This window comes from Medicago truncatula, chromosome 8, assembly GCF_003473485.1.
Source record: "Medicago truncatula cultivar Jemalong A17 chromosome 8, MtrunA17r5.0-ANR, whole genome shotgun sequence".
In the NCBI taxonomy this organism is placed as follows: Eukaryota; Viridiplantae; Streptophyta; class Magnoliopsida; order Fabales; family Fabaceae; genus Medicago; species Medicago truncatula.
Window position 1 is genome coordinate 41,062,840 of NC_053049.1, and position 62,791 is coordinate 41,125,630.

General features: G+C 31.8%; 2 protein-coding genes and 1 non-coding gene across 10 annotated transcripts; 1 reads left to right on the forward strand and 2 right to left on the reverse strand.

The window, feature by feature from the left end:
• Positions 1-7,297: 7,297 nt before the first annotated feature.
• LOC11439926 (TNF receptor-associated factor homolog 1a) lies at positions 7,298-22,294 on the reverse strand. 8 transcript variants are annotated; one of them, XM_039829552.1, is made up of 15 exons: positions 22,154-22,281; positions 21,996-22,056; positions 21,725-21,848; positions 21,415-21,499; positions 20,761-20,936; positions 17,743-18,114; positions 12,917-12,995; positions 12,801-12,848; positions 12,457-12,721; positions 12,212-12,380; positions 11,983-12,125; positions 11,787-11,910; positions 11,471-11,623; positions 8,026-8,397; positions 7,298-7,835 (listed from the first exon to the last, which is right to left on the reverse strand). In XM_039829552.1, exons 6-12 carry the CDS (start codon positions 18,066-18,068, stop codon positions 11,801-11,803), a joined length of 1,140 nt encoding a protein of 379 aa, XP_039685486.1. In that variant the 5' UTR covers positions 18,069-18,114; positions 20,761-20,936; positions 21,415-21,499; positions 21,725-21,848; positions 21,996-22,056; positions 22,154-22,281; the 3' UTR covers positions 7,298-7,835; positions 8,026-8,397; positions 11,471-11,623; positions 11,787-11,800. The 8 variants fall into 8 exon arrangements, with proteins under 8 accessions (XP_039685486.1, XP_039685484.1, XP_039685480.1 ...); XM_039829550.1 differs by lacking the exon at positions 20,761-20,936 and having other exon boundaries at positions 17,743-17,851; positions 17,966-18,114; positions 21,415-21,567; XM_039829546.1 differs by lacking the exon at positions 20,761-20,936 and having other exon boundaries at positions 8,026-8,134; positions 8,249-8,397; positions 21,415-21,567.
• A 2,034-nt stretch (positions 22,295-24,328) lies between these two features.
• Positions 24,329-25,276, reverse strand: LOC11436147 (basic blue protein). Its single transcript, XM_003629945.4, has 2 exons — positions 25,038-25,276; positions 24,329-24,860 (listed from the first exon to the last, which is right to left on the reverse strand). The coding sequence occupies exons 1-2, from the start codon at positions 25,201-25,203 to the stop codon at positions 24,661-24,663; spliced, it is 366 nt and encodes a 121-aa protein (XP_003629993.1). The 5' UTR covers positions 25,204-25,276; the 3' UTR covers positions 24,329-24,660.
• Positions 25,277-49,496: 24,220 nt separating this feature from the next.
• On the forward strand, positions 49,497-49,621 carry LOC112417611 (U11 spliceosomal RNA). The gene has a single exon (XR_003008212.1). It is a non-coding gene; the product is annotated as a U11 spliceosomal RNA (small nuclear RNA).
• The last annotated feature ends 13,170 nt before the right edge of the window (positions 49,622-62,791 follow it).

Sequence of the window (62,791 nt, forward strand, 5' to 3'; positions counted from 1 at the left end):
TTTCCAAAAAAAATAAAAATAAAGCAAACGATAATCATCGTCAAATACAGCTAGCCAAAAATATATCTATATCATAATCAGATGCAAAGTGCTGCACCCGAGATGGAAACCAAAGTAGTAGGTGGTTATATCCAAATAAATCCAAATTAAAATAGAGAAATGATGTTTGTAGAGTCATTTTATGATAACTCTCTATCTCATACTCTAATTGTGTTTTTATTCTCTCTCTACATAGTTTTGGTTCCCTTGCTAATACTTACATTTTTTTTAGGCTTAAACGCACTTTTTACCTACTAAGTTTGCAAAAGTTGCAATTTTGATCTCCTTTTAAAAAAACGGCAAAAGTGACCCCATGTTTACCGCCTTTTGCAAAACCTCAATTTTGACTCAATCAACCATATGTGTCATGCCACCTGTGTATTTCTTGATTTTTTTTTTATTCCACACGTATAATTAACTAATTAAAAAAAACAAAAATTGGCCAAAAAAAGGACAGCACGTGCGAAAAAGAAAGAAAGAAAAAAGGGAGAGGTTTCTATTCTCCCTCAACCCACATGCCGCTTCCCTCTTCTCTCTACAACATTCCGCCGCCGCGACCACCATTTTTTATTCTCCCTCAACCCAGTCGGATCTATAGCATTTTCAAACGGAAATAGAATTTCTCAACCTTCTTCATCAACTTAACATGGTCAAACTTGTCTTGTTCAAGTTTAGTTTCAATCTTGAAACTCCATTTTCTCCCTATCCGTGTGCTACGAATGTTCAAAGCTCCTAAATCTCAAATGGGTTTGATGCAAAATCTCTGTTTGGTGTTGTTTCAATGAATAAAAATGAGATTTTGAATGATGGTAGTTTGACAAAATCAAAACACCAGAGTCGTTCAAAACCCCTTAATCTCAAATGGGTTTGATTCAAAATTTCAAGTTGGTGTTGTTTCAATGAAGAAAGATGAGATTTTGAAGCAGGTAAAGAGGAGAAAAGGGCGCATAGAATATGGTGTTCTTTCAATATATTTGGATTAGAAATGAAAGAACAAAAAGTGGGAAGATGAAGAAGGAACAAAAATTACCATGAAGACTGGGTTTTAGAATGAATGCTTGAGAGAAAATACTTGTGTATGTTCATATGGTTGTACATGATGTTTTTAGTGTTAATGTTTTAGTTCATTGGTTGTGTAAAGTTAGTGATTTTGATTCCAGATTTTCAATTGATGAAGATGAAGTGTTTCCAGATTTTTCTCTACTCATGTGTCCCTTACAATTTGCCTTTTTTTTTTTTTTAATTTAAGATATATACGCGTGGAATTAATTAATGAAAAAAATAAAATAAAAATTACCATGTGGGATGTCATGTAGGATTGACCAGATCAAAATTGGTGTTTTGCAAAATATGGTAAACATAGGGTCACTTTTGCCATTTTTTTTAAAAGGGGGCTAAAATTGCAACTTTTGCAAACTTAGAGGGTGAAAAGTAGGTTTAAGCCTTTTTTTTATATCTTTGGTTGTTCAAAAAGTTGTCTCAAAAAAGGTTGTTCAAATCTCTTAAAATAACAAACCGATACAAAAAAATAATATCTAAAAACAGCTTAATTAGATCAGATCTCAGATGATTTTTTTTTTCAAAATCAAACTAAATCAAAGATAGAAATTTGGGTTCATGTATATGGATCTCTCAAAAGTGATCTTAATGTGGCCTCTATTCATTTTTAATAAAACATAAATTTTATAAGAATAAACAAATCAAGAATAGAACCAACAAATGTTTAGATTAAGTGTTAAGAGATTTGAACTTTTTAATCGAGTGATCAAGGGATTCAACACCTGGCTCTTGAGTATGAAAAAATCCAATTGGGATGAGAGAACAACCTTATGCCTCAATGTTCTTTACAAAGATTAGTTACTACGCGATGAACCCGATAATATGATAACAAGAATAATGGTGAATAGATGTAATATTTTATTAAACTTACTAAAAATAGTAAGGTTTTCCTTTAGACCACATCCACATAAGACACCTCCCATAAAGTTTAGGGAAATGTTAGGGGCACATGATAAGGTGTCAAAGATAGAAGTTCGGTATTGAAAATTGTGTCAATTTATTTCTTAAACTTTTGATTATTACTTTTTTTTTTAATTAATATTTACTATTTGCGGGAACTCTAACATGTGTCCTTAGGGCACACCTTAGCATAATCCTAAATTTTAATATTTCTTTTCTTTATTATGTTAAAATGGATAAAATTTTAGTTCATATTTAATTCTTAAGGAAGATGAATCGAGTGTAATTTATTTAAGTATTTAATAATATTATCAATGAGTAATGATATTTCTTTGATACTATCTCTCTCTATGCTTTGTCTCACTATTATTTTTGTCTAATAAGAAGAGAAGAGAAAATGTTGTCCCGGAAATTGTTCCAATACAATTATATCTCTGGTATACATAAACAATACAAATAAAATTTGTTGCAGTAATACAATTCTTGTAGCCCGTATATGTACACACAGGAATACTACTCATGTAGAGACAGAACCATGGGGATAGAATGAAAAAGTCTTCAAAACAGTGAAGCGCCGAACATAACACAAGTCCATGCACGCTTATGCAACTTTCTTTCTTTTCCACAAGAAAAAGCTAGCTATCCACTATATATATATATATATAACGTTTTACTTCCTCATTTCTTTATCTTTATTATATCATCATCCATCACAAGTCACAAACTCATAATATTCCTTTGACTTCTTCAAAATATAAACTGCCTCTAGGGTTTGTCAGATGGCTTATTCCACAGCTATTTTGGCATTCTGTCCACCTCCATATAATTATATTAACCAGTCTCCCCCTTCCCTCCCAGATCATATATATATTGGAGGTGGCCAGTAAGCCAAACGGGCTCTGCGAATCTGTCTCCGACAAACCTCCTTGGGGGCTCCCTCCATTCCACATCATCATCAGCACACGTTATATTTTATAATTAATTGAATTTTCTATATATTGTTTTTGGTATATATGATCAATATTCAGAAGGAAGCTTCTTATATATATCTGAATCTCATAAAATGTTTTGCAGGTAATTATTTCTACTAACCTGAAACACCTTGCTTATATAATATAAATGTCATCTTTCTATGAAGAAAATAATCGATTGAAGCTGGAAGCTCAAGAATTTGCTTGTATATTTGATGAAAAATCTACTATTCAGGATTTGCCTCCAAAGGTAAATTTGCTCTTGTTTTTCCTTATCCTAAAGAGAGATGTCTGAATGGAAGTCAATATTTTTCATTTGACTAATTGGTTGCGTAGCTTGTTGATCATTTGACTATTTTTCATATGAGTCTACATTATATTCTTTTGTTTTCTTTCTAGATCTATTTGATCTTTTAGTGTTAAGTCAACTACTAAACTTGAACTCGAACTAATGTGAGTAAAATATATAAGAGATGACGAAAAAATGTTAAATTTGTCTCCCATTTTTTGTTCTCTCATTCTTTATTTTATCTTCTTGTGAATATTTTTAATAGACATTTTTCATAAACCAGATCATTTATTTATTGTTGAATGTATACGTCGAAATAAAGAACACAACAAACCGTTCACCCAAAAAAAAACACAAACCTAGTTACCATTCCTCAAAAAAAAAAAAAAAATAGCTACTACCAGCAAAGTTAAATTTGTAACGTCCCAAACCAAATGAAATGATAATGTTTGTGCTAATTAACATAACAAGGTAGGTAATAGTATTCTCTCAAAAAAAAAAAGGTAGGTAATAGTATTGCCCAAAAAAAAAAAACAAAGTTGGTGATAGTACAGCTCACATTGCCCCTCCCAAGCATGACGTAATAATTTTTTGGTGTCTTTATTATTAGTATTATTATATTATTATATTTTGACCAGTTAAATAAGTATCAACTATTTTATACTTTTAATGTAGTATTTTTTTTCTTAAAGAATCACTCTCCAACCATAATCTGACAAAATAAGCCTCAATGTGAAAATACTTGCTTGGTCATAAGCATTTGACACTCTATTTAGGCACACGTAAACAAATGAGATATGGTAGAACGAAAAAATAACAAAACAATATATATTTTTCAATAATTAAATAAAATGTATTTTTGTGTGCGCGCTTAAATAATGTGTTCAAGGTCTCCCACGAACTTAGCTCAGTTGATAGATACATTGTATATTATATGCGGTTATTCACTTTAAAAATGTGAATTTCTAATCATTACATTATTTGATAAAAAAAAATAAGTGTCTAAAAGCTTGTGACCAATCAAGAAAAGAAACCATGGAAGATGTGGCAAACTTCTACCTATATAGTGGAACTAGCAATGAACTATATTTAATGTAACAGTGAAATTATTGTTCATTTTTCATGTAACCGTAGTTATTTTATTCAAATTTTATTTTTAATCAAGCTATTTTATTATAAATCTACCATCAAATTAATACTACGTGTAATACTCTAAATCAATTATAAATTAATGAAAATTAACATATCTAATAATTTTATAAAGTTGTTTCAAAAACAAATAATTTTATAAAGTTATACGATATTCTTTCGTTTATTTACAAAAAAGTTAGGTCAATTTTATAGTACACAAGCGAAATAAATTTTACATTATATATAAATTAGTTTTGATCAATAAATTTTACAATTAAAGTAAGTAATATATGATGTAACTTGTTGATTCAATAGTGAGAAAAAACATGTATGCACAATGTAAGATAATCTTGGTCGTGCATGTTACACAAAACATATTTTTTTATATATGTTTTTTTTTTTTTTTTTGAAAGGATGTTTTTTGATATATGTTAAAACCTAACATGGGACAGAGTTATAGCACATACATAGCTACGTACTGCTCATTCCTCTAAAAAAATAAACACTGCTCACTTTCTAGTTGACTTTATTTTCTTAATTAGTTGCTGAAGGATGCTTGCTTGTCTTTTATTTAATTTACTTTTTCCCTTTTTATTAGTGTCCTAAATTCTTGTCTTACCTTTGATGTTGAAGTTCCACCTTTCTATGAGTTTAAATCAAATTTAAGACATTGTGGTTACAATTTGCATTGCATGTGCTTCCACTAGTTAAAAGTTCCAATTGCACCAGAAATATTTTGGGTCCCCTTCAAGCATAGGATTCCAAGAAGCATATACTAGTAGTTTCGATTTAGAATTACTACGAGGCCACGATCATATCATATATAGTTGTTGTAATGTTTCAAATTGAGTGCCAATTGCTATCCACACCCACTAGACAAGCAGCACCACCCACCACCACCAACAAAAAAAGTTAAGTTATGTCAGCTCCATCAATTATAAGGGATAGAGGAATCTAGTAGCTAGTGCCCTTTGAATTCGGACTCGCTGCACCTAGTGAATTTCGCATTCACAAGTTAGGGTATCAACAATCGTTCGATTAAAATGAGACGGTCCAAAAAAGTGCACATTTTGATTTCAAATTTATAATTTAAAATACTGATTTGAATTTTGACTGTCCGATCTTAATTAAACCATCTTGACGTGCCGGAGGCATGTTGACTGCAGGGGAGCTGGGTTTGTGTCCTTTGGACTCAGCTGACACATATCAGTACTCAGCATATGATCATCATTTGATGCAACAAATAATAAGGCTCCAGGCTCTCCAAGCCAAGACAAAATTCTCAGTGTAGCTATAATGAAATTCAACTGACATAATGATTACAAATTTACAAACCCCAGCTAGCCTAGATCTCTGTTCCTATGACTTTATATATTATAGTACTTTTGTTTTTGGAGGGTCCAACTTCAGCTTTCATCTTTTTAGACACTGGGGTCATAGCCTGGAAAAATGTTAATGACTGGAAGCTCTTTGTGAAGTTTGTAATGATTACTAGATTATGTAAATGCCAATTTGTTTATAACATATTCAAAATCTGGTACTTCGGTACAACTAATGTAGTACTACTATGTATTGAAAGTGAAATCTTAACAATCTATTTATTTTTACTCCATGCAATATGTATAGTCATTAGAGGGGATTGATTGGTGATTAGTATTTCCAATGAACTCTCTGGTAAAAATTCCAAAATACCATCTTGGTGTAGAAAATAATGTATATAGATGTGCTATGTTGAGTTGACAACATACATGTTTATTAAATATTTTAAATTGAAGTGGCATTTTTTTTAATGTGTCTAATGTTTTTATGGCATAATTAACAATTAATCTTCAACAAACTCATAAAACTACCAACAACTCACTTTTTCCCATCATCATTCCTCTCATATTCAAATTATTTTTTCATCTTCTTTCTTTCTTTTTTTTTCAATTTACTTTCTCTCTTCTTATTACAATGTTGTGGCTCTGATCTTACTTGGCTATTTCACCATATCTCATATACAAAGTCTCACATTTAAGCTAGAGATGTAAATGTGTCACGCGTGAATTAAACATCTACATTAGACGCAAGAGTAGACATTAAACAACATGTAAGTGAGATGACCAATATATGTAATGTCTTAAGGTTTTGAGTGAATATGTGGTGTCAATATCATTTGTTGGTTTCTCTTAGTCAAATGTGATTATTCAATACATTGTAGGTTCTATCATGACTTCAAACATTACGCTGAATTTTTGTTAGCTTTTGAATATCTTTTGCTTGATATTTTTTATATTAAATATATAAAAAAATATTAATTGTCATTGTTATTGCTATAAATATAATAATCAGTGGTTAATAGGTCTTATACGTTTCAATAAAATACGATATTTGGATTGAAAATACGATATTTTAAAATTTATATTTATCCATTAACATAGTGAAGGAGGTCACAATTTAATTTTTCAGTCAAGACAAATTTTAGTTTCGTATAAAATTGACATCTGATTTATTCGCTAAGAAAAGTAAAAGTGCCTTTTAGTTCAAAAAAATGAATTGAAAAAATTTGGTCTCGCTTGATGACTTAGAAATCGTGATTGCTTCTTGTTTAGAATTACTACATACACAATCACAAGATCATCAACATATATCAATATTTTAACATTTATCTTCTCTCTCGTCTAAAAGTGATTTCTTATTGCAAAAGACGCAAGATAAAAAAATGTTGAAATATCAAGATTGGAATGAAGCATAATTGTATTTTCGCTGCTAATTAACTTTTATTTGAAGGAATTAGATTTTATTTCAAAACGGTATAAAAAAATGACATGTCAAAAGATTAGAATGGAGCATAATATTACTAGATCCTTCTCTCAATTCTCTGTCGCATGCATATTTGAAATATATGATAATTATCTCAGCAAAAACGTAGCAGATAATATCAAATTAATCATGAGAGAACACAATTTAGGTAGATCCTCTGTCCAAACAATATATGAAAGAACCTTTTAAAGAATATGTTCTTGTTGGGTTAGGATCCTCTTCATTTATGTGTTTCTCCATTTCTTCAATTTGGAGAGATAAAGACACGTAAAATCTTGAAAAAAGTCAAATATAATTAATGATGGTGGGACCCACTTAGTGGTAGGACCCATCATCTATTTCTTATGTCTATCTCTCTCCAACTTGCAAAACTCCATTTATTTTGCCAAATGGAGAGGATCTTCACCCGTTCTTGTTTCCCTATAACTTTCTAAATAGGTTGCTACTTCATAAATCTCATGACCGGTTTTTTTTCTTCTTTTTTCCCGAACATATCTTCGGTGGAATGTCAAACTCAAAGGTGGCAATGTTTAGCCTAATTTGCTTCAAATCTATGGCTTTTTGTCTTGCTTCTTCTCTCCCATCCATACAGACGGATCCCTTGAAGGAGTTCACTATGAGTAAAGTTCACTTTAATTTTTTGCCTGCATCCATTAAATAAATAATTAGAATATGATCAGCCTGCACAGTCTACTGGATATCAAGCCAAAAGCCTAGCAACACTGTTGCATCACACTTTTTATTATTAAGTAATTCATAAAATTAAACAATCACACGAATACTTAATATAAAAAATACAAGATCCCATTTCATTAAATAAATCATATATGGTACCTGAATAGATAGTCAAGAACAAATATTTCCACAATCCTGCAACCCAACTCTGTGACAATGCTTTCATAATCCTCTTCAGTAGGTGTGTTTACCTTCATAGGTTTATACCCTATACCAACAACGATATTAATTAGGGATGGAACATCACCAACCAACCCAAACCTATTTTTCTCAATTCTGACAAACTTAGCCGTAGTATTGTCAGCATTTATTGATTGATAACCATTGTATAATATCTCCATTAGCAAAGGAGATGTCACAGCACCATCTACAAAGAAGTGCTTCACCAAGGCTTCCATAATTACATCTTGTTTTTCCCAAAACATTTGGTCCTTTGAAATTTGGTCACTTTCTTCTATGAAAGTACAGAATCTGCAAATATTGAAAAATCATATTAGTTAATTAGCAAACAAAAAGTTTGAGAGTGTGACGCCCGATTTTTTTTTTTTTTTTTTTAATAACAAAACATGGGTTTCAAAATTTCATTTCTCATAAATTAAGAGTATCACATTTAAATTCACAACATTTGTACAACATAGACTCCTACAAAAGCATCAAATACAAACTTAGACTCCTGCAACGTTTGTACAACATTTGTAAGGATATTAAAGACACCTCTTGTGCACTCGAATAATAAAGACACCTCTTGTGCACTCGGATATTAAAGACACCTCTTGTACATCATGATATACACATACAAAAAAAAACCTTAGATTTTCTTATATCTAATATTTAGCTTGCCAACATATATCCTTTAAACTTACAAGTTTTAATCCTTTAGGAAAATCATAGCTTAATCACACAATTCATCATTTTTATGCTACATACTTATAAACTTCATCACAATTATACACTACACAAGTTCACTAGGATCAATAAAATTAGTATGAGATCAAGGATAACGATCTAATAGTAAGATAACACACAATTTGATATTCCCTGGGAAGTATCCTTGACATATGTGTATAAGAGAAGGGGTAAAATGGGAAGCAAAGAAGAGAAAGAAGGGGAACATGTGAAACCTTTGGTCAGTTGGAGCAAAAGGAATGATGACCTATTGATTTGAGTAACTAAATAGACACGTGGCAGCAGGGGAATGGAGGAAAAGATTGACCGAAAGGGTGTGAAGAAGAGCATACTGGTTTTGGAGTTGAAAGAGGGACTGGAATAGTGAGAACCATTCTCATCTCAGTGAGGGTATTTTCTTAGTGAGAGTTTATCATGTTTGTAAGTTCCATTAATAAAATTGTTGTAAGTTCCATTACTGCAAGGAGATTATTAATCCATAAATTGTTTAACATTCCAGTCTTTGTAAGGGAATTTACCCACAGTTAACATCAATAATGTCACTATTTGCCAGCATAATTTGTTATATCCTTTTGTTACTATTATTTGTGTCAATTATTTAGTATTTAGAGCTCAACCTGGGGAGAGTATGCTGATCTGCTTGGTTTATACACACACGAGGTGAAAATGGAAGTAGCAGGGTTAGAGGTGTTAAGAGAGTATGTTGATCTGTTTGGAAAGGTATCAGAATTGCCTCCACACAGACCGTATGATCATGCTATTGTAATCAAGGAGGGGGGGCTCGAATTCCCAACATCCGACACTACAGATATCTACAACGTCAGAAGGAAGCAATTGAAGATTTGGCTAGACATGTTAATGTTAGGACTCATCAGGCACACTGTAAGTCCATATGCTAGCCCTTTAATTCATGTTAAAAAAAAAGATGGTAGTTGGCGGCTTTGTACTGATTATAGGGCTCTCAATAATATTACTATTCCAAATAAATTTCCAATTCCGGTGATTGATGAGTTGTGGGGAGCGGTAAAATTTTCAAAATTGGATTTGAAATCAGGGTGTCACCAGATTCGAACGAAGGAGGGTGATATTCAAAAAACTGAAATTTGAACTCATGAAGGCCATTATGAATATCTCAAAATGCCCTTTGGGTTGCCAAATGCACCGTCCACGTTTCAAGCATTAATGAATGATATTTTTAAGCCTTTCCTAAGAAAATTTGTTTTGCTTTGTTGAAATTTGAGGCCTAACTCATCCTTACAAAACCGGCTTGTAAGGTGAGGAGTGCCTCCTCTTTATGTCCTATCTAACCGATGTGGGACTAAATCCACCCCCTCAAAGCCAACACAAGGCAAGCCAATACGAGGCATCCAGGGGCAGATCGCAACAAAGGTGGGATTACCGACACACCCCCTCACGCTCGGGGCAGAATTTCCAACACTCTTCTTTGACTATATATTGGTTTATAGTGGGGACCCTCAAGCTCATCTCCGGATAGTACATAGATCATCTTCTGATAGTACTTGGTGTGTTGAGAACCAATGTCCTGAGGGTGAATGCAAAGAAGTGTTGTTTCGGCATGACTCAGTTGGAATATCGAGATTTAAAGTAATATATGTTGATCATGTCAAAATTAAAGTAATGCAAGAGTGGCCTTGTCCCAAAGATCCTAAAGGGTTATGTGGGTTTCTCGGTTTAACCGGGTATTATAGAAAGACTGCTTCAAATGGAGTGAGGAAAGCTCTCGAGGATTACGAGACTCTGTTTTTGGCGTAAACCGGGTATCCACTGCACGTGCAACTGCAGAGACTAATCCCTCGAGCCTTGTGGGACCCAAATGGGCAGCAAACTCTCCTTAAGAGTTTTAACGCTGCTGCATGTCCAAGGCTGGATTCGAACCCAGGACCTTGGTTAAACTAGAAGAGACATGTGCCATCTTATCTAAGCGCTCTTGGGTAGGATTATGAGACTTTGAAACAGAAGATGGATGAATTACAATTAATAGCTACGCTTAATTTTAACTAGCCCTTTGCGATAGAAACTGACGCATCAGGGATCGGATTGGGTGCAGTGCTGATGCAACAGGGAAAAATGTTGACCTTCTTTAGCAAAGCATTGTCAGACAAAGGCAGATTAAAGCCTGTGTATGAGAGGGAATTGATGGCGATTGTCCTGGAAGTACAAAAGGGAAGGCGTTACTTGTTGGGGAGCTATTTTTATCATACGCACTGACCATAAAAGTCTAAAGTATTTGCAGGAAAAGAGATTGTTGGATGGTGGACAGCAAAAGATGGATGACAAAGTTGTTGGGATATGTCTTTGAAACCCAATCCTAAAATAATTAGTCCCTTCCCAACTTATATCTAATTAACTAAGACATTCCATAAAAAAAATATCTAATTAACTAAGACATGCTAAACATACAATAACATATGTTCATAAGATTTATTGTTTTTCGCATATGGGCGACTAATGACGAGATTGTTACTCATCCCACTATATATTAGTAAAATTCAAATGCTAAACCATATACATGTATTAAATTAACAATATCATGTAAGTTTTTGACTCTTTTGTCAACTTCATAATAATAAATAAAATATCATTTTCAACTTACTCGTAGAAAAAAAGTAAAAAATACCTTGACCATGCATATTTATCTTGAATCAGGCTATTCAAATTTTCTTTTGTGCTCTCAATAAATCTAGAACAAAGGTTGTCCACAATATGCGTATACGTCAAAAAAAGCTCAGCTCAATACTTCCTTACAAGGAGAGGTGGGAAGACATTTTCTCTGTGCATTAAAAACAATCATACAATGAGTTGCATGGAATTCAGTGACACCCAATGCCTGTTATTGGTCAATATACTTAGTAACAAGGTAAAAAATTTATGAGTATATTGACCAACAACAGTAGAATGAGATTGAGATTTCTAATGCATACATAACGACTTACCCCAACACCTGAATCTACAATTCTACTTCAACATTACCCTCAGCGTCAAGAAAACCATTTTCACAGGCACGCTCAAGATCAAATACATCCCCCGGGTGAGCCTTACAAACTAAGTGAAATCGATCTGAATAAACTCAAATGAAATGGTTAGTAATAGTAAAGCTTTTTTTTTTTTTTTAAATAATAAAAAACCTACCAAAACAATCAGTTCGCCCGGGGTCAAGGGGGTGAATTATCGCTAATGTGTTAAGTGCATAAAAGTTCAACATTGGATTGTTGTCTATGTCAGCAAATAACTCAAATCGCAACGAGGTTCCCATCCGACGAACCATGAAAGTCCTGCATTGGCATATCAATCTTTACTTATATCTTTACAATTATTCACTCTTCAATATATAAAATAGAAAATTAAGAAAGTTGCATACCATTTATACTCTCCAAGTTCGATGAGTAAAGAGTCATATCCAGAAATCGGCTTTAGTGTCAACAATGTTTTCGTATATAGTTTTGACACATTATTTCCATCTTCAACAATGTTATGGGATTCCAAAAGATCCCGAATTACATTACGAAATGTTATTCTCAACCTGCGTACTGAGATTTGAGAGAGAGGAAAATAAGCATGAGTATATTAAGGAGATCTTCTTGCTATGTTTAAAGAGATGCTTACCACTTTCTTCCTCCACCTCCACATACAAAGCAACAACATTTTCTTGTGCTTCCACGTACAATTCAGTGACTGCTTTTTTCAATGCACATGCAACATACTCCTCTTGTTGTTCCGCAGTTAATTCATCAATCTTCTCTTTCAAAGTAGTAGCAATAACCTCATGCTTTTTTAGGGCACACATAAACAAGTAATTAAGCAAAGCTCTCACTCTATTCAGAAAAGACGTATCCTCTTTCAAATCTGCTGCAATCGATTCATCATTTAGCTGCAGCCACAAACAGTTTCTAGTAAGTAGTTAAGAAAATAAGAAAAACCCATCTATTTACAGCCAAAATCAAGTTTACCGTTTGCTTATTCTCTTCTACACATTTATCATTTTTCTTTGGTTTAGCCTACAAAACAAGATTTTTTTTTTCTTCATAAACATAAAAATGATGATAAACATATATGCATGACACACCTTTTTTTCTCCTTTTTTCTTGGACTTCTTTTCAGTTTGAATGAGCTCACTTTGAGTAAAGTTTACCTCAATTTTATTCCTGCATCCATTAAATAAATAATTAGAATATGATCAGCCTGGATATCAAGCAAAAAGCCTACCGACACTATTGTATCACACTTTTTATTATTAACTAAATTTTGAAATTAAATGTTGATTATTCTCTATTTATTATGGTTGATTTAGTTTCCTTATTTTGTTTTCATGAGATTCTCTCGTGTATATTGTTGGAAATTCCGCCTTAATTGCGGTCCGCCCCTAGTCGCCTAAATTGTGACCTTTGGTTAGCCTTAATTGCAGCCTCCAACACCTTCATTGTGTTGGCTTTGAGGGGGTGGAATTAGTCCCACATTGGGTAGATACTACTCTTGATAAGAGTTTATAAAGAGGAGGCACTCCTCACCTTACAAGCCGGTTTTGTAAGGATGAGTTAGGCCCCAAATTTCAACATATATAACTTGCATACATCATTGTGAATTATTCAAGTTATTCATTCTAAATTATTCAGATTGGTACCAGAGCTCTCTGGTCAGGTACCTTCCACTGTTTTGGTTTAGGGTTTCAGCCGGCGACCCAGTGTTTAGATTGGTACCAGAGCTCTCTGGTCAGGTACCTTCCGCTGTTTTGGTTTAGGGTTTCAGCCGGCGACCCAGTGTTGTTTTTAAACACAGTCAGAGTGACTGCCACCGGTGACACGCGCCATACCATTGTGACCGGGACACTCCGATCTGCCTTCATTAGAAGTTTCTCCGTCATAAGGTTCCGCATGCGCCGCCACGCGACGCCTCCGTATACGGCGCGTGTGTGTCACGTGCCGCCCTCTGAACGCCTGTTTGCGGCGGCGCTTGTTTCAGTAGACTCGTTTTTTGTTCCTGATTCTGTTGGGACACCTTCCAGCTTTTGGGTCTCACGTTTGAGGCGCGTTTCAGTGATTTTTTGCTTCAGCTGTGTCTGTTCTTGAGGTTCTTTTCCTCTTGCTGCAACTGTTCAGAAGGTCTTTTTCATTCATTGTGCATATCTGCACATTTATCAGTATTGTTGAACTGAACGGTTTACGGTTTGCTTTTTCCGTTGTTTGTATTTGATGGCTGCCCAAAAGGTTTCAACTTCGGTTACATTGGCTCATTTCAGTAATTCTACAATCTGCTTATCTCATTCTATGGGATCACGGATTTTAGATTCGGGTGCTTCTGATCATGTAGTTGGTAATCCGTCACTTATTTATGATTTGTCACCTCCTAAAATATCTCACAACATTACTCTTGCTAATGGTTCTAAGGCACAAGTTACTGGTATTAAGCTTCACCCCTGCCATCTCTACCCTTGCATTATGTGTTATTTGTACCTGGCTGCCCTTTCAATTTGATTTCAATCAGTAGGCTTACTCGTTCTCTCAATTGTTTTATAACATTTACATCTCTCTTTATAAAAGACCAAAGTACAGGAAATCAAATTGGAGCAGGCTCTGAATGACAAGGTCTCTGTTACCTTGAATCACCTTCACCAACTGTATGCAATGTTTATGCATCTCCAGATATCATTCATCATCGTTTGGGTCATCCAAGTCTAGATAAGTTAAAAGTGTTGGTTCCATAACTCTCACATTTAAAGTCTCTTGATTGTGAGTCGTGTCAACTTGGCAAACATGTTCGGACATCTTTTCATAGCAGTGTCAATAAAAGATCTAAGCATGCCTTCGATATTGTGCATTTTGATATTTGGGGTCCTAGTCGCATGCCTTCTAATTTAGGATACAGGTATTATGTTACTTTCATCGATGATTTCTCGCGATGTACTTGGATAACCTTATTGAAGGATAGTTCAGAATAGTCTAGTGCATTTAAGACTTTTTGTTTAGAGATAAAGACTCAGTTGGGGAAAACAATCAAAGTTTTGAGAAGTGACAATGCCAAAGAATACTTTTCTACACAATTTAACTCCTTTTTGATTTCTCATGGTATCACACATCAGTCTAGTTGTCCACACACACCGCAACAAAATGGTGTCGCTGAGCGGAAACATCTTCATCTAGTAGATGCAGCTCGAACCTTATTGATCAATGCTCATGCACCTTTAAAATTTTGGGGTGACGCGGTTCTCAACTGCATGCCATCATCGGTCTTGGATAATGAGATTCCTCATTCTCTCTTGTTTCCTAAGGACCCCTTGTATTCTGTCCCACTTCGAGTTTTTGGCTCTGCTTGTTTTGTTCATGATCTTTCTCCTGGTCGTGATAAATTGTCTCCACGGGCTGTCAAGTGTGTGTTTTGGGGGTACTCCAGAGTTCAAAAAGGGTACCGGTGTTATTGTCCATCTACACATCGTTTTTATGTTTATGCAGATGTTACTTTCTTTGAGGATACACCTTTCTTTACCACACCAAGTACATCAGATTCTACTTCTCATTCTACTTCTCAGGTGCTACCAATTCCTCTATTTGAACCATTTGTTCCTACTCAGAGACTTCCACAGTCACTGACTCGTCCTGGGTTTCGTCGCTATGGTGCTACTTATGAACGTCGGCATGTCACAATTCCAGAAAGTGCTCCTACAGATTTTGACAATATTGTCCAAGAGACTACCCCTACTATTTCTGATGATTCAAGTTCTATTCTAATCCTTTCACCCAATGTTGATCCACCTGATCCTATAATTGACTTACCTATTGCTCTTCGTAAAGATAATCGGTCTACTTCTAATCCTCATCCTATTTATAATTTTTTGAGTTATCATCGTCTGTCTCCATTGCATCATGCTTTTGTGTCTGCTATATCTACTGTCTCTATTCCTAAGACCGTCAAGGAAGCATTATCTCATCTAGGATGGAGGCAAGCAATGATTGATGAAATGAATACATTGGAGTCTAGTAGTACATGGAAGCTTGTTCCAATTCCACATGGGAAATCTAAAGTTGGTTGTCGATGGGTCTTTGCTATTAAAGTAGGCCCTGATGGACATGTGGATCGTTTGATAGCCCGATTAGTAGCAAAAGGATACACTCAAATTTATAACAGTTGCAAAAATGGCATTTGTTCGTGTTTTCTTATCAATGGCTTCTATGAACCATTGGCCTTTGTATCAACTTGATATTAAAAAGCTTTCTTGCATGGTGACTTGGAAGAGGAGATTTATATGGAGCAACCGCCTGGCTTTATTGCTCAGGGGAGTACGATCTTGTTTTCAAGTTACAAAAATCATTGTATGGTCTAAAACAATCACCTCGAGCTTGGTTTGGAAAATTCAGCAAGGTTATTCAATAGTTTGGCATGATTCGTAGTGAAACAGATCATTCTGTATTCTTTAAACGTTCATCTTTGAACCCAGTCATTTATCTTGTAGTATATGTAGATGACATTGTTATCACTGGCAATGATCAAGAAGGCATTAAAGACCTAAAGCAACGTTTATTCAGCCACTTTCAAACAAAAGATTTAGGTCGATTGTGTTATTTTCTTGGGATTGAAGTAGCTTGGTCCCAAGTAGGCATTGTTATTTCTCAGAGAAAATACGTTTTCGATATCTTGGAAGAAACATGGATGCTTAATTGTAAACCAGATGATACTCATGTGGACCCCAATGTGAAGCTTTTACGGAACCAAGGAGATTTGTATCCTAACCCAAGAAGATACAGGAGGTAAGTTGGGAGGCTAAATTATCTCAATATGACTAGAGCATATATTTCGTTTGTTTTTAGTGTTGAGTCAATTTTTTATCTCACCTTGTGATAGCCATTGGAATGCTGTGGTTCGGATCTTGCGGTATATTAAAGGGTCGCCTGAAAAAGGACTTGTTTATTCAGACAGAGGCCATACCAATATTGTTGGATATTCAGATGCAAATTGGGCAGGTGATGTGAATGATAGAAGATCCACTTCGTTATTGTGTTCTAATGGGAGGAAACTTAATTTCATGGAAAAGTAAAAAGCAAACTGTTGTTGCAAGGTCAAGTACAGAGGCGGAGTATCGTGCTATGGCACTTGCTACTTGTGAACTTTAAGTGTGATAATCAGTCGGAGTTGTATCTTACGTCAAATCCAATTTTTCATGAGAGGACAAAACACAGAAGTTGATTGTCGATTTATCAGAGAGAAGATAATTTCCGGCATCATTAAAACCTCTTCAGTGAGCTCCAATGATTAGCTAGCCGATATCTTTACCAAACCTCTACGGGGACCTCAGATTGATTACATATGTAACAAGCTGGATGTATATGCTCCAGCTTGAGGGGGAGTGTTGATTATTCTCTATTTATTATGGTTGATTTAGTTTCCTTATTTTGTTTTCATGAGAGATTCTCTCTTGTATATAAGCTTGCATACATCATTGTGAATTATTCAAGTTATTCATTCTAAATTATTCAAATTAAAGAGTCCCACATCGAACGAGAGATGGCCTCACAAAGTGTTTATAGGTGGGGGCAATCCTCACCTCACAAGCCGGTTTTGTGGAGTTGTGTTAGGCCCAACCACGATTTCAAAGATGGTATCAGAGCCTCTTCATCAAGATCCATTGGGCCACCTGCTGTCAGGTTTCCGCTATCGGGCCACCCATCATTCATTTCCACGCTCTAGATGTTCAGTCCTGGGCGTGAGAAGGTGTTTTAAAGAGTCTCACATCGGACAGGAAATGGCCTGACAAAGTGTTTATAAGTGGGGACAATCCTCACATCACAAGCCGGTTTTGTGGGGTTGTGTTAGGCCCAACCACGATTTCTAAGATTAAACAATCACACGAATACTTAATATAAAGAAACAAGACCAGGTCAATAAATATATCATAAATGGTACCTGAATAGATAGTCAAGAACAAATATTTCCACAATCCTGCAACCCAACTCTGTGACAATGCTTTCATAATCCTCTTCAGTAGGTGTGTTTACCTTCATAGGTTTATACCCTATACCAACAACGATATTAATTAGGGATGGAACATCACCAACCAACCCAAACCTATTTTTCTCAATTCTGACAAACTTAGCCGTAGTATTGTCAGCATTTATTGATTGATAACCATTGTATAATATCTCCATTAGCAAAGGAGATGTCACAGCACCATCTACAAAGAAGTGCTTCACCAAGGCTTCCATAATTACATCTTGTTTTTCCCAAAACATTTGGTCCTTTGAAATTTGGCCACTTTCTTCTATGAAAGTACAGAATCTGCAAATATTGAAAAATCATATTAGTTAATTAGCAAACAAAAAATTTGAGGGAGTGTGACGACCGTTTTTTTTTTGTTGAATAACAAAACATGGGTTTCAAAATTTCATTTCTCATAAATTAAGAGTATAACATTTAAATTCACAACATTTATACAACATAGACTCCTACAAAAGCATCAAATACAAACTTAGACTCCTGCAACGTTTGTACAACATTTGTACTGTTGAAACTGATTTACTTAGCTATATCAGTCATAGGATTTGTTCCTATCATGTAGTAAATTATTCCTATTTGTTAGGGAGTGCTAATGGAATTGACTTAGTGTTTCCACAATTCACATTTAAGTTAGTGTAGTCATTTTATTTAGTTGTTTTCATCTCTTCGTAAGGCTATATTAAAGCCACCTCTTTTGCACTTGAATAATAAGGCTATATTAAAGCCGCCTCTTTTGCACTTGAAGAATAGTGATAAATTCCCTTCTGTTTTACTCTGACATGTACATCATGATATGCACATAAAAAATAAAAAAACACTTAGATTTTCTTATATCTAATATTTAGCTTGCCAACATATATTCTTAAAACTTACAAGTTGAAATCCATTAGGAAAATCATAACTTAATCACACAATTCGTCATTTTCTAGGTCCCATGACTACATACTTATAAACTTCATCTGAATAACACTGCACAAGTTCACTAGGATCAATAAAATTAGTAAGAGCTCAAGGATAACCATCTAATAGTAAGATCACGCACAATTTGATATGCCCTGGGAAGAACCATTGACACATGTGTATAAGAGAAGGGGTAAAATGGGAAGCAAAGAAGAAAAAGGGGAACATGTAAAACCGTTAGTGAATGGGAGCAAAAGGAATGATGAGCTGTTGATTTGAGTAACTAAATGGGCACTCACAGAATTTACAATTCACCTTTCTTGTTCCTCCTTCAATAGAAACAACATATTGCCATGTTGAAGCCGTTACAAAAGGTTGTGTGAAAAACAGAGTTAAGGAAGGAAAATTCGAAAAAAGAGTTATGGGTTATGGAGGAGAAAACAAAAACGGGTTTAGGTGAGGGAAGAGAGTGAACGACGGCGAGAACTTTGCCGGAAAAGGGAACACGGCCGTCGTTCGTGAAACAGTGGCATGGCCGTCGTTCTTGGTTAAGGTTGTTTCAAAACACCGTGGAGGGAGAAAGGCAACGACACCGGCCGTTTCGAAGCTGAGAATGGATGAATGAAGAAAGGGAACACGGTGGCCGTTTTTGGTTAGGGTTTTTTTCGTGAAGGTGGGATGGGAAGAGAAAGAATGAAAAAACCAGGTCATAACTATATATAGGGAACCAGGTTTTTAATTTGGACCCAACCCGGTTCGTAAAGCCCAATTTCAATTTTGCCAGCCGAACTCATTTTTCATTACGTTCCTTCCTGTACAGGAACTCGATCCTAACCACAAAACACACAAAATTGACCCAGAACAAGTACGGAGCACGCCGGTGAGGCTGTGGCATGTAGGATCGTCCGATCCTACGACCCGGCACTCATTTTTTACTACCTTGTTTGTGTCAATTATTTGGTATTCAGAGATCAACCTGGGGAGAGAATGCTGATCTGTTTGGTTTATACACACATGAGGTGAAAAGGGAAGGAGCAGGGTTGGAGGTGTTAAGAGAGTATGTTGATCTGTTTCGAGAGGTATCAGAATTGCCTGAGTATGTTAATCTGTTTCGAGAGGTATCAGAATTGCCTCCACGCAACCCGTATGATCATGCTATTGAAATCAAGGAGGCGACTCGAATTCCCAACATCCGACCCTACAGATACCGGCACAGTCAGAAGGAAGCAATTGATGCTTTTGCTACAGACATGTTAATATCAGGACTCGTCAGGCCCACGGTAAGTCGATATGCTAGCCCTTTAATTCATGTTAAGAAAAGACATGGTAGTTGGTGGTTTTGTACTGATTATAGGGCTCTTAATAAGATTACTACAAATAAATTTCCAATTCTGGTGATTGATGAGTTGTGGGGAGCGGTAAAATTTTTAAGATTGGATTTGAAATTAGGGTATCATCAGATTCAAACGAAAGAGGGTGATATTCACAAGACTGAATTTTGAACTCATGAAGGACATTCTGAATATCTCGTAATGCACCGCCCACGTTTCAAGCTTTGATGAATGATATTTTTAAGCCTTTCCAAAGAATATTTTTTTTGCTCTTCTTTGATGATAGATTGGTTTATAGTAGGGACCCTCAAGCCCGTCTTCTGATAATACATTGATCATCTTCTGATAGTACTTGATCTGTTAAGAATCAATGTCCTGAGGGTGAATGCAAAGAAGTGTTGTTTCGGCATGACTCAGTTTGAAAAATGAGATTTAAAGTAATCTCTGTTGATCCTGTGAAAATTAAAGTAATGCAAGACTGGCATTGTCCAAAAGATCCTAAAGGGTTACGTGGGTTTCTTGGTTTTTTTTTTGAACAAAGGGTTTCTTGGTTTAACCGGGTATTATAGGAGATTTGTACAGGGGTATGGTTTGATTGCTAAGCCTCTGATACAAATGTTGAAGAAAGACTGCTTCAAATGGAGTGAGGAAGCTCTCAAGGCTTACGAAACTTTGAAACAGAAGATGGATGAATTACCATTATTAACTACACCTAATTTTATTTTGCCCTTTGAGATAGAAACTGACGCAGCAGAGATCGGATTGGGTGCAGTGCTGATGCAACAGGGAAAACCGTTGGCCTTCTTTAGCCAAGCACTGGCAGACAGAAGCAGATTAAAGCCTGCGTATGAGAGGGAATTGATGGCGATTGTCCTGGAAGTATAAAAGTGAAGGCATTACTTATTGGAGAGCCATTTCATCATACGGAATGACCATAAAAGTTTAAAGTATTTGCTGGAAAAGAGATTGTTGGATGGTGAACAGCAAAAAAACAAGTAGCAAAGTTGTTGGGATATGACTTTGAAACCCAATCCTAAAATAATTAGTTCCTTCCCAACTTATATCTAATTAAGACATTGCTTCAGAAAGAAAAAATAAATTAATCAACTAAGACATGCCAAACATACAATAACATATGTTCATAATATTAATTGTTTTTTGTTTAAGGGCAACTAATGACAAGATGCCTAGAGTCCTTACTCATTCCACCATATATTAGTAAACTTCAAATGCAAACCATATACATATATTAAATTAACAATATCACGTAAGTTTGTAACTCTTTTGTCAACTCCATAATAATAAATAAAATATCAATTTAAACTTGCTCATAGAAAAAAGTAAAAAATACCTTGACCCCTTGTTTTTATCTTGAACCAGACTCTTCAAATTTTCTTTTGTCTTCTCAAAGAATGTAGAACAAATGTTGTCCAAATCTGTCGTAAACGCCAAAAAAAGCTCAATTCGAAACTTCCTTTCAAGGAAAGGCGGGAAAACTTTTTCACTGTGCATTAAAAACAATCACACAATGAGTTGCATGTAATGCAGTGACACCTGATGCCTATTATTGATAAATATACTTAGTAATATGGTTAAAATTCTATGAGTATGTTGACCAATAAAAATAGAATGATATTTCTAATGCACACATAATGACTTACCCAATCACCTGAATCTGCAATTCTACTTTAACATTACCCTCAGGGTCAAGAAAATCTATTTCACAGGCAGCCGCAAGCCCAAATACATCGCCCATGTAATCTTTAGAAACGAAGCTAAATGCATCTGAATAAACTCAAATGAAATAGTTAGTATTAGTAATTCTTTTTTAAAAAACAATAACTTTATAAAAAAAAACTACCAAAACAATCAGTTTGCCCGGGGTCAAGTGGGTGAATTATCGCTAATTTGCACAGAGCATAAAAGTTCAACCTTGGATTGTTGTCTCCATCAGCAAATAACTGAAATTGCAACGAGGTTCCCGTCCGACGAACTATGAAAGTCCTACATTAAGAATATAAATCTTTACTTATATCTTTACAATTATTCACTCTTGAATATATAAATAGAAAATTAAGAAAGTTGCACACCATTTATACTCTCCAAGGTTAATGACTAAGGAAGATGCTGGGTCTGATCCAGAAATCGGCTTTGGTGTCCACAGAAATTTTGAATATATGTTTGACACATCATTACCAGGTTCAACAATGTTAGAGGATTCAACACTTTCTTCCTCCGCCTCCACGTACAAAGCAGCAACCTTTTTTTGTGCATACATGTACAATTCAGTGACAGCTTTTTTCAATGCAAGTGTAACATGCTCCTTTTCGTCTGCAATTAACCCATCAATCTTCTTTTTCAAAGTAGTAGCCATAACATAATGCTTAGTTTGGGCATTTATAAACAAGTCATTAAGCTTAGCTCTCACTGTATCCAAAACAGAAACAGAGGTATCCTCTTCCAAATCTGCTGCAATCGATTCATCATTTTGCTGCAGCCACAAACAGTTTCTAGTAAGTAGCTAACAAAATAAGAAAAACCCATCTATTTACAGCCAAAATCAAATTTACCGTTTGCTTATTCTCTTCTACACATTTATCATTTTTCTTTGGTTTAGCCTACAAAACAAGATTTTTTTTTTTTTTCATAAACCGATCAAAATGATGATAAACATATAAACAAACATATATGTGTGACAGTGACACACCTTTTTTTTTCCTTTTTTCTTGGACTTATTTTCAGTTTGAGCAAAGTTTACCTCAATTTTATTCCTGCATCCATTAAATAAATAATATAAATAAATAATCAAATTGAATGAAGCAATTTCATGGCTGAACTAAAAATTACAAACTAAGAACATACATTGCGTTTTGAAAAGCAATAGCAGCTACGATGAACTGGTTTGTTACGACGACGGCGGGGGCGATACAAAGAGTACAAGAAGGGTAGAGTGGTTGGCGGCCTGCTATGAGAGGAAGAGGGAGGTGTCAGCCGTGATCTGTGAATTTTTTTTTTTACTTTTAATCTCAGCGGTTGAAATTTTTAACTCACTCTTTCTAAATAGGCAATTACCCTGAAATTGTAAATTTTGCTTGGCTAAATGCGATCACTTTTGAGGATAAAAAAGAATATATATAAATTTTTAAATTCAAAGGCCTTTTGCACGTAAGTACAAAACTTTAAGAGATATTTGCAAAACGTCATATTGACTAATAGAAGAATTTGACGGTGGGGTAAATTGATTAACATTGTTAAATTTCATATGCTAATTGAAGTTTTGTTAATTTCAAGAGGTAATTGACGAAACTTACAATTTCAAGGATAATTGCATGTTTACTTCATATTAATTACTCTCTTTTTAAGGACCCGTTTGTTATAAATTTAAAATAAAATGGTTTTTTTTTTGTATTTGTAAAAAATGGATTTAATCTATGTAGTTAAAAAAAAGTCTTGTTATCGAGTGCTCCCGAAGCATTCTTTAAACATTCTAAATTAAGTAATTGTTTCATAAAAAAAATCAAATTTATTAATTTTCAATGTACTTTACCGCACAAACTTTCACAAAAAATTACCGTTTAAATTCTTAACTAGTGCCTCGGGACACTAGTTAACATGTCTAAAAAAAATATAGAAGTTGACTTAAAAACTAGTAGGATATGATAAGAAAATAATATATGCATTTACCCATATAAATTAATTTTCATATAAGTAATGGTCCAAAGATGGACCTTACTACTTTAAGTAAAATGAATTTTATATTAATAAAAATAATGAAGAATAAATGTAATATTTTATTAAAATTTTCTAAAAATATTAAGATTCACTTTGGACCAGATTCATATTAGATGCTCCATACAGTTATTTGTAATATTTTAGTAAAAAAAACAAGGTTTAGAAAATATATCAAGGTTCATATATATTTTATTACCAAAGTATAATTATATGTAGCTTTTTCTATTGATTGGTTTTGTCGGTAAACAAGTACTACGAATTGCTTCAGAAAAATCCACCCAGACCATTTACAATGGGGAGAGTTTAACATGTTATAGGTCTTGATATTACATAGGTACTATTATTATTAGGGAGAGAAAAAAATGGTGTTTGTGGAGAAGAGTAGCTTCAATAAGCACCCTCTCTCTCCATAGGTCCCACACATTTTTATTATTAAAGTAAATTTACTTTACATAATTATTATTTTAAATAAAAACAATAATAGCAGTTCCTACGTAATAATATATAGATGAAGTTCAAACTTCAACCACCACAAGAATAATAACAATGGTAAATTTAAATCAATTGTAGTTCCCTTCAAACAATTGGTTCGCTACATAACATCCTGAGAGACCCAGAAATCATATTACACAAATTATTTGTTACTACTAGATCCATGATGACTAACATATAGCAGCATACATGGAACACTTAACACTTCACACCCACCTATCCACTTATTTAATTTAAGGATAATAAAACTTCTACATGATTCAAGAAGTACATAAAGAACAGGTACAACAAGAGGTATGAAAATTGAAAAACACACACATATATAAGTTGAACCCTAAATTATTAGGTATATTAGACTTTAATATAGTAAAATTTAAGCAGCATTGATGGCAATTTTCATTCCGGACTCGCAGTGACCCACAAAGTTGCAAATGAAGTAGTTTTGTCCCCTAGCAAGCCTGATCTGATCCTTTCCTGACCTATACACTTTTGCTCCTCTTGGAGTCTTGCAACTATCATACCCTCCTTTGTTCACCGCCACCACATTGTGAGCTGATGGACTATAGTTGAACACTGCACAAACATACACAGATTTATATTTATGTTCAATAAATTTGTAAAGATTTATGCACAAGAAAAATTCTTCCCTATGTGTTATAATTTTTTATTGTTTGTACTTTGGAGTAAGATTCATATTTAGAGTGAAATTTGATAACATTCTTTAACGATTGGAAGATAGTAGATACATACCAAGGGTATCACCAGCCCTAAAGCGTTTTCCATTAGGCCATCCAACAGTGTTAAAGGTCCAACCTCCAGGACCTCCAACAGTGTAGGTAGCAGCATGAGCCAACTCAGAGTTAAGAACAAAAAAGCAGACTAGTAGAACCAATGCACTGCCTCTTCCCAGAGCCATGTTTCTCTACTATTATTTGCTAGAAAACTGTGAAAGAAAGGTAATGTAATGAATTTGGAATGATGTGGTAAGGTTTTATAATTGAGGAGTGAGTGAAGAGGCCTGCAAGAAATCTTAATGGGTGGGTTGGTTAGAAAGTAAATACTTCTCCATATTGCAGGAGTACTCATCTGACCAAGACACGTGGGTCTGCCCAAACTCATTATGTCTATATTTCATAATAATCACAAATGATTTTGTTAACTCAACATTAAAATATAGACACCATATATGATATCGTATATACTCCCTCCATTCGTATATGTAAGTATCTTTTGCCTTTAATAAAAAAGTACTTACATATAAGGACGGAGAGGGTATATTTTTATCATCTTTACCCATGTCTATCTTTTATCTTTAAAAATTTATAGCATTCCAAAATAAATTTTAAACTTAGAAGATCTAGTATTTAACATCAAAATATTGATTTTTTTTTAAGAACAACAAAATTTTGATGTCAAAGTATAGTTTTCCTTGTCCCAAAAGCCTAAATTCATGCCCTCAAAAGGCACAAGATATGGGAGTCTTCTATACATTTTTTCTTTTCTTTTTTTGCTATAGGTCTTCTAGACATTAATTCAACCCGTAATGATTCTAGAAATGTACCTTTTTTTGCCCAAGTTGTCGTTGTTAATTAAGGTAATAATCAATGTATGATACAAAAATAGATGATATTGGTTCAAGTTAAACTCCACTAAATATGGCTAAGTTGTAAATGTCAGTTAGTGGATTTAAATTGAATTTTGGTTTTTATTTTAGGCACCGCTTCGCAAATGGCCAAGTCCTCATAAAGCATTTCCTAACAAACATGGAAACCAATTGACAATAAGTGCCAACCTCCCACCATGACATAAATTTCCTTAGAAATGTCCTACAAGAAGGTACATTAATTAATGATGATAGTTGACTTGGACTTCTACTACTAATATTTGGTCCACAATGTGGGCTCATGTCTCGTAATTTACGGTGGTCGATCTATGTAGGTGAGGCCTATATTAACCCTTCATGAATTTGAGGTAATTTATTTTTAATGATAAATATGATTCAATCCGAAACGAAAGAGATGAAGATCACATGTTGAATGAGCTATACAAAGAAACTTTATGATTTTGATATGAAAATGATAACTAATCGTAAGAAAAACAAAGATACATCACCTTTAATGAATTGGGGGTAAATTGCCCCTAATAACAAATATGATTCGATTATGGAATGAAGGAGATAGAGATCACATGTTAAATGAAAGAAATGAATAAGTTTGATGTTTTTGAGATGAAAATGGTAACTAATTTTTAAAATAAAGATGAAAAAAATGAATTTTTTCTTAGAAAGAGGTAAACTACCCCCAAATCATCAAATGGCAACGTAGAAAAAACCATTTAAAGATGGTAAAATATGTCGAGTATGTCAACCTGGTATGTTAAACTAGCTCGAAAAATGGTGAGGTGACAATCAGTGATGGTCCTCTGAGCTAGTTTAGAAAAAAAATATATGTTTTCTTGCTAACTTTTTTGATTTATTTTGCTAATGAATTTGTGTTCTTCATTGGAAATTTTAACAATTTTGAGATTACGTTGAACGTAATTCAACCTAAACTATTTTGAGGTTGTTGTTGGAGCCCCAATTAATTTTCATATTTATTACTGATTGTGTCATATGCAACATCATGTTAGATTATTTAGTTGCTTGTGTGAATGTATGTTTATGTTATCGGTATCATTTTTGTTGAACTTCATTTTATTATTTTTTGCTATTATTTTTATGAGATGAGATGTGAATGAATAAACCAATTGACAGGCCAAACCACGAGCTTCTTGAGGGGCAGGGCAAGAGTTTCAACTTGACCACTCAAATTTTCCCATCATGTCCCTCTTTTGATAGGTTAATTGCAGGGAAGAAAACCTATTCTGCCAAACCTATGAAGACGATGATCTAATTCAAACTAAAGTGTTGAATTTGTGTTTTTAAGTAGTTTTGGTAGAACCCAAATCAATTCGGACAAATCCAAAGTGTTTTGTTCGAGTAAGTTGTAACATAAATATACATTCACACAAGTATTCAAGGTTGAATTGTCAATCCTACATGTCGTTGACTGATTCAAACACCCTCACATAATTTGTGAGACTATTTGAACATGAGATAGATTCAAGTTACACCTATTCGACTATGAATAGTTCAATTGATCCTTTATGCTTCTACGTGAACACGAACTAAACCTAAATTTGGTTATAGACCATTTTCGACTAAAATTTATATTATTTACAAAAATATTTAGCTGGCATTTGAAAACATGGATGATAGTACAATTTTCCCTCCAAAATCAACTACCACGTCCGGGTCCATTCTTTACAACTGGGTACAAGTTTTAAGTGACTAATCGGTCAAAAAATGTTTAAGTAACTAAAATAAGTTTTGGAATTTTATCTAGTTGGAAATTCTTGTAGTGATAATATATAGAGCATATTTGATAAAAGTAATAACTGAGGTAAATTCAAGTCATGTGTGTACTTCTTTCCAAATGAATTGGGTCGCTAGATTTTTTTTTTTTTTTTTAAGGAGAATTGGGTCGCTAGATAATCGCTAGAAGCAAAGACAGACCCATAAATCATACTCCACTTATTTAATTTAAGGATACAACTTCTACGTGATTCAAGAAGTATATAAAGAACAGGTACAAGAAGAGGTATGAAATTTGCAAAGCACACAGATAAAAAATGATCACTACATTATTAGTAAATAATAGTATATAATATAGTATAATATAGACATCACTGATGGCAATTTTCATTCCTGACCAATTTTCAGCACTGATATTATTTATATAATTTCTACTCTTCATGAAACCATTTCCACTCTAAGGAAAGAAAAAAAAAACATTATTTTGATAGCAAACATTATTTATAAAATGACTAACATTTGACCTAAAATTTTGATGGCAAAACATTATTTTGTTAACATAAAAGCCTAAATTCCTAAAAAAAAAAAAAAAAAAAAAAAAAAAAAAAAAACATAAAAGCCTAACTTGATGCCCACAAAGAGGCCCAAAATATGGAAGTCTACACATTTTTATTTTTCTGTTACAAGTCTTCTACACATTAATTCAACCATGATGATTTGATAGTGGTTCAAGTTAAACTCCACTATATATGGCTAAGTTGTAAATTGTCAGCGGTGGATTTAACTTTCAAAGTTTGCTTTTTGGGCACAGCACACATATCGCATATGCCTAAGTCTTACTCACCAATTTCCACCTCCCACCATGACATAAATTTCCTTTGACTTGGACTTCTACTACTAATAGTAGTATCCTTTTTAGTCCACAATGCAGGCTAGTGTCTTGTATTTTGTATTTTATTAGGGTGGTCGATTTAGGACCGGTAAAACATGTTGAGTCTCTCTTGTATTTTATTAGTGTCTTGCATTTTAGTTCAACCTAAATTATTTTGAGGTTATTGTTGGATCCCCAATTTATTTTCATGTGCATGACCTTCTAGTTCAACCTAAAATTGTTTATATTTTTATCATGATAGATTCTTCTTTGAATGCATGGACCTTGCTATCTATTATTCTTCTTTCAAAAAAAAAAAAACAAATTTATTATTCTGGTGGTGAAGCCAAGAATTCATCGTTTCATAATACTGTCGTCTCTCATACTGATTCAAAGTGTGGTGATACAATAGGAAATCGAATGGTGATGTTGTAGGTGAGACAATAACCAATATAAAGAATTTGAGAAAAATTCATAAAATAAAAAACTTATGTCCAATTCGTGAATAATACTTGTAACTTAACCTCTTAGCCGAATTTCCAAAGCATAACTTAGAAGAAGATAATATTTCTATTAAAATAAAAAACTTCAAGAGGAGTATAATAAAATGAGTTTGGAGAGGATTCAAAATCATCTTCACGGTAGATTGTGGTTATTAGAGAGTGATCCATCAAACTTCATCACTTGCGTACTAAATTAGTCACCTTTGGGAAAATGAAAATGGAGCATTGTTTCTTTACGTAACGGAATCTAGGAATTTAAATATTCTTCAATTGAAGATATTTGAAGCGTTTGTGTGGTGTGGTTTCTTGAGCCTCAAATAATTATTAGCAAACTATGACTCAATGTTGGATAAGTTTTTTGAATTTGCCTCACGGATACTGCTCCAAAAATCCCCTTTGCTTTTGTTAATAGTTTTGAAAATCCGGTAAGTCTTGATGATTTTACGCGAATGTTGTCCTACAAGAGAAGCCTAAATGTACGGTGTGTAAATGTATCATGAAATCATTGTTGATGTCTTGCATCATCAAATCATGGATGCTCAAATTGTTGAAGAAATTGGTTTTGACAAGAAAAGAGAGAGAAACTTTATTGAGAATTTTAGTTCCAAAACTAATATTAAAGAGGTCTTTGGATCCATTTCATCTAATTCAGCTACTAGTGGATCACATAGGAAAGATTATCTAAATATACGTATCGTAGATTCTTGGAGTGATACAATATCAAAAGAAAACATCGTTCAGAATCATCGAATCCCATCTTTTTTTGAAGCAAACTTACATTCAATGGTTACTGTTTCTAGTATATGACATATGGAATGTTAATCTTACTATTGATTTTTTTTTTTTTGAAAGACTAAATTTAAACAAAAAGCGTTATCATAGCCTTCCATAATTCTGTTTTATTTGTTAATAGCTCTTTTTGAAAAATCGTTATTATAGCCTTTGCTTGAAATATCTTTTTTTTTTTTTCCCGGAGTTCGAACGTTAGACTTTGCATATATTATGCATTGTCCTAACTGAGTTAATGACACTTGTCCAAAAACTGCTATTAAATTGACACTATTAAAATTCAAAATTTGCATAGTGCTTGCATGCTTTGGAGGCTCGTTTTGTTCGTTCAGAATACATGATCCCAAAGGGGATTTCAAATTAACTCAACTAGGTTTGAAGAACGATTACTTGGCCGAATTGAAACCCTCACCCATAAAATTGTTGGTTTGGCTCACCGTTTCATGTTTTCCTTAGCTTCTTTACTTTTTATGGTAATATCTTTATTTGTTTAATTGATTATTGTTTGTTGGTTTGAAGTATGAGAGTTGTGTTTGTCTTCCGTTTATTTATGTTTTGTTAACTTGCATTGAGCTGCTTTGAACCCTATATCTATGACAATCGTAATAAAAAGGAAACAAAAGGGAAATTTATCATTTCATGGTTTTATACCATAATAGATAAAAGAGAATTTGATCACATACCCTGCAATATCAAACTATCAAACACATTAGATTCTCCATAATTGATGTACCTGATATTGAACAAGTAGGGAACTAACGCTACTCAAAGAACAATATGTATCAAATTACCAATGTGCATGCTTGCGGGGGGAACCACTAGTTTAGGTTAGATCGCCAACGGAAAAATAGATCAAAAGCCACCGTTTATCGGAAGGAAAGTGTTAATTGTGCTCTAAGGACTGATAGGGACCAACATGAAAGAGGGACGCAGATCTGTTTAGATTAACTTTTTTTTTTTTTTTTTTCTGTTAATCTTTTGATTCTCAGATAAATGAGTCATGATAATCTAGAGTTCGACAGAAAAATAAGTAAAATCTGGTCAAAAGTTGTTCAACTCATAAATCAAACTCAAGTTCATCTGGCTTTTTGATTTAGCCATTAATAAAAAGGTAACAGTAGCTGAAATGTTTTCTCTTGGGTGGGGGGAGGATGGTGAGACGTGGCAGTGGAGGCGTAGGTTATTTGCTTCGGAGAAGGAGTTGGTTAGAGTGTGCAGTGAATTTTTAGTTAACATTTTGCAGCCTAATCTTTATGACAGGTGGTTATGGTAGTTGCATCCATTAAATAATTATACTGTTACAAGTGCCTATAAATACATGATGTCGACAATCACCAACCAGGCAACTGATCCAACTGCATATGTTTGGAACAAAGAGGTCCTTTTAAAGGTCAGTCTCTTTGCTTGGCGTCTGTTGCGGAACCGTCTTCCAACTACTGACAACTTAATAAAGAGGCATGTTCTTCAGCATAGTGCACACCCTTGTGTGGGTGGATGTGGTAAAATGGAAGATGTTGATCACTTGTTCCTCTCTTGCGATTATTTTGGGAAAATTTGGAATGGTATTTTGCAATGGCTTGACTTCAGCATGGTGCTACTGGAACATGTTGTAAATCACTTACAGGAGCTCGAAAGTCTAGGCGGTTTTCACAAAAGCATCTGCTTGGTTTTTAATCTCATTTTGCTATCATGCGCTTGGGTTATTTGTAACGAACAAAATGCTCGGGTGTTTAGACAAAATGGGTCCTCGTTACAACAACTTCTAGATAACATCATGATTCAATCTTTTTGGTGGCTAAAACAAGTGTCACAATTTTGTTTTTACCTATCACTTGTGGTAGCTAAACCATTTGCATTGTTTGGGAATCTTTTTGTAAGAGGGTTGTCTTTTGCTATTTTGGTTCTTTATTACTGCTATTCTCCTACTCTTGATGTAACTTGACTTTTTCTGGTTTTTCGGCACTCCTTGTGCTCGAAATTCCAGATCGATGATTTATAATATTTCAATAAAACTTCTGGAAAAAAAAAAAAAGCAAAACCAACAAAATTTCACAACTAGGAAAACATTAAGGTTCTTTTTAAATATTTTTTAAACTATTCTTCAATAATTATTTTTAAACTAGTTTAAAAAATAACTAACATAATTTTTTTTTGTGGTGGTCGCGGTTCACCTTGCATATATTATGCATTGTCTCTACCAACTGAGCTAAGCTCACGAGGACTAACATAAATTGTTTAAAATGTATGAAATCAATTATATATATTAATATTTAAAAATTAGTATAATATTTAAATATTATTAAATATATAATTGAGTCAAGTCATTAATAAAATAAACCGAATTATATATAACTTATGTTCTACTCATTTAGTTAACGAACTTAATTTCTTTCTTAACTTCACTCTTATTTAATTCATGAATTAAGTTTGAGTGAATTAATTTTAGTGTTTGAGTTTCAAACTAATGAATTGACTTGATTCATTTTTAGCTATCAACATCGCAATTGATTTTTTAGAGGCACCTCACGATCGTTATTCTCTCCTTTATTTATTAATAATATTTGTCTTTTGAACTTGGTATAATGATGTTCATGTAAATCAAGTAATTGAGTTTCAATTGTTAATAAACTCCACTAAAGATGAATCATTTAGAAGAATTTGAGTTTAATTTTTGGATGGAACAATTATCTATCATTTTTTATTTGATGAATGTTAGATATACTCTATTTTCAACACTCACTCTAACCGTTATTCTTTTATTGAATGAAATTAATGCATGTTCCACCATTTTAAGTGGAACCTTCCAGTTAACTTTAGATTATGTAAGCTTATTTTCTTCTCGGAATCAAAGGATTAGAAATACAATGTTTATGCATATATGATTTTCAATGGTAACGGAAACTCCTTTTTGCACCTATGTATGGCTAATGATATAAATAATTTGTTTTTTATATAAATGATTCTCACACACACAAACACATATAAGCTACACATAATAGAGGCTATACCACCAATAGAAAAAATATAAAGAAAAAAAAACATATCATAAAAAGAAAAAGAAAAGGAGAGAAACAAAGAAGAAGCTAAGTGATGAATTGTGAATGACTCGCAAGAAAAACACAAGCAAGGAGGTATGAAAATTTTGGAATTTTTCTGCATTTAGATAATTACTGAAGATTAATGGTTGAATGATATTTTTTTGTGTGTGTTACATAATACCCCTCTCTATGTATACCTGCAAATTTTAGAACCCTTTCTATATAGTTTTTGAGTGTCTTGTGTTTGTATTATTCATATTTGAAGGTTATTTTTAACTGATTCTTTTATCAATAAAATTTCTTATTTCTAGCTAGTCCAAGAAAAGGATTATACACAAATATGAAGAGACGTGGTCCATGCAACCATTGCGGAACAAAATGTAAGTCTAGCTCCTTCCTCAAGCTCTTGAGGTTTTTTTCTTCCCATTTGACTGAATTAAATACATTGTATTAATTTTTGACTAGATGGAATTTTTAATTATAGTTTGAGAAAAAAAAGTTAGCATAACCTAAAAAAAAAAGTCAAGGAACATGATTTAAATCTTATAAAAGATTTTGTAAAATTACCATCAGTACAACCCCTCTTATAAAAAATAATGTACCCTTTCACAACTTTTTCATAAAAAAAAAATTGGATAAAAAGTAAAAGACAACAAAGAACATTAACGAGCGGGATTTTTATGGTATTCCATTTGTGTGACATTGGGGATCTTTAAGAGATTTTTTTTTTCATGTTCGAGATTAATCTAATCCGATATGATAACGGCCCGGGATTATGAAAAAATAATATTCCTATGATAACTTCAATTCTAATTCCATTAAAAATAATAGAGTGGTTTACAAAAACAAAAAATAGAGCAACATTATGACATTGTTTCTCTGATATAAAATGACAAGCAATAATTATTATTATTTTGGTAATTTGACTTTTTACTCACCTGTAAAAATATGGATTCTGAAAGAAAAAAAAATTGTTTTTGTCTTTTCTTCTTGAGCTTCCTCGTAAGCCCCTGCTATGCTTGTTATATCCTATCAAACCTTTCTTTGGTAGTTGTCATTGTTCTTTGTCCTATGACTCTTCACTCCGTCTCTGTCTCCCGCTCATTATCAATCTATCTCCCCTTTATACTGCTTTCATGTGAAAAACTTTCGAATATAATGTGTCAAATTTAATAGTTATGATTGAATGGTAATTTTTTTAACAAGTGAAAATGAAATATATTAGCAATAATAAACATTTCTCATAGCACAAGAAGTACATAAAACGAACACAAGAGTAAAATGACTTCAATTGAACCAACAAATGAAAAAAGGAAAGAGCGAGTGTTATTATTCAATGTCCAAACAGGAGAACGGGATAAGCCACCAATCATCATAACCAAAAGCAAAATTAATGTATTTTGCCTTGAGCTACCCGTAGGATAAAAGATTGACTTTATCCACAAGATTATGAATAGAGTCCTCCTTTTGGCTAAAAATCATATTACTACGCTCTTTCCAAATTACCCCGACACAAGAAAACCAAATAACATACATAAGAGATCGTCGCATTCTAGAACATCCTGATACAAAACAAAACTACATAAAATGGTCATAAACACTTGACGCATCAACCGAAGAGAAATCAATCCACTACCGAACATGCTGTCAAACGTTGCCGAAGAATTTACAATCCAAGAACAAGTGATTAGCCGATTTGTGAAATTTAATTGAATAGAATTTGATGTTTTTTTTAAAGGTGATGATTTTTTTTTATATATAAATAAATGTTAGTAATTAATTGTTATGTTAGTATATTTTCATTTGTCAAGGATTGAACTTGTATCCTCCAACTCACTAATTAGTTTATTCTTTTTTACTAATTCATTGTTTATTGTTTTTAATACATGAATATTGCATCGATATACAGAAAGACCTTAGAAACTCCAAAATCATAACCTAAAAATAAGCCTAACCTTGCAAATATATATTAAACGTAAATATGGAGTTTTACTTTTATTTCATTTTTCATGAGTAACTCACATCATTCTGCAAATAACTTTTCGCACTCAAATTTTGTGTCAAACACTACTATACGTTGAAGACAACTTTAGTCCTATTCGAGAGATATTCATGCACTAACCAAATTTTTTGAAAAAATCATCATGTTTCTATGATCCGATGCATCAAAGTTATTGCTGTAGTGCAAATTATTTAGCACCCTACTAGCCGTTCTTATCACAATCGTGAATCATACTCATTAAAAAATTGGTCGATCAAAATAATACATTTACTAAATATAGCAGAGGAACTAATATAATTAATTCTCATAAAAATATAGGATAATTAAGTATGTAAATTAAAAAAAATTAAAGACTTTATTTAATTGGTCAAAATTAAAAAGGCAATAAAATAATTTATTGCGACTCATTAATTTTCTACTGCTTAATTTCATAATACAGATCTTGAAAATTAAGACCATGACCATAGTCACTCTAATATGTACAATCATTAAAAAGGCTTGTATTAAATAATTTGAATTAATTACGTGCATATATGAATTAAGGTGTCTTGTATAAGAATAAATATAGGTATAGCTAGGCATGTGATTAATTAATACCCCTTTGTAAGAACAAGAGAACAATTTTTTTGTTTTTTTATTGATTTTTCCAACATTTTCTTACTAAGTGTTTTCAATCGGTGATTAAAATGGATTCATCACCAGCAACTCCAGTATGGCGCCAAGGACCAGAAGAGAAGCCAGTTTTATGCAATGCATGTGGAACAAGATACCGAAACGGGGGAAACCTTGAAGAACATTCTCTCAAACGTTGTTTTCCAAAAGAACTCGTTGTTAGATGCAGTGGCAACATTAGAAGCAATAGTCTCAAAGAAAGTTCTTCAACCATTGATGTTTCTGATTCAGATAATGGTATGTGCTAGTACTAGCCATTTTCACTCTTTTCTTTACAATATACTACTTTAATTTTGTGAGGGTGGGCGTGCGTGAATATTTATTTTAAATTGTTAAATAAATAAGAGAATTTTTACTTAGATGAAGAAGATTTAGATTCTTTCAAGTCTGTAGTAGTCTCTTCAAAGAGACGTTGTTTGAGGATTATAAATCAGAAGATGACACCGATGGAGAAATTTCAACAAGAACTTCTTGATGAGTTGAAAAATCACGGGATACCAGATGAGTCATCCCCAGAAGAGGTCTTATTGTTCGAAAATGTGAACAACTTCATACCTTCAAATGAAATTGGCCTTGGAGCAGTTCTTCTTAAATCAGACGGTTCTTCTATATAGAAAGGATAATATATTTCCTTCATTAATAAATTATGAACTTGAATGTCTTGTGAATCCTGTGTTCTCTAAATGTAGTTTGGAGATATATTTTTTAAAATAATTTGGGCCTCTTAAATTTCATTACTTATTTTATGACCTTGTTAGGAGATGCTTATGTCCGTCTTATGTTTTATAAAGTGATTTGAATCAATTTTCAAATGTATGATTCAATAATTGCATGTATGAAGAAGTAACAGGGTGAACAATTTCATCAGAAAGAGAATTGTTTTACAATATGTTGTTGGCTCTACTACTTCGGGTGTGGACATAACATATGAAGTTTATTGTGTCTTAGTTTTGGTTGATTCAGCATGCCAACAATGCATCTAAGGGTACCTTTTTATTTTTTTATTTTTTTTAGAGGAGAGTTCCATTTTTTTTTGTTACACGTATAAGGGTATTTTGTAAGGTCTAAGATACCGATTATACTTCCATTAATACATTTTTCTTATAAACTTTTTTATTCTTATCAAATATGGCTAGCTAGTAGCTAAGAGGGAAAAAAGGAACCGTGACAAAGCAATTTTTTTAGATTTGCTAGGAGGGTAAGATAATTGATGGATTTAAATATTTTAATTTTTTTTCTCTCCAATTTGTTTCCCGACTACTTAAAATTTATTGATTCATGGCTCATTAAAAATAATAAATGTAGTCATCACTACTTGACAAACTTCTATAAATACAAAATTAAATTTGTTGTGAATTCAAAACATAAAATCACACTCATAAACTTACATATGTAGAGCAACATGAAGTAGTAATCAAAATCAAAGTAGATTTTAGTATCAACAACAACATACCTAGATTTAAGTGTAATGAAAACCACAAACATAATCAAAACAACAAAGATATAAGAGACCAGTATTAGAGAAAACCAACACACTAATATATTTGTATAGCTAGTTCGGATCAATATGTCAGACATCTGAAGAGAGAACAAATCTTCAATCCACTATGATATAGTGCGTGTTACAAAGAGGATACAAGAAATTAGATCACAATCTCACGAAGAATAAACCATAATTTCTACCATTTTGTCAAGTCAGTCAAACTCACAATGAATCCTATGATGAGAAAAACAGGAGAGATAGCTTTTCTATCTTTCCTCTAATGAAATCTTACTATCCAAGGTGTTTGTGAAGAGTATTACAGCCCAAGCATCCCACCAGAAGACACTCAACCCTTAGCATCTAAGCTCCCTCATTTGTTTTGACAAAATTCCCTCTCTTGAAGCCTCCATAAAAGTCGATAGATGAAAGCTTTTATAGTACTCAGACTCAAACAAAATTGCACCATGAATTGTCAAGATTGTGTCACGATCTTCAACTCGTACCCAATATTGCTGTCAGCCTTATCCAAAATTGTGCCACTATTCCTTCTGATCGTGGCACGTTTTTTTACGAACCAAATCAATATCTCAAAACCCAAATCACGCATGATTGATATTACGCCGCGATTTTTAACGAACATTCATCACCAAATTATGAGTTAATTTCAACCAAATTTATATGAGGTTCATTAATTAATTATGCTAATATTAAATTGCATTGCGGAATAAATGTATTTTCATTTGACTTGTCTAATTCTAAAGCAAAGTAGTAGTGGTAACCAGGGTTATTCTTGAAAAATTAAGTAAATGCATTCAGTAAATTGAAAGATGCTTGTCTTTTATTTAAGGACAATTGTTTCTCTCAATTAGTGGTTATAACTAGGGACGTTGGAGTATTTTATAGTTTCAGATTTTTGAGTACATAACTACAAGGTGTTCTTTCTTGGGTCAACACTCTCTTCTTACTTATTGGATCTTGGTGGTTTACTTCTCTAGCTTTGGTTGTATTAGTTTTCTTCTAGTTTATTTAATTGGTCACTTTATGTTTAACTTTTGACCTAACTTCAAATTATTATAACTACATTCCCTTAGAAACCAGGAAGAAAACTCTCATGCTAGGTTTATGTTTAATTATGATTTGCTCTTCTTTCAAACCATGCTTGAATTAATATTGGGTTTTTTTTGGTTACGAATGAATATTGGGTTAGAGAAACCTTTGTGCTCAATATATATAAAAGTATTTATAATACTAAGTGAATTATTTTCATAAAAAAATTGCAAAGGAATTTATTTTTCTTCAACAAAATTTTAACTCAGTACCTTAATGTTACAATATTAAATTCTTGCAATTGTGTTAACGTTTTTTTTTTTTGCCGGGATTTGAACCTCGGACCTTACGTATATTATGCATTGTCCTAACTAACTAAGTTAAGCTCATGAGGACAATTGTATTAACGCTTTAAGTGCACTCTTAAGCGTACATTTGAAAAACAAATGTAAATTATAACTTGGATTTCTAAACACTTAAGTGCACTCATACAAATGTAAATTATAACTTGAGTTTTTAAAACACACTCTCTTTTAAAAAATGGGGAAGAGAAAATTTATAAATAACCATAACACTACTCATGTGAGATTTGAATAAAGTCTTTTGAGATTTCTAATCTAAAACATAGTGGTTATTTTGGAAGAAAAAATAACGTTGAAACCATATATCAGAGGTTTGTACCAAAAAAAATAAAAAGAGGTTTGGAATAGGCGGTGTGAACTAGCAGTAAAAAAAAAATCACTTATCAGAATTGGTTTTTTTTTTTTTTTTACTCAGAATTGGTTTTTTACGGGCACCTCACAATTGTTATTCTATCCTTTATATTATAATAAAAAAAAAATTTGAACTTGGTACAACGATGTTCATGTAATCAAGTAATTGAGTTGAAGTTGATACTACTTCCGTCCCTATATTAATTTTGTTGTTAATATAGGTAACTTGGTTGCAGATGCTTTGGCTAGACATGGTCAAGGGCTTTCACTGTTCTCCTCACAATGGTGGCCAGCTCCTCCTACTTTCATTCAATCTTTCCTTGCTAAGGATAGATATGGGATGCCATCTTCTAGATTGAATATAAGATGATTGTTTCCTTTATGCTTGTTTTAGAGGATTGTTTTCTTTGTTTTTCTGCTGTTCGTTTCAGTTTGTATTTTCAAACTTTTTGTAAGAGGTTCAGGCTGCTCCTGACAAACTTTAATTGATTTTTAGCTTTATCAAAAAACAATTTTATCCGAGAGAGTTAATTTATGTTATGTTGATTGAAGAAAAAGATGCAAAATAAATAAGGGTATGTTGGTAAAGAAATAATTAATATACTTGAAAATATCAAAGAGGTTTTATAAAAAGGGACAATTTTTTCTTCTCAAAAGAGTCTTATAATTAGGGACGGAGGCAGTAATAAACTCAACTAAAGAGAATTGTTTAAAAGAAATTTGATTTTTGAATAGAATAATTATTAATCATTCTTTTCCCTAAAAAAAGAAATATTATTCATTCTTTATTTACTTTTCAATCAAACTTTAGATTATCTAAGTTTTTTATCCTTGGGAATCAGAGAATTAAAAAATGACGTTTATGCGTTTATGTTTTCAAAGGTAACGAAATCTCCTTTTTGTACCTATGTATGATGACTCATAAATACATTTTTAAGGCATACTCACACACACACAAATATATATATATATATATATATATATATATATATATATATATATATATATATATATAAGCTACACATAATAGAGGCTATACCACCAATAGAAAAAATAAAAATAACACCAAAAATATATATCATAAAAAGAAAAAGAAAAGGAGAAAGATAGAGAAGAAGTTAAGTGACAAATTGTGAAAGACTCGCAAAAAAAGTATAAGTAGAAAGGTAAGTCTAGTTCCGTCCTAAGTTTTATTTTTTATTTTTTTATGGAAGCTCCTTCCTCAAGCTCTTGAGATTATTTTCCCATTTGACTGAATTAAATGTATTGTTTTCATTTTTGACTCAATAGAATTTTTAATTAAAGTTTGAACAAAAACAATTGGTGTAAAATAATACTTAATTAGTTATAATAAATTAAAGACTTTATTTAATTGGTCAAAATTTAAAAGGCAATACAATAATTTATTGTAACTCATTAATTTTCGATTGTTTAATTTCATAACACAGATCTTGAAAATTAAGACCGTGGCCATAGTCACTCTAATAGTATGATATACAATCATTAAATCATTTGAATTAAATACTCGCACATATATATATACACGAAAAACAAACATTCACAGCTCTAATTAATTAAGGTATCTTTAGAATAAATATAGCTAAGCATGTGATTAATCCCCCTTTATAAGAATAATAATACTACAAGAGAACAATTCTTTGTTTTTTTATTGATTTTTTCAACATTTTCTTACAAAGTATTTTGAATCGGTGATTAACATGGATTCATCACCAGCAACTCCAGCATGGCGCCAGGGACCAGAAGAGAAACCAGTTTTATGCAATGCATGTGGACTAAGATACCAAAACTGGGGAGACCTTGCTGATCATTCACTCAAACGTTTGTTTCCAAAAGAACTTGTTGCTAATAGTGGCAACAGTAGCAACAACGGTCTCATAGAAAGTTCTTCAACCATTGATGTTTCTGATTCAGAAAATGGCATGTGTTTATACTAGTACTAGCCATTTTCACTCTCTTCTTTATAACGATATATACTACTTTTGTGAGGGTGGGCGTGGCGTGAATACTTATTTTAAACCGTTAATAAATAAAGATAATTTTTGCGCAGAATAAAAGATTCAGATTCATGCAAGTCTGCAGTCTCTTCAAAGAGACGTAGTTTGAGAATTATTAATCAGAAGATGACACCGATGGAGAAGTTTCAACAAGAACTTCTCGATGAGTTGAAAAATCACGAGATACCAAACGAGTCATCCCCAGAAGAGGCCTTATTGTTTAAAAATGTGAACAACTTCATACCTTCAAATGAAATTGGCCTTGGAATAGTTCTTCTTAAACCAGACGGTTCTTCTATATATGTAGAAGGGATAATATATATATATATATATATATATATATATATAGTTAGGATCCGTTGACACCAGTGTCAACAGATTCGTTGACACCAAATCTCAACCATCGATTTTACTTAATCAAAATGCTCATATTTGCTTAACTAAATCTCACGTGCCCATCACTTCATCGGATTCTTGCTCCCCTTTTATGTTTCACCAATCTTCATCTTTCTCATTTTCGTTATTGTTATTAATATTATCACTGCTAAGATTTTTCCCTCTTTGCCATCGGTTCTCGTATCCCAAATCAAATTCACAACTTCATTTCAATATTTTTTACGGGTTTAAATTTGAGCATTGAAATACTAAGGGATAATTATAATTTATTCAACCAAATTACGATTCAAAATTGTGATTTATCAATAAACTGAGTAAATTTCAGATCAAACACAATTGTCACACCTAAAATCATACAAATAAATTAAATAAAACACATCCAAAATACCTCAAGAATCCCAGATTCATTACTATTCAATTGCAATTGTTTTCATAAATCTGGCATAATTTGACCTAATCAGCTATGATCGATGGAGGAACAAGTCAAGAGGGAAGAAGATGCAGACAAAAATATTATTATTGTGCGTGTGGCAGATAGTAAAAAAAGAATTCAAGAAGAAAGAATAAGGAGTATCGCGAGTTCATGTTTTTCAATGATTGAACAAAATTATATTATGCCGTTGAGAAAATGGATATGCACAAAATAAAAATATGGATTAGCTACAAGCCTTTTGATTAAATAAAGTTGATGGTTGAGATTTGGTGTCAACGACACCTGTTATCAACGGATGCTATATATATATATATATATATATATATATTCATTAATAAATTATGAATTTGCATGTTTTGTGAATCTTTGTGGTTCTCTCTAAGTGTGGCTTGGAGATATTTTGTTTTTGAAATATTTTGGACCTCTTGAATTTCGAACCTTAATTAATTATGAGACTTTGTTAGAAGTTGCTTCTCTCCGTCTTATGTTTTATCAGGTGTTTTGAATCAATTTTCAAATATTTTGATTCAGTAATTGCATGCATGAAGAAGTGATAGACGGTGAACAATTCATTTGAAAGAGCTGTTTTAATATATCTTGTTTAAATTGTTTTAATTTATTTTGTTTGCTACTTCGAGTGTGGAACTTGAGATATTAACATATAAAGTTTATTATGTCTTAGTTTTGGTTGATTGGTGGCAAAATCCTTTAGCATAAATGCATCTAAGGGTACCTTTTTTTTGTTACACATCTAGGAGTATCTTTGCAAGGGCTAAAATATAAGTTATACTTGCATTAATACATCTATATACTACTATTAAAGTTGATGCCCTATAAATTTCCCATTTTGCCCCTAGGAAGGGTATTTTTGTAATTTTCTAATTGGTGGAATTGTGTTGTTGCCACCTCACCATTATATGGGTGCATTTCCCATTTTGCCCCTCACAATTTTTTAATTATTTTATAATTTTTATATTTTTGATAACTTTAACTATTTTTCAATTTTTTTTATTCCAAATTCAGTTGCTTCTACATTGTCGTTGTAGAAGATTAAGGTATCGCTTGACCCGGTTTTTTTTCTTCAACTTTTCTACATTTTTAAGGAGAAGTTAGGTCAAACATAGTATCAATTAATTACTTACTAAAAAAAAGTAATTTTTTTGAATGCATAAAATTGAATGGAATGAGCTTTGGCCAAAAGTTGTTGAATGTTACTTTAAAAAACTACTTCTCGACAATTTATTTCAAAAGCACATCTTTTCAACTCACACTGGGAACCTTTTCTTTTGTTTTTTAATATTATATTTCAATATGATTTTTTCTTCCATTTAATTTTTTTTGGAATCGTTCCATTTAATTTTTTTTAAGGAGGTCCCATTTAATTTTATTACTTTTTTTCAAAGGAATTTTATTATCTTTTTATCACTTATACATTTAAATTCAATATCGTTTAATCATCACAACCTCACAAATATTTTTATTCACGCTGTCATTTAATGATACCAAATATTTTTATTTTCTTTCTTCAACCTCGCAAATATATACGAACACACATATTAGCGCTTAGAGTAATACTTTATATATGTCTGTTTTTTTGTTACGCTACTGCGTATAATTTTTTTTGACGTTGCATAATGCGTATGATTATTTTATTCTTATCTTCAAAAAAGGTCTAGATGCCTAGAAAAATTATACTTATATATATATATATTTTGCACCCTTATATTGTAACAAACTATGCATATCTTTTTCTTATTCGAAAAAACTAAACATATAGGTTTCCATGGCACCAACAATGTAACAAATATAATATCATATAATATAAATTCTTATCTTTTTGAAAGACACCAAAATGTACACTAATAAGTAACATTGATAAATCATGATGATTGAATTTTAGCTCATGATAAGGTTTTGACACAATTGTTATTTTAGCTTCTGGTACTGTGGTTGAAAAAAATTGATGTATGTGGGTTATTTTAGTTTTTGTGAGTAATCATAAAGCCATAACAATTTTCATATTTGGTTTATTCTTTCCTATATGATTGAGCCGTACAAAAGTTGATTGGTGAAATTTGTTTTGGTCATATCATTGACGTCCAAAAAGTTGATGATTCAGAAATTTGTGCATTTAAGATCAGGTTGATTTGATGATACAAAAATTGATCACATAGGAATATGTTAGCTTCTTTCGATATCAGAATGAACAAAGGGAATAAAATTAAATGATGTATTATTGTATCTTTATATAGGACTTTCGATTTCAAGGGATTATGACTACATTAAGGATCTAAAAAATGATTTGGACATTTGGAAAATAGGATTTGGAGTGCTGGATTCTTGGATTGTAAATGGTAGTAATGAGAATCAACATATGAAGCTCATTATTTGTGATGCAAAGATTAGATGAGTTAGTTAAGATTTGTTATAATTTCCTTTATGATTTATCAATGTTACTTATTATTTCTTTCTCGAATTTAGGGTGATCGAGTTCATGTAATAACTCGGTATAGAGAATTGGAGCATTGAAAGGCTTTGATCAAGGAAAACAAGACTTATACTTTGTATAATTGTCATGTGTTTGATAATGACATTGTATTTAATCTCTTTCGGGTTGTTTTTGGTTCTGATACAAAGGTGCAGAAGTATGACAAGTTAACTAACGTTCTTATTCATGAATTTCGTTTTAAGTCATTTAAGAAAATTCAAGATGGAAAATTCAAATCTGACATTTTATATGATATAGTTATGTGCTTTAATTTATTTCTTTGTTTTCTCCGATTATAATATTATTATAGATGTAATATTTTTTTTTAAGAAATCATCGGGCTTCTTCATGAGATTGTCAAGACAACACCAATTGGGACTAGAAAGAAACCGTGTACGAACATTGTGTTGAAAGATAAAAGGTATTATTTTTTAATTTGTCAACATCAGATGATAGAATTTTGTATAAGTTTGATAATGACCTGAAAGATGTCTTTCTTTATGCAGTGAGAATATAGTTGATGTAACACTATGGAAAAAATACTCCGTAGCTTGATCATTTACCATCTATTTATCTTGAGTTCTTCCATTTTATAGTCATTGGCAACCCAAATATATGTAACAATTGGTCAGGTTCGAGGCTGCTCATCAACCTACATTATCCGGTTGTTGAGAAGTTTAAGACTTAGTAAGTTTGCATTATGATTTCAAAATATAGTATTAGAGTAACTTATTATTTCACAATCTGATTTGATTGTTTTTTGACCATGTTTCTTGAATTGTTGTCGTGACCTTAACACTTCTCAAGCTCAGAGTCAAAGTATCAGTCATAACTTAAGTTAGAGTTCGGCTTCTTCTCAACGTACTTTGTACAACGATTTTTTCAATCTGCCTCAGGTTAGGCCAATTACTGAATTTATAAACTTAGTCATGGTCTGTTTTTTTTTATGCACGAACATGCTTTGAGTTTTTTGATGCACAAGTTAAAAATACATATTGCATTATTCTTTATTTCATGTGCATAATTTGGGTTAGGATACATACTTCATCACTATTTGGAAAACAACTAAATTCAATCCTAACCAGTTTGGATGGTATTATAAGAGTTGCACCAAATGTTCGAAGACATCAATGTCAAATGGTGCTAGCTATAGATGCACATGCGGGAGTGATGCTTAATTTCCATTTGTTTCAACAATGTTAATTGGTCAACGGGGTTCATATAATGCACATACATGTATTTATCTAGACTTTATAGGAAGATAATAGGAAGATAAATTAGAAGTCATGATACATTTTCTTTAGCTTAAATCAGTTAAGCTACCTTTATTTTATAAATTATATGTAACTATATTCGCATACAGAGAAAGTATAAGTGTCGCCTCATTACCGCCGAAAGAGCAAGCTATGAAAAATACTTGGGTGGGCTATGGATCAATTTCTGCAGAGAACGTGTGATGATAGAAGGTGGTAAGCTCATATTTGGTCTCGAAAAGTCACCGAAGAACTTGCACGTTCGAGTTGTTCTAAAGTAGATATTTGCTGCTGAACTATTTAAACTTCTACTATTTTGACGTATCGTTTTGGACTGTAATCGTAAACTATTTTGACTTTGGGATGTCATTTGTTCTTTTCATTTTGTCTGATGTAAATATTGACAAAAATCTCTTTTTAGTTAGTCTTTGACACTTGGAGTCTCTTTTATAAACCTAACTATTATGTAACGTTAATCTGCACATTGTTGGTTCCTTCATTGGTTCAAATTAGTATCATGTTAATTATAATGTTGTTTTCCTAATCTTTTGAACAAAATAGAACATGCCCTTTTTCTACAGCAGATCTTTATAATGCTTTGGAACCAGCCCATATATATTTTATGATGAATCATAATGTTCCGTCGTTTTAACATATCTTCTTTCGATTTTTTTTGTTTATCAAAAACGTTATTGAACCCGTGCGAAGCACGGGTTTGTAACTAGTTTTTCTAATAAACTTTTTATTGTTATCAAATAGTAGCAAAGAGGGACTCAAGGAATGATAACAAACAAGGCTATTTTTTAGATTTGCTAGGAGGGTGGATAATTCAATATGTAACTGGTTGAAAATATGGGAAGGGATAAGAGAAAGAGAAATAGTTATCTTCTTATTTGGATCATGAGAAAATGGAAGTTAAAATGATTATTATTATTTTTTTTGGATTTGTTTACATGGTTATCCATCGCCTTATTACATGTTATCTTTTCATATATGGGTAAAGTATTTTAGTTGATGTGTTTAAATATTTTAAATTGTTTTCTCTAATTTGTTTTTCAATATTGGAGGGGAAATCAAACTTGAGTGAGAAGATATTTTGAAATGATTATATATATATATATATATATATATATATATATATATATATATATATATAACACTAGTAGAAAACGTTGAAAGAGTGATCAATTTTATCGATCTCTACTACTATCGTCATGTACTTTCATAAAGTAGATATTTTATTTTTCACCACTTTCTAATACAAAATTTCTATATAAGTCTCTGTAACTAGTGTTTCGAGCAGGAGCGGAGCAATGTTTTAATCATTGGGGGAACAAGTCTTAAAAGGTAGTATAATTTAGCAAACAAACTTACATTATGAGCTTTTTTTTTTAAGTGAAAAGGATTTTTTTGCCATAAAAGACAAAGGCCCAACATACAAAATGACACAAATGCTAATAATGGGGGGACCATATTCATGATCATGTGTAAATATCAATATAAAATAATAGTATAATAATAGTAAAAAAAAAAATAGAAAAATTGGAGAGACCACGGCCACCCCTAAACCCCATAGTCCCTCCGCCACCGGTTTCAAGGATACTAGTTAACATTTCCTTTTATTTTTTCACCTCTAATTTTCAACATTGTTTCCATGTTTCTAGTAGTGACTTTACGATCTAGTTCCCTAATCCCTCATCTTTCAGTTTTCCAACCGCCACTATGTAAAAGAAAATTTAAGGATGGGTCAAATTATTATTATCTAGTGGCCAATAATTTTTTTACAATAATGGTCTCATTTGATGCCTATATAGTATATCATCAAGTGTTTGATTTGATGCCTACATGTATTACTACTCGTTTGATTAATGATATGAGATAAGTTTATTTTCTTAAAAAAAAAAATAGGAGATTATTTTTATATTTATAGTTTAGAGATTAAGTTGAAGAGAAAGTGATATTTTTATGTTTAAATTGACAGTTGAAAAATTTTAGCAACACATTTTTCAACACTCTTTTTTGTGGCAAAAACTCATATGTATCCCACTAAATAAATATACATGAGACGCATATATATTTTAACGAATCAAATAGAGTATATTAGAATCGAACCTGAGACCTTTACGAGGAGTACACTCCAAGATCAAAGCAATCCCGCCTGGCCAATTCAAGTGGGTTTATATATAGTCATCATTAAAGGTAAATCGAGATCATTATAGGCAGCAGAAATTAAATTTTTTGATTTCCTTTCCTTGGATCATTACGAATTTAACATGATCAGTGATAGAATTGTTACCTCTTGAAGTGCAGAAAAGAATTTCGATCACATCAAAGCAATAGAGCAAAGCCTCTACTCGTCCACAAGAACGGTTCTCCTATAGTTCCTGGTGCTAGCCAAGCGATCATAGGTTAAGAGAAAACTAGGGTTTGATTTTTGCCTTTAGGGTTTCTCAAAATGTGTGTCATCTGACTTCAGCACAAGAGTTGTATTTATAGAACAACTTGTGTGTTTTGCAAGTCAAGTAATCACTACTGGACTTATGTAAGCCCATTAACCCATTAGTGTTCACTAACTAATTATCGTTATTTGCTAAATGCACCCAATCTTGTCTTACTTATATTTCTAATTCTGACTGTTCTATTGTGTATGACCATATATAGGTTCTTGTAATGTTGGCAATAAAATTAAATTTTATATTTAATATTATGAATAGTGAACGGTATCCACATTCGTGCCACTATTCCTTCTGATCATGACACAATTTTTTACGAACGAAATCAATATCTTAGAACCCAAATCATGCATAATTGCTATCGCGCCACAACTTTTAACGAACCTTCATCACCAATTTGTGAGTCAATATTTCAACCAAATTTATATGAGGTTCGTTAACTATTTATGCTAACATTAAATTGACATTTCCGTCAAAAAAAAATTAAATGTGCATATTTAAGTTCTCAATAGCAAGACGACCAACAATATGCAATATTTCAAAGGTGACAACATCATCTTTTGTATCTATATGATTATGATTATTAAGATAGACATTTACAGAGCATTATACATGCAAGCTAGCTACATTCAAGTGAGGTAGTGCAATACAAAAAAGAAGAAAAGAGTGCAGCGGAATACAAGGGAAAAACACGTAGAAATTAAGGGTTTGTTTGGATTGAAGGTTTAGGAGGGAGAGTTTATTTTTCTTTTTTAAATTACAGACTATATAACATGTTTTTTTAAAATAAATTAAGTGTGATTAAAGTATTATATGATAGTTTATCATCTTAATATGTTAACTTTTTAAAAAACACTTCCTAGTGTCCGTAATTTTTTAAAAAAAAAAGTAAACCCTTCCCACCTTTCTCTCCTAAACCCTCAATCCAAACACACCCTAAATGTATGAAAAATTTGGATTTTTTCTGCATTTATGTAATTATAAATGCTTGACTGTATTTTTTGGGGACTGGATCCGCTCGAGTGACAGGAGAGGTCCAATGAAATTTTGACCATTTAAATTAAAAGGGTTATTAATAAACATACGAGAGATAATCATTAAAATATGTAGATTGCAGAGAAATTTACTGGAGGGATTCCTCTCCTGTATTTTTTGTAAACTCACCGTGCAAGGTTTGTTAACTCACTCACTATGTATTTGCCACTTGAGTTCTAAAACATTATTTTTCAATGGTTCTTTTGTTTGTGTATTTCATTTCATGATTTTTGTGGATCTGAATTTCTAATCACTATAATTTCTTTTAAGAGTAGTGTTATTTGAACAATCAAATGAGACAACTTATGTGATAACTTTTTTTTCCTCTTTTTCATTGGTCAAAAACAATGGAGAGAGAAAAAGGAAAAGAGAGAATAAGAGTATAATATGAGTATGAGAAAGAAAATTATCAAAAAGTTGTCAGAAAGTGGTTGTGCAAATATCATTTCTCTTCTTCTAATTTATGCTTGAAGGAAAAGAAGTTAGATGCGGATATGGGAAAAGGAGGCCCATGCATGCATTGCGGAATAAAATGTAAGTCTCTTCGTGGTTAGAACATTGGTTTGATTAGGTTCCTTCCTCATGCCCTTTGGTCAATTAAATGTAAAGTAGTAGTATTAATCAGGTTAAATAAATGCATGTAGTAAATTGAAAGATGCTTGTCTAAAAAAGGTCGGTTGGTTAAATATGCCACACTCATTAGAATGGCGAGTGCTGTATGGCTATCAAGATATATGACTGACATAATTTTTGTGAATCAATAGGGTTGGCTCGTTAAGTCGACCCTCTTTTCATTTAAAAAGAAAAAGAAAAGAAAGATGCTTGTCTTGGACAAATTTTTTCTCTCAATTAATGTTTATAACTAGGACGGGTGGACTATTTGATAATTTAAAATATTTGAGTACATGGTGTTCTTTCTTGGGTCGACACTCTCTTCTTAGTTATTGGATCGTTGTGGTTCACTTCTCTAGTTTTGGTTGTATTAATCTCCTTCGAATTTATTCAATTGGCCACTTTTTATTAAACTTTTGACCTAACTCCAAATTTTTATAACTACATTCCCTTAGAAACCAAATTGGTAACAGAACCAAGAATCTCCTACTAGTTTCACGTATAATTATGATTTACTTTTCTTTCAAACCATGCTTGAATTAAGTACCGTTTCATCCAGTTTTTTTTTTTTTTTCCAGCTTCTTTACATTTTTAAAGAGAAGATAGATCAAACACAATATTAATAAAGTACCTTCGAAAAAAAGTATTTTTTTTAGAATGCATAAAATTGAATGAAATAAGCTTTAACCAAAAGTTGTTGAATGCTACTTCAAAAAACTACTTCTCCGTAATTTATTTCACAAGTACCTCTCTTCAACTCACGCATGCAACCTTTTCTTTTATTTTTTAATATTATATTTCAATTTTTTTTTCTTCTTCCATTTATTTTTTTTGAACCGGTCCATATAATTTTTTTAAAGGAGGATCAATTTAATTTTATTATCTATTTTTGAAGGAATTTTATTATCTTTTTATCAGTTATATATTTAATTTTAATATCGTTTAATTATCACAACCTCACAAATATATTTATTCATGTTGTCGTTGAATGACACCAAATATTTTTATTCTCTTTCTTCAACCTCACAAATACACACACACACACACATTAGCGTTTAGAGTAATATTTTATGTCTGTTTTTTTGATACGCTAATGTGTATAATTTTTTTTAGTGTTGCGTAATGCGTACAATTATTATTTTTATAAAATTTTGATTTTAATTAAAAGTGCAAGTATAGATGCCTAAAAAAGTTATACTTATATATATATTTTACACATTTATATTGTAACAAACTATGCATATCTTTTTCTTATTAAAAAAATTAAACATATCTTTTTCAATGACATCAACAATGTAACAAATATAATATCATATAATATAAATTCTTATCTTTTTAAATGACACTCAAAATATGGAATTCTTATAACAAAATTTGTTATACAGTATAATTGGATAAGAAAAAAAACAAACTATTCTCTAGCTTAACTCAGTTGATATAGACAATGCATAAATATATGCAAGGTCGCGGGTTCGAACACCGGACACCACCAAAAAAATAATAAATTCAAAGTTTTGTACAATATTTTGCCAAACAACTTTTAACTTAAAAATAACTTTAGAACTAAAATTAAAATAAAGAAACCAAATAACTTTAGCTTTTTCCTTAAAGAGCTATATTTTAACTTTGTTTTAAAGTAAATTTTAGACCGAAAAAAAATCTGGCCAAACGGTACCTTAGTATTAGATTAGAGAAACCTTTGTGCTCAATATATAGAAAAGTAAGGGTTAAAATAAAATTCTGAATATTTATAAGGACCACTTATCTAATTAACCCTTAAAGTAATTAAATACTCTGAGCTTATTATTTTCATAAAAAAAAATTGCAAAAGGGATTTTTTTCTTCAATAAAATTTTAACTTAGTACCTTAATGTTAAAATACTAAACTCTTACAATTGTGTTAACACTTTAATGCACTCTTAAGCGTACAAATGTAAATTATAACTTGAAAATCTAAAACACACTCGTTTTGAGAAAAATGGGGAAGAGAAAATTTATAAATAACCAGAACATTACTCATGTGAGATTTGATTCATGTCTTTTAATATTATTTTTTGACTTAAATGCGCTTTTGGTCCCTTAACTATTTAATTGGTATCGCTTTGGTCCCTTAACTAAAAAAAGATTGTTTAAGGATTTTAAGTTTTTTTTTAATCTCGTTTTGGTCCCTTCTGTTAAGTTTCCGTTAGTTTTAATAAAAAAACGTTAAGTGTGGACACGTGTCACCTTGTCATTGGCTCTGAGATTATTTTTTTTACAAAAAATATATTTTATTTTTTTGTAAAAAATTCCCAGAACCAATGACAAGGTGACACGTGTTAACTCTGGGACACGTGTCACGTTGTCATTGGTTCTGGGATTTTTTTTATTAAAATAATAAATTTTTTTCTAAAAAAAAAAAAAACTCAGAGCCAATGACAAGGTGACACGTGTCCAAGAGTTAACTTTTTTTTAAAACCCTAACGGAAACCTAACAGAAGGAACCAAAACGAGACTAAAAAAAACTTAAAATCCTCAAACAATCTTTTTTTTAGTTAAGGGACCAAAACGATGTCAATTAAATAGTTAAGAGACCAAAAGAGCATTTAAGCCTTATTTTTTTACAAACACATTCGTTATTTTGGATCAATAAATAATGTTAAAACTATATATTAAAGATTTGGAATAGACCGAGTTTGAACTAGTAGAAAAAAAAAAAAAAAAATCTTGTATCGAACAAAAAATACTAGTTACAACCTTCAGTCACTGTTATAAGGAAAAAATCAATTTTTTCACTTCATTCAATAAATATGTATGTGGTCTACATAATAGACTGCATATATCATTTATTGAATGAATTTAAAAAGTACATTTTTGTTGTAATAGTAACCGGATGGTGTATATATTATAGTAGAATAACTCTAAAAAAAACATAAATTAAACTGTAATTATATTCAAAATATTATGGCACTCATAAAATGAGAATAATAACTTGTTGACTTTATATTTAAAGAAATAATAATAATAATAATAATAATAATAATAATAATAATAATAATAATAATAATAATAATAATAACTTCTTGACTTATGATCCATAATAATGATACTAGAAACAAAAATATTAAATTCATGAAATTTTGATGGTTGAAGGAGAAAATTGTAAATTAAATTTTTGATCTTCATCGATGGTTTAATCCTATTATACATTTGAGTTTTGTCACTTAACTTATTACTTTTGTTGGTTCTTTGTTGATTGTTTCCGTTTTGTAATTGATTGTTTGTAATCATTTTTATCATGACACACTTTATGTAGTCAAACTTCATCTAGTTTCTCGTTCTTGAGCACAAAATTAACAATATATTTCATTGAAAAACAATATATTTTATTTTGATTTGATCAAAAAATTCAAAAACATTAATTAATAATTTTATTTTCCTATTCGGCTTATACCCGAGTTTGACATTTGATGATAGAACAATATGTAGTCAAACTTCATCTAGTTTCTCGTTCTTGAGCACAAATTGGTCTAGGATTTTATCCATAATAGTGAGTGGAAATAAAAAACTAAAAAAATTGGCAATATCAATTATGAGTATCTTAACTACTTCAAAGATCATTGAACGTGTTTGAGAACGGATATAAAAGATAATTTATGATTATGAAAAGTTGGGTGATATTGTGGCTTCTGTTAGTCTCCCTCGACAATATATATTCAAAAATTGGTAGAAAATTATGACAATATTTTTCAAAAAAAAAAATAGAAATTTATTAACAAAACATGAATTAAATATGAATTTGTATGTTTTTATTGTTAAAAAATTCATATTAAATTCATGTTTTGTTAAAAAAAAAAATGGAAAATATTGTCATAATTTTCTACCAATTTTTGAAAAATATGAAGGTTAGACATGAGTTGACTAAAAAGTATGGATTAATTTCATGGATGAAAAATTTTAAGGGACCAAAAGTATAAGGAATATTTTAGAGGGACTAAAATCAAATGTTGGAATATTTAGAAGACCATTTACTTATTTAACCCTATAATTTATGTAAAAATTTAATTATTATATATGTAGATATAAATATTCAAAATTAGTATAATATTTAAATATTATTAAATATATAATTGAGTCAAGTCATTAATAAAACAAATCGAACTATATATAACTTATGTTCAACTCATTTAGTTAATGAAAAAGAAAAGGAGAGAGACGAAGAAGAAGCTAAGTGACGAATTGTGAAAGACTTGTAAGAAAAATACAAGCAAGAAGGTATGAAAGTTATGAAATTTTTCAACATTTATATAATTATTGATGATTAATGGTTGAATACTATTTTTTTCTTGTATGCGAGTTTTATTTTTCATAACCCTCTCAATTTTTGTGTGTGTGTAACATAATAACCCTCTCTATGTATACCTACAACTTTTGGAACCCTCTCTATATGATTTTATATATAGTTTTTGAGTGTCTTGTGGTTGTATTCTTCATATTTGAAGGTTTTTGTAAACTGATTCTTTTATCAATAAAATTTCTTATTCACAGCTAGTCCGAGAAAAGGATTGACACAGATATGAAGAAACGTGGTCCATGCAACCATTGCGGAGCAAAGTGTAAGTCTAGCTCCTTCCTCAAGCTCTTGAGTTTTTTTTTTCTTTCTTTTCCATTTGACTGAATTAAATGCACTGTATTAATTTTTGACTCGATGGAATTTTTAATTAAAGTTTGAACAGAAAAAGTTGGCATAAAATAATATTACTTTTAATTAAAAAGATAAAAGTATATATTAAAACAAAGAAAAAACAAAAATTTGGTCAAAGGCCTAACTTAAAAAAAAGTCAAGAAACATGATTTAAATCTCATAAGCGACTTTTATAAAATTACCATTAGTACAACCACCCTTATCAAAAATAATTTACCCTTTCCTATTTTTTTTTTTATTAAAACACAATAAAAAAAAAACACAACAAAACACATTAACAAGTGTGGTCCTTATGAGATTCCACTTGTATGACATTGTGACGAAAATGTCACTTAACATTCCCAACCATAATTTGATAAGGAAATAGATCTCTTAATTTTTTTCTCTTGATTTTTTCTCACGTTTGAGATTAATCTAATTTGATATGATAGCGATCCTGGATTATGAAAAAAATAATAGAGTAATGATACATAGACATCTTTAGGTGGCAATACACCCTTTGACACCCACACAAAAATCTGACACGTAGTCACGTGGATCCCGCACAAGCACACTTTCTATTTCCTCTCCTCTTCTCTCTTCCTAGTGCATGGGGTGTACAAGGGTGTATAGAAATAAAGGGTGTTTATGTAACATTTTCCAAAATAATATTGCTATGATAATTTTAATTCCATTAATAATAAAAGAGTGGTTGTACAAAAACAAAAATAGAGAAACATTATGACATTGTTTCTCTAATATAAAATGACACGTAATTATTATTATTATTATAATTATTATTATTATTATTATGGTTCACAATTATTATTATTATTATTTTGGTAATTTGACTTTTTACTCATTAAAATATGGATGAAGAAAAAATTGTTTTTGTCTTTTCCATAAGCCCTTGTTATACTTGTTATCTTATCGAACTTCTTTGATAGCTTTCATTGTTCTTATCCGACTCTTCTCTCCTTCTCTGTCTCCCACTCATTATTAATCTATCTCCCCTTCACACTGCTTTCATTTAAAAAACTTTTGAACATAATGTGTCAAATTTAATAGTTGTGATTGGATGGTAATTTTTTTAACAAGGCAAAATAGAATATATAAACAAATAATAAACATTTCTCATAGCACAAGAATATTAAAAAGGATCACAAGAGTAAAAGGAGTACAGTCCAACCAACAAAAGAAAAAAAATAAAAAGAGAGTTATTAACCAATGCTCAAACAGGAGAACTGACTAAGCCACCAACCATGATAATCAAAAGCAAAATTAATGTATTTTGCTTCAACCATGAGTAGGATAAAATATTTACTTTATCCACACGATTATGAACAGAGTCATCCTTTTGGCAAAAAATCCGATTATTACGCTTTTTCCAAATTACCCAGACACAAGAAAACAAATAACATACATATGAGATTGTCACATTCTAGAACCACCTGATACAAAATCAAACAACATTAAATGGTCAGAAAAACTTGTCGTATCAACTTAAGAGAAGCCAATCCACTGTCGAACATGTTGCCAAACGCTGTCGAAGAGTTTACAATCCAAGAACAAGTGATTAGCCGATTTTGTAACACCACACCCACTCACACAAAGTTGAGAGTCTTGATTAAGAATGCCTAGTCTAAATAAATTATCCATTGTAGGATGCTGATCTATGAGAAGACGCCAAGCAAAAAAAAAAAAAAAAAACTTCAAAGGAATGTCCTTATATCAAATAAGATCTAAAACACGTGAATGAGAATGGGGAACCGAGTTGACTAGCAATTGATAAGTACCACTGACAGAATAGCCAACAATCAGATCTAGATTCTACGACCAATGATCACCACTATTGAACAGAAAAGTAACATTGTTAAATAAAGTCCTACACTCCCCTACCAACTCCTCCTCCCACACAAACAACCTACGCCTCCAACTCCCAGTAACGGCTCCCTCTTCCCGCCCCAACGAAAACATATCTTCTACCGACACCCACTTATTTACAGACAAATCAAACAACCTCCTAAACTGGTCCTTGAGAGAAACACCCATTTATCGAGGATCTGACAAAAATTAAGTATCAACCTCATCGCCCACCACCCTCCTTATTAAATTTTCTTCAAACCACCTTTCTTCTCCAAACTCAATACCATTACGGACCCGCACCAACTCCTTCCACCACACGGACTCATCTACCTACCTCTTTCATGATTCCCCTCTCACCATATTTCGCCCTCAACACTTTATACAATGACCCCTCTGTATCCACCAACGTCCTCCAACACCACTTTCCTAAAAGAACAATATTAAACTCATTCATTCTTTTGACCCCAAACCTTCAAACTCGTGATTCAGACAAATAGTATCTCAATCAATCTAAGAAATGTTATTACATTTCCCCTTTATCAGGGATTGATCTTGTATCCTCCAACTCATTAATTTTTAACTCAAATTAGCTAAGTTATCCATCTTCCAATGAGAAAGAAAATGAATACATATTGTTTATTGTTTTTACTAATATATTGTTTATTGTTGCTAATACATGGATATTGCATTCGTATACAAAAAGACCTTAGAACGAAACTCCAAAATCACAACCTAAAAATAAGCCTAGCTAACCTTACAAATATTAAACGTAAATATGCATTTTTACTTATATTTCATTCTTCATGAGAGAGTAGTGCAACCTCAAATATAGTAGATACGGACCTATAGGACTTATATTTCATTCTTAATGAGAGAGTAGTGCAACCACAAATACTATACCTTGAAGACAACTTTAGTCCTATTCGAGAGATCATAATCCGTCTAATGCATCAAAGTTATTGTTGTAGTGCAAATTAATTAGCGCCCTATTAGCCGTTCTTATCACAATCGTGAGACATACTCACATAAAAAAATTGGAGGATCAAAATAATACATTTACTAAATGTAGCAGAGGAACTAATATAATTAATTCTCATAAAAATATAGTATAATTAAGTATATAAATTAAGAATATTAAAGACTTTATTTAATTGGTCAAAATTTAAAAGGCAATACAATAATTTATTGAAACTCATTAATTTTCTACTGTTTAATTTCATAACACAGATCTTGAAAATTAAGACCGTGGCCATAGTCACTCTAATATATATGTACAATCATTAAAAAGGCTTCTATTAAATCATTTGAATTAATTAAGGTGTATTATATATGAATAAATATAGCTAGCTATGTGATTGATACCCCTTTATAAGAATAATAGTAGTAATACTGCAAGAGAACAATTCTTTGTTTTTTTTTTATTGATTTTTTTCAAAATTTTCTTACAAAGTATTTTGAATCGGTGATTAACATGGATTCATCACCAGCAACTCCAGCATGGCGCCAGGGACCAGAAGAGAAGCCAGTTTTATGCAATGCATGTGGACTAAGATACCAAAACTGGGGAGACCTTGCTGATCATTCTCTCAAACGTTGTTTTCCAAAAGAACTTATTGCTAACAGTGGCAACAGTAGCAACAATAATCTCAAAGAAAGTTCTTCAACCATTGATGTTTCTGATTCTGATAATGGTATGTGTTTATACTAGTTCTAGTCATTTTCACTCTTTTCTTTACAATGCTATCTACTACTTTTGTGAGGGTGGGCGTGCATGAATACTTATTTTAAACTGTTAATAAGTAAGATAATTTTTACTCAGATGAAAAAGATTCAGATTCATGCAAGTCTGCAGTCTCTCCAAAGAGACGTAGTTTGAGGATTATGAATCAAAAGATGACACCTATTGAGAAGTTTCAACAAGAACTCCTCGATGAATTGAAAAATCACGAGATACCAGATGAGTCATCTCCAGAAGAGGTCTTATTGTTCGAAAATATGAACAACTTCATACCTTCAAATGAAATTGGCCTTGGAGCAGTTCTTCTTAAACCAGACGGTTCTTTTATGTAGAAGGGATAATATATATCCTTCATTAATAAATAATGAACTTGCATGTTTTGTGAATCTTTATGGTTCTCTCTAAGTGTGGCTTGGAGATATTTTGTTTTTGAAATATTTTGGACCTCTTGAATTTCGAACCTTAATTAATTATGAGACTTTGTTAGAAGTTGCTTCTCTCCGTCTTATGTTTTATCAGGTGTTTTGAATCAATTTTCAAATATTTTGATTCAGTAATTGCATGCATGAAGAAGTGATAGACGGTGAACAATTCATTTGAAAGAGTTGTTTTAATATATCTTGTTTAAATTGTTTTAATTTATTTTGTTTGCTCTACTACTTCGGGTGTGGAACCTGGGTTATTAAATATAAAGTTTATTATGTCTTAGTTGTGATTGATTGGTGACAAAATCCTTTAGCATACCTACAATGCATCTAATGGTACCCTTTTTTTTGTTGTTGTTACACATTTAAGGATACCTTTGTAAGGGCTAAAATACCAGTTATACTTCCATTAATACATTTTTTTAATAAACTTTTTATTGTTATCAAATATACGAGTTTTTTTGTTGTTGAAGGAATTAAATATTTGAGTTATACTTTTATTGTAATTGTATTGTATTAAATAATATTTTTTCTTATTTTTAATATAATCTACATTATTTTTTCTTTGAAATTTTAAGGACCGAATGTATAGATCGGTCCCTGTATGTAATTGTTCCAAAATATGGGAAGGGATATGGTAAAGGTTTGAAGAGGGAAAGAGAAATATTTCTCTTCTTATTTGGATCACGAGAAAATGGAAGAAACTTTTAAAATTATTTGTTTACATGGAAATCCATCGCCTTACAAGATTTTTTTTTTCTTCATTTATGGGTAAAGTATTTTAATTGATGTATTTAAATATTTTAAACTGTTTTCTCTCCAATTTGTTTTCCAATATCGGAGGGGGAATCAAACTTGAGTGAGGAAGAATTTGAAATGAATATTTTATTTATATAAAACACACTAGCATAGAGTGACCATTTTTATTTTTTCACCTCTAATTTTCAACATTGTTCCGATTTTTCTAGTAGTGACTTTACGATCTAGTTTCCTAATCCCTCGTCTTTCAGTTTTCCAACCGCCACTATGTAAAAGAAAATGTAAGGATTGGGTCAAATTATTATTATCTAGTGGCCAGTAAAATTTTCACAATAATGGTCTCAATTGATGCCTAATATTTTTAGTTTAGAGATTAAATCGAAGAGAGTGTGATAATTTATGTTTAATTGATAGATGAAAAATGTTAGCAACACACTTTTAAATATTTCTTTTGTGGAAAAAACTCACAGGTATGTATCCCATTAATATACATGAAACACATGTCAATTTTAACCAATCAAAGAGAGTAAAGAAAAAAAATTATATTAGAGAATGTTGTGCTAGCACTCCTTTTTCATGGGTTCATTCAAATATTATTTATATTTAATGATACAAATTTATATACTTAGATATGTAGAGCAAAATAAAGTAGTAGTCAAACTCAAATTAACTTCAAGTAACAACAACAATATACTTAGATCTAACCGTGAAGAAAACAACAAACATAACCAAACCAACAAAGATAAGAGAGCAATATTAGAGAAAACCAACACACAAATATTTGTTTACCCAGTTAGGACCAATATGTCCTACAACGTAAATGGGAAAGTGAACAACTCTTTAATCTACTATGAAAGTAAGTGATACAAAAGGTTGCAAGAAATTAGATCTCAAGCTCACAAAGAACAAACCCAGTTAATTTTACCCATTTTTCAAGTCACTCAAACCCGCAATGAATACTAATAGAAAAACAAAAGATAAAGTTTTTTTGATTTTTCCTCTAATGAAATCTCACCATCCAAGGTGTTTGTCAAGTGTTTTCCGGTCCAAGAATCTCACTCAAAGACACTCAACCCTTAGACTCTAAGTTCCCTCATTTGTTTTGACAAAATTCAATCTCTTAAAGTAGGGGTGGACCGAACAAGGCCTGGTGTGACAAGTGCTACACCAGCCCAGGTCCAATTTTATTTTTTTTTATCGGTTCATTGTTTATTTTTACTCATATATTAATACATTTTCTTTTTTTGTACATGTGTATATGTTTTTACTCATATTAATACGGAAACATATTTTTTTTTTTGTAATTTATACACATGTCTATATTTTTACTCATATATAATAAGAGGATCAATTTTTTTTTTTTTTTAATTTATACACATGTCTATATTTTTACTCATATTTAATACGGAAATAATTTTTTGTACAATTTGTACATACATCTATATTTTTATTCATATATCAATACATATATCTTTTCTAATAATTTCTATGCAATTGCGACTTTCTTAAAAAAAAAAGAGCGCAACATTAACGCGCTCACCCGTCTATATATGCACGGGTATCCTGCTAGAACATTTGATTCATCTCTTGTAACCTATATTGAAAGAGATGTTCTTAGAACAGTTAGTAATGATGTAATATTAGTTCATTTTCAACAAATGAAAAATAGATTATTTTATTTGTGGTTTTGGTTGCTACAACTATTTTTAATATAACTTCTTATTAAATATAGTATTATTTAATTATTTGACAAAACAAATTTTCCTCACTGATATCATGAGTCCAGATCCGCCCCTGTCTTGAAGCCTCCTAAAAAGTTAAAGAATGAAGGTTTTTATAGTACATAAGTCCAAGCAAAAGTGCGCCACGATTTCCCGGGATCGCGTCTCAATCTTCAACGTGCACCAAATACTATTGCCAACCTTATCCATAATTGCGCCACTATTCCTTCCAATCACGACAAGCTTTTTGACGAACCAAATCAATCTCTCAAAACCCAAATCGCGTCACAATTGATACTAATCGTGTCGTATTTTTTAACGAACTTCATAACTAAATTCCGAGTCAATTTCAACTGAATTTATATGAGGTTCATTAATTAATTAGTCGAACATTAAATTGACATTTTCGTAAAAAAAACATTAAATGTACATATTTCAGTACTCAATAGCAAGACGACCAGGGGCGAATCTCTTCATAGACCCCCAGGTGCCACTGCACCCCCCAACATTTATATAAATAGCATATTAGCCATAACATTACAACAAATATATTGGTGTTCCAGTCATGTGGTCTTTAAAGCAAGTAAATGTTGCGTGTTCGAACCCCATGGCACTCTCTTTTTATATTTTTTCCATCACACCAATTTGCAATATTGTATATTTCTTGAAACTAAAACTATTTGGCAACATTATGCAATATTTCAAAGGTGCAACATCATCTTTTGTATCTATATGATTATTCAGATAGATATTTACACGGTATTATACATGCAAGCTAGCTACATTCAAGTGAGGTAGTGCAATTACAAGAAAGAAGAGAATAGACCGGCGAAATACAAGGGAAAACACGTAGAAAGGTATGAAAAATTTGGAAATTTTATGCATTTATGTAATTATTATAAATGCTTGACTGTATTTTTTGTAAACTCACTATGTAACTTTTATTCTGTTGAAAGGTTTGTTAACTCACTCACTATGTATTTGCCACTTGAGTTCTAAAACATTATTTTTCAACGGTTCTTGTGTTTGTGCATTTCATTTCAAGATTTTTGTGGATCCGAATTTCTAATCACTAGAGTTTCTTCTAATTTATGCTTGAAGGAAAAGAAGTTAGACACGGATACAGGAAAAGAGGTTAATGCATGAAAATTCATACATATAATTAAAAGAATCCGAGTTTGCATGGTGGATTCATTTAGAAGAAGAAATATAAATGAATACTTAATGGTGAGGATTTGCGCAGTTCTGCTTTATTATGAGAAAAGATCCAGAATTTATTATGAGAGGTAGACACGTAGGTCCGAAAGTGGTACAGTGAGTCTAATGCATGATGGCATGCAGATTGTAGTAATTAAACAGAGACCGACTGCCGCATTCATCGCACACAGTACAACAAATGGTGGCATATCATTGGACGATTTAAAAAAAGCTATTCCAATCTTAACTACTTCAATTTCTAGTCGTCCTTCCTTCCATTGCATGTCCACCTCCCAACCATTTATTCATTTCGTTTTAAAGGTACAAAAATAAAATTGGGTTGATTCGTGGTTCAGGTTGGTTAAAAAAATAATCAAATGTATCTTTGTTGACCCCAGTATTTGGTCCGAAAAACTCAAGTTGGAGAGCTATCTTAGGGTGCCTACCGACAATCATGGAGTCCAATTTTATATTATGATGGTTCACTAATCCCATGTATCGTATCCTATGATTTTCTTTTTGAACACGGATTTTTTTTATTATTTCAAAAGACACGTGCCTCAAAAAAAATTATTAGCTTAAAAGTTATTTTGATTCTGATTATTCAATGAAGATTAGCTACACAATTTTTGTTATACGTTACTAACTTTGTTGAATATTGTAAATATATGGTTCTAATGTATGTTGAATGTCGAAAATTTTGTTATATGTTAGAATGTTCAAAAATAGAGCAACACTATATTCCATGAAGGAATTTCCACGAAAGCCACGAACTATAGTATTGTTCTGTATCAGTTTCTATTTATTTTATAACAAAAAAAATAAAATCTAGGAGTTTGACGCAAAACATGGGTGGGTGGTGTGTAATTCTTAGGATCCGTTGATTAGTTTTCGTAGTAACAAGCATTAACCTAAAAAATATAATTGCTACTTTTGTTATATGCTAGACGTTGAATGTTGACAAATTTTGATATATGTTT

Excerpts from the sequence above, each read along its gene's own strand:
- LOC11439926 (XM_039829546.1), bottom strand. Across the intron at positions 12,722-12,800 it reads TAGAAGAGAATAAGCAAACG|CTAAATGATGAATCGATTGC; the intron begins GTAAACTTGATT and ends TTGTGGCTGCAG. Across the intron at positions 12,381-12,456 it reads GGAGGTGGAGGAAGAAAGTG|TACGCAGGTTGAGAATAACA; the intron begins GTAAGCATCTCT and ends CTCAAATCTCAG.
- LOC11436147 (XM_003629945.4), bottom strand. The coding sequence starts at position 25,203 with ATGGCTCTGGGAAGAGGCAGTGCATTGGTTCTACTAGTCTGCTTTTTT. Across the intron at positions 24,861-25,037 it reads TAGGGCTGGTGATACCCTTG|TGTTCAACTATAGTCCATCA; the intron begins GTATGTATCTAC and ends ATGTTTGTGCAG.